The sequence below is a fragment of the Parasteatoda tepidariorum genome, chromosome 7 (genome assembly GCF_043381705.1).
Source record: "Parasteatoda tepidariorum isolate YZ-2023 chromosome 7, CAS_Ptep_4.0, whole genome shotgun sequence".
Lineage (NCBI taxonomy): Eukaryota > Metazoa > Arthropoda > Arachnida > Araneae > Theridiidae > Parasteatoda > Parasteatoda tepidariorum.
In genome coordinates, this window is record NC_092210.1 from 20,535,741 (window position 1) to 20,607,829 (window position 72,089).

The 72,089-nt window shown below is 29.1% G+C and overlaps 1 protein-coding gene and 1 long non-coding RNA gene across 2 annotated transcripts; one reads left to right on the forward strand and one right to left on the reverse strand.

The window, feature by feature from the left end:
* The first annotated feature begins 4,847 nt into the window (after positions 1-4,847).
* LOC107442027 (regulator of G-protein signaling 7-binding protein A) lies at positions 4,848-53,703 on the forward strand. The gene is made up of 6 exons (XM_016055468.4): positions 4,848-6,196; positions 29,224-29,390; positions 31,139-31,275; positions 34,264-34,366; positions 45,254-45,318; positions 53,423-53,703. Exons 1-6 carry the CDS (start codon positions 5,963-5,965, stop codon positions 53,530-53,532), a joined length of 816 nt encoding a protein of 271 aa, XP_015910954.1. The 5' UTR covers positions 4,848-5,962; the 3' UTR covers positions 53,533-53,703.
* Positions 7,995-55,083, reverse strand: LOC139425993 (uncharacterized). The gene is made up of 3 exons (XR_011637223.1): positions 54,504-55,083; positions 17,409-17,544; positions 7,995-10,427 (listed from the first exon to the last, which is right to left on the reverse strand). It is a non-coding gene; the product is annotated as an uncharacterized lncRNA (long non-coding RNA).
* Between the last annotated feature and the right edge of the window lie 17,006 nt (positions 55,084-72,089).

Genomic DNA, 72,089 nt, shown 5'->3' on the forward strand with positions numbered 1-72,089 from the left:
ATTATTCCATTCCTACTCATTCCATCACTACTTATATTTAAACAGTAGATTAAAAGTCGATGGAGAAATGATCATGCTCCAAAGCCCTCATGAAGGTCTCATAAGAATTCTATCTCCTTTTAAAAGGTTGGCTCTTGTTTGCTACCTTTTAAAGCCCTTTTTTCAGTGCATCTGGGTACATACTGTAGCTGAAATTGGTAATCGGTAAATCTCATGATCGGCTAACGAAGGGCTCGAATCCCAACGTCGACACTACATTATTTCTTTCATTCCCTCAAGACATGAAGAGTTTCCAGTGCCCCACATTTTTCAGTCCTTGACCCTAGACTATTAGAACACAAAACTATATCATTCGCACATAAATGGAGCAGCACCCGCAGTGCTAAAATGTTTGGTAAGTTTTATTTTTATGGTATAGAGACTATGCTAGTTAGAAATGGTTACAAACCATATAATTTTGTATTCATGATTTTTCAACTGTACTAGTTGTAAACGGTTTTAAAACCGTACTGATAAAGAAATATTCCTGACCATAAACTTTATGGTTAAACCTGACTTTATGGTTAAACGGATAAACCGACTACTGCTGGTTATTTGGTCGTAATTTCAGAAAAAAATTATAACAGTGTAATTTATTAACAATATTTAAATTTAGCTAACTTTTAATAACTATTGTGTAAGTGCATTCATACATATGACAAATTAGTTAAGGTAACTGAAATTTTCCTCAAAGAAAACTAATTAGTATACAGATATGTCTGGAAGTAAGCAATAATTTCTTTCTGAAGAATATTGTTTGTTCCTACTTAATCCCGCTTTTTAAATTAAATCCTCATGGTTCAATAAGAGTGTCATTTCAGCAACAATAATTTAGGCATAGATTTTCAGGGAACTTTTGTCGAAATTAAGCATTTCATTTTGTGGAACTAATTTGGTATTGAAAATAAATCATTTGACTTAAATTACAATACATGACATGACATGGGGTTTTGATAAGAATTTGGGAAGTTCTTGAAAACTAGATTTTTATAAGAACAAAAAATTTGAGTTGTTTCGATGGAATAAATTTCAGTTCATTTAATCTTTAACTTATTTGTTTACGGCATTATACACTCTAATACTTTAGGTAAATTTCAGCTTTCTGAAACTGATTAAATTCAATTGGACATTACGCAATCAGCCGTATAGTTTCATTGATTAGTTTTCTTTTGAAGTTCATTCATCTAAAGAAAAGACCTCTTTGTTCTTCAAAGGGATTACCATCTATGATTACAGATCGTTTGCAGAAGTAAAATTGGAAAACGATTTCCTTCAAACAATACAAATTAAGTGATTTGATTTAGTGATTAAATTTCAAACTTTTCTTATCTTTTTTGAAACAAAAAAAACATATTATGAAGGATAACATATTAAAATAATAACACTATAATTCTACAAGGAAAGTGTTAACATTAGTTCTTATATCCTTTTTTTTAATAATAACAGTTTTTCAAACGTCTTTTTACACTTTATGTTTCCACAAAAATGATTGATTAAGTGAAAATAAAGAGTACTTTCTTTAAACAAACTATCAAAGCGAGATTTTATGAAAAGTGCTAGCTTTCACTTATAAAATCTTGTTTATGGACTAAGATTCAAAAAGATTATTTTACGCAGACAATATTTTTCCAGAAGTAGTTTGTAAGGCGTTCCAAGTTTCTGTGCATCTTGTTATTTTTTCTATAAAAATTATACTGAAAAATGCAAAACATATTGGAATAACTCATATCATTCAAATCTGTTCAAGCATCTATCCCGGATTTTTGGGGCAATATCTTTTAACACTCAAGATTGGAGTGACACGCAATTTTGATACCAGTCAGATGACGCGGGCTGCACCGGAACTGGTACACATCTCTCCGAATCTCCACACCACAGTCAACGAACGAAATTTCAGCAACTATACATTTTCGTGCCCCTTGTTGAATATACGCGCTGGGTGCTTCATCAGCAGCAGGTATCGAACTCACGATCCTCAACTCACCACCAGGGGAGCAACTTCCTGAACTTCTTTGTCTCGTAGACCCCTTGCCATGTTTTTCGGTTTTGAGTAGCTACTAACCTGATGTTGATTTTTTTGTAAACTCTCCAACTTCAAATGTATTTTGGACAGCTGGTATAGTGTGTGAAATATTTAAGTTTCTAACTGTAGTGAAGTGTAGTGTGAAAAACTAAAGAGAAAAACACATGTTGATTTTATACATTTATTAATTAAATTCCAACTAATTTTATGACTAATTTAATTTAATTGATATGTAAATGGAATAAAATAATGCACTATAAAACCCTTACTCCGTTAATCATGTTATAATTGAGGAAATAAGTTTGTATACAAAACCGTACTAGTGTATTGTCGGTCTGTTTATTACGTTTTCAAGTAAAAACTAAGCAACAAATCGCCGCGAGCTTCCGCGCTGATAAAATTGGAAGCTAGCTAAAGAATAGGCACAGGCTAGGCTGCAATTTACAGAGGAAAAATACTTTTTTTGTTACAAAATAAAACCTTACACGCAGAGAAAATAAAAACGTACGTGGGCGGAGCTGCAGGCAACTGCTACTTTATAATAATTCAGTTTCATATATCAAAATATAATCCAAATGACTTAAATTTTAATAAAATTTTATTTCATAGCTACTTTTATAAATTATGTAGAATGTAGATAGATAGGTGTCTTTATATAAGGTAGTATAATGTAAGTAAATAGGTACTATCAGTGTATGTTGATTATTCCATTCATGAAATGCCAAAATTAAAAGTCACGGCATGCTTATATGAGATCCACTATCGTTTACCCCTATTTTTACTTCATGGACCCCCAAATTTTTTTCACTTGGCATGAACCCCTTGCAGGTTGTTGTCGACCCCTGGGGGTTGATATGGACCACTTTGGGATTCACTGATCTAAACTATAGAAACTATACAGCCCTTTGTGACTGGGGGACATCACAAGAATAAAGACGTTAGGTATAGTTGCTCTGATAAAGATCGTCGTATTTTTGGCAGCTCAAAACCGTTTCTATTTTTCTACCATTTCGCCTATGATGAAAAAGAAAAGTGTGTTGTTTTAAAATACAATATTTGTTTCAAGGTTTTGGAGCTATTAGTTAAAAAAAGCGAATAATGGTCACATTGATTAGATAATTTTACACTTAGTTGCTTTATTCAAAATCTATTTGGTTGTCAAAATCATAAACTGAAAATTGCAAATTTCTTCTTGATATACGATATTCTAAAAATGCTAACTTCTCGAAAAGTGTAAACGGATTTTTTTCTCTCCAACATATTATTCTACCAATGCACAAGTGGGGTACATTTTGCAAAAAAAAAAAATCTTGCAAAAATACAGCAATAAGGGAACTAATGTAAAACATGTAGAAAAATTTATGTGTTTTTCGAAAACAAAAACAAAAAAAAATTTAAAAAAAACAAGAAAGAGAGAGGAAAAAAACATTAAATAATTAATAATTTCTAAAATTCTATGCTCTCAATTACGGTATTTACTAAAAGTTATCCATTTTTTCGAAATAATTTTTGGTTGCTTTTTAGAAAGAAATTTTTTCTGAAATTGTTTTTAAGAAGAAAACAGTTTTGATGCATGGTTTAAATACCGGCACTCAGAATGCCACTTCTTTTTACCGTAAAATCCTTTTTGTCTGAAACATGTAATGAAAATATTAAAAAAATCTTATGTACCGTTATTTTTACAGCAATAATTACCATGAAATCTCTGAAACATCATAATTAAATAAATATTATAACAGAAAATATGGTATAATATTTTACTATAAAATGGATTTTACGGATGATGCAATCAATTTGATGGTAATTTTTACGTAATTTCATCCGAAATTTTAAGCAATGTAGCCTCAAATAAAAAATGCACCATTAAATATTAATATATATAAGTTCATTCTTTTCAATTTTGCCTTAAAAACAATACTTTTTTAAAATTTTTGGTAACAATAATAAATTATTCGTATGAAAAGTTTTAAATTCATTTTTAAAACTTGTTTACTCAAATATAATTTCATGAAAACAATAACTTTTAATAGCTTTTTATAAACATATATTCGAACATTAATAAAATTATTGAACTTAAGACTTTATGAGCATATTATGTTACTTCCAGTTAAATAATTAAAATAAATCTTATTTCATTCATTATATTCTTTTTCTTTTGAAATTTATTGCATAAATTGTAAAAAAAAAAATTCTAAAATATCTAATAATATTCTAAATTCTGATGATTAAAATTAACTATAACTTTATAATTAAACTAACTTTTTTTTAAAAAAACTTGCTATAAAAATATTTTTACTTTCCACAATATTATATGTATGAAGTAATATTAGTGAAGCGATATTATTGATGTAATATGAATTATATTAGTAATTGAAGTAATATTAGTTATAAAGTAATATTAGTGAAGTATTATTATAAATTTCGGTTGTAATCATCTTTCATAGAATGTAAATTTTGAAATCGGAAACTCGCTTGTCTGCATACGATGGCAATCATTATTCGAGTTTAAGATGAATGTAAAGACGAAAAGAAATATATTTTTCTTTTACAATATATCTTTCAGAGTATAAAACTCCATCAGTGTCCCTTAAATAACTAATGCTCTCATCACGTGTATCATTATTCTCTGAGTCCAGGTGTTTCGTCTCTCATGAAAAAATACTTTCGAGTTACTCAACAAATTGATGGAGCACTAACTTGCTAAGCAATACCTTTCCCTAGTCTTTTTACCTGTAGTAGCGCCACCTGGTGCATATTTGTCTTATTTCAACCGAAACCCAAGCTTCATCTTCTCTTCAGTAGGAGAAGGGATCTCTATCTTACCACTGAACTATAACAAATGTGTTCCTGCAATATTTGATCGAGGAATAGAGTGAATTTGTATCGTCAAAGCATGCGGTTACATTATACAGATGAGTTTTCGTTTCATGATTGCAGTTTCGTCTTATTTGAGCATGGGTAATGTTTGAATTTCATCATGCTTCGATAAAACTGTTTACGAACGAGACATAAATAAAATAGACAACAAAGTGCACGTGATAGGAATATACAATTATGTTGTGATTTACTGCAAACAGCAGAGTTGGATCGTTGTAGTGTGCGTTTGGAAATCGATATTAGAAACTCATTAAAAGTTTGTTCGGTTCTTTATGATAATTGAAATTTATTTTATAAAACTGAAGTTTTAAATAATCTATTGATTAGATTTAAAATTTTAATAGTTTTAAAATAAATTTATACTAAATTATATATACCCATCAAATAACTGTATACCCAAATATAATAAATACCCAAATATCTTTTTATGCTTAGATTCTGAAAAAATGAACACAATTTTTATGTATTTCTGCATAATGCATTCAATCAAGTCGTAAAAAATTTTACTACCACCTGTTTTTACAAAATAATGTTTTAAACTCAAATTACACTAGATTTTGCATTATTTAAAAACTTTTACATTTTACTAAATTGCTGTTTTATAAACTTAAACTTATTTGGAGAATAATAATAATAAAAAAAAACCATTATAGTGTTTAAGTGTCTCATATAAATTTAAAATCTTTTCGGAATTAAGCATTTTCCGATTGTATTTGCCTATTTGTATGAAGGATTTGATAACATTGCGTATAAGATATACACCGAATTATTCACTGAATAAATTTGATACATTACATATCAAATTCTATAAAATGAGAGAATTAAAATTTGTGACCAATTTAAAAACCCTTCTACGTAAACGAGCTTCAAATCGTCATTTTATCTTCAGACATTTAAAATAAATAAATAAACAAATTTTGCATCCAAGTGAAAGGTTGTGATATTATTGCTTACACTGCAAACTTACGAGATCAAATTGCGTGCATTTGTCAATATAAGATAGCAAATCATTTCAATGTGGTAATGGCTTCAACATCTGAAGGCCTGGTGCCAAATATGCAGGATAATTTTCAAGACGTAGTGACCACAGAACAACCAAAGCAAGCCATAAAACAGGTCCTCTTTCGCAAAAATCGGATTGAAGTTCGAGCCAAAGAAGAGAGTTCTTGGTGTCAAAGTATTCCTTTCTTCGGAAGAAGGCGAAGCAAAAGAATTGTGTCAGAATTTGTTGAAGAGGATAATTCAGAATGTGTTAAGGTAACTCCACACTATTTCTTAATGTTATTACACAGATTTAAATATTGCACAAGATGCTATACAATCATACCATCATCTACGTGTTTAGAGTGCATTATTAACATTGCATCATGTGATACAATTAACTTTGACTATATTATAAAATGTTTTAAATAATTGCAACAAACTATGTATTATTATATAAATTAATTCATCACATCAATGCAACTAATTATTACATCAGGGTAATTAGACTGCATTATGATTCAAACAATTGCATCAAATGCTTAACTATAAGACCAGCCTCTAACAATTGCACGAATTGCTATGCCCTTTTATATTATTAAAAAATTAACCAAATGCCTTAAATGCACTTATACTGCATAAATAACAAATTAAAATAATTGTTTCAAATGCATTCTGATAAAATGAATAAATATTTTAAACAAATGCACAATATACCAGGAGCTTAGACTATGTTGTTAAAAGATTTAAACAAATGTATTTATGTTGTATTATTATGTATAGATATATCGTATTTTTACGTCAATGAAAATACAACAGTAAGAAACATTAAGATAAAAAAAAGTGTTTTTTTAATGTTTGAGTTACAATAAAATACACAAATGTGAAAGCAGCTTACTATTACTATAAGTGTTTTAAATTCAGTTATTAAATATGCAATTATTAAATTTCGAAATTTCTATGTGTATTTTAAGTCAGCAAAGCTATGCCTGTTTTCAAATTAATACATTTATAGCAAATTAAAGCGCAAAAGAAGGAAATTTCAAAATAAGAAAGGCATTTTGTTAAATTTTATGTTTGAGATACAGACAAAAAAAAATCATTTCACAAATGTTTATTCTGCTTTATATTGCTTAATAAATACTTTTGAATGCAGCTAAAATAACCTATTAATTTTCGAATTTCTATTTGTATTTTATTTTTGAAAATCTACCTGTAAGTTCAAATTAATATATTTATTGCGCATAAAATAGTTTAAATAAACCTAAAATAACTTATATTGCATTGCTAGATTATTTACTAAGCTAAACAAGCGGAAAACAGATTATAAAATATTTCAGTTTAAAACTCTTTTGCCGTTATTGCTCATTGTTGTGCCTTTATTGCTAATCATTGAACTTATAAAATTTTTTCATTGTGAATAAAATAATTAATGCTTCAAAGCAGTTGCTTGTAAGCAAAAATTATGTTTTAAGAGAACAACCATGTTTATTTTAACTAAATACTTCAAGAAAGATAGTTAAGTGGGAATTATTATTTCCACAGCATTATCAAACAAATCATTTACTTATAATATACTGAGCAAATTTTTTCCAGTTATTTTATTATGAGAATATTAAAGGAGGTTTAATAAATACCTATTATAATTTTTAAGACTTATCTTTTGTAAGGCACCGTTCATATTAAAAGAAAAAGTTATATGTTATTTACGATTTTTTATGCCGTGTGCATACATTTGCGTTATTTTTGTCGTGATTGATTCCGAATTCATATATTTCCGAATCAAAAACGGCACTTTGGGTGCATCATCCGTTAAATCCATTTTACCATAAAATATTGTACCGCAAATTTTTACAGTAATTTGGTAGTTTTTTCGTGAGTCAGTGATTTAGTTTCAAAGTGATTCAAAACTTTTCATGCAATTATTAATGTAAAAAGTTACAGTTTGTCAGATTTTTTGTTCCGTAACATGTTCCATTAATATAGGATTTAACGATAAAGCGTATCGGAACCCTAAGTACCAGCACTATTTACCATAATTTGATCCAGAACTTTTACAGTGTAGCTGGCCCATTATCACTTTGATCTTTCGACGCAGTTCTTAAGGATTCGACTTCGGATTCAGACGTCATTTTCAGAATTGCCTGTTGGAAATATCACATTACGACAATAACTTGACGTCTCTTGAATTTATGCTCAGGGCGCAATAACTTTCACATAAATACGACGTACACAGCCAGCGCTTTTGAACTTAGCGAGCTTTATTCCCTTCTGATATTCTTCCACTGCATCAGGCTGCATGTATTAACATACCAATCACATTGGACCCCAACTGGTATCCTGATTTTAAGTTTTGCACCTTCAAGCTACCTCGTTTCATTTGTATACAGATTTATCAGCTCGGCATTAAATTTCCTGCGCACTAGTATAATGAAACAAAGTGTATGGTCAAAATTACCAGGATATGGTAAAATTTACAATGCTTTTCTATAGAAACATGAAGTGGCACGTGGAATTTTATCGAAGACCATTGGTATTTTGTAAAATTAACAATACAATGTTTTTTTACCATGTTGTTAATAGTAAATGTGGTAAAATTTGGTAATTTCATCATGATACCTTAGAACAAGGCACAAAAATTTACTCGGTAAAATTTATTTTTAAATTTAGTAATTTTATTAAATTTGCGGTAGTAAAAACTACGATTTTGAAAACCTGAATTTCCGTTAACCATTACTATACGAACGAAAAAACTACCAAATGAATGGTTTAAATACCGTATATTTTGGTTTTATAACCAGAATTAAATTTCATCTTTCAACCAGGAATGTTATTACTATAAAAGTAGAGTAATTTTACCTGAATTATTTTCTTCTTCTTGTGGCATTGTGACAATAGGAAACTAATAGAATAATATAGGTATTGTGGTAATAGTTTTTTAGCCCTCAAAACGCACTATTACTAATTGACATAATTGTATTTCTTAAAAATAATTACATTATTATCCCGTTTCTGCAGTGGAGTGAAGACCTAAATTCGGCAATATAGGGTTTGCAGTTAAGTAATATAATAAGAATGAAACAAATTTGTCTTGTTTGTAATATGAGCTAATGTGTCCCAATTCAATGAAATATGGTTACTACCTAAATAATCATAAATAAAACATTACCTGCATAAATTTTAATAACAGAGTCAAATGTGAACCCATAGTCAATATTTTTCAATAATTTAAATAATTTCGCCAGTTTAATTCCAGTGCTCGAAATGAAAACGGACCAGCCTGAGTAACTTTTGATCTAATGATCGGTTCATCGCGTTCTAGGGCTCATTTTTATCGATTCCAAGGGGTTACCTCAAATATGTTGACTAATTAGTGCAAACGTCATTTTATGTTACAGAATGAGATATAAATGCACTTTCTCTGAATAAATATACTTTTTTTTCAACGGATTCGTATTTTTGATCACCGAATTATAGGAGTTAGCAGCAATCTGGGAAATATAACCCCTACAGTTTGGACCCCGTAATGTTTTTGCGTATTTCGCCTTATCTTAAATGTATTTTATTTAAATAAACATATTCGGATTTTGAGCTTCAAAAGATAGGAGGCAGCTAGAATTTGGGAAATATGGTCACAAAAATTTGGTCAGGAGGACAGTCCAAAGTTTGGAACTCTTTATGTTAATTTAAATTTTTGGCTATTTGACTATACCTTCAGAACTTTTTAAGCCTATAACATAAGGTGAACCGAAGAGTCAATTTTTATCGTAAAATTTCCCGAACCAAAAATATCTGATACACAGTAATTTTTACAGTAATATTTACTGTAAAATCATTGAATTATTGTAATTAAATTAATATTACTGCAAAAATTACGTCCTGAAATTTTATCATAAAAATAGATTTTACAGTAAAAAGGATTCTACGGATGATGCATCCAGGATATCAATACTTTTTATTTAACCGTAGTTTGATCCTGAATATTTTACCGTATAGTCAAATTTTATTTGTGAAATTATTTTCGATTTTTGTAACATATGTAAACAATTGTAATTAATGGCATTTAAAATCTTAAAATTGTAATGGAAATTATTAAAATGGTGAGCATTTGAAGTACGCATATTTATTTGTAAAATATTGACCAAATCGATTTAATACAAATTGATTTACTTGGAAGTAAATTTAATTGCACTCGTAAATTTCCAGATATTGGAACAATGTTTTTGTATTGCATAGTACTAATGTCGTTTACATACAACGGGAAATATTCTCGTATCATTCCTTAGTTACGCTCACTGCAATCGACGATGTGCTTAGGTTGCCATTGACATAGTTAGTCACAGCCCGGTTCTTGTAATTGGAACAAATTTTACAAATTATATTCCAGCTATACCAGGAGGAAGTACGTGTTTTGCACTTTGTGTCCTCTTCATCTGCCATTGTTTTTCGTTTCCATAAACATAGCACTTAAAATTCCCAATTAAATCGGAAAAAAGCAAACAAAATTCTGCAAGAAAATAAAACCCATCTAAGTAAGGTAAAGAAAGGTGACTTATCTGATAGAAGCAGTAAAATATGAAAACGAAAAGTAATAAGAAGAGATTTTAAAATAAAAGTATATCCTTAAAAACCGTATAAAGTTATGATCTTTTTATTCTTGATACTTTTATTCATTTATGAAGCATCATCTTCTGTACAATAATAAGGATGATGGCTGTTGATGTTTTGGTATTAGAGTACAGTGATCTGGAAATAACGATAAGATATCGGATTAAACTTTTTTAATGTCATGTTTTAAAAATTTCTTTTTAAAATTTATGTGTTGGTTCAGACAGTAGCAACTTGAACTACTAATTTCCAATTTAAAAGGGACAAAGTGTTGCAATTTGGAAAATATGGTCCCAATAGCTCAGTCAGCAGGTCGGTATTTCTCTATATCTTAAAAATTTCTAAAAAATGAAAAACATAACGCCCTCTGCCTTTTCCTGGAATAAGTTGTGCAACTATGGTGGTTAGAGCTTCTCACTACGATCTCGGAGGTCACTCGTTCGAATCCTGCCAGCAGCTAGCAAACATCTGTCTCTCATATTTCTCTCACCACTATGGGACTAAAGCATTTTGGTAAAAAGTAGTATATGGTGTTTCAATTTTGAGGTTTTCAAATTCGACTATCGTTTGTTTTAAAGCTCTTTCGACGCATTTTTTCTCAATTTACGGACACTTTTTTTTACAGAATAGGCATGATTTTGGAAAAATCTAGCATTTTTTTTAATAATTTGTTTTTGAATACTTCCTCTTTTGATCTTTTGTACAGTTTATCTCATTACCTTATTTGTATGTTTAGCAAACGATGAAAAAATTAAAATTATTCGATCAATTGTCGCTCATATGAAAGCAAATTAATTCATGATGGATTTACGGTATATATTATCAATTAAGTTTTAAGTTCCCTTATGTTTTAATTTAGCAAATAAATTTGACAAATCAATTTTAAATAGTAAACTGCTTTATGAGATTGAACATCTAAATAATATGGTGGGACCACTTAATAAATTTTGGAAGTTCTTAAGTAATCAATGTTTTGAATTAAAAGAGTTTAAAACATAGTAACCCTTTGACGCAGACGAGACACTAGTGTCTCTTTCATATTTCATTTTTCTGACGCTTTAATTACAGGCAAAAATATATTTTGGTATTTTTAAATTATAAAAAACAGTAAATCAATTATTAAATTCATTATTCAATAATCAATTATTCTGTTTAATTATCGTAGTTATGTTTGTACTAAAATATAAAATGCAAAAAAGAGCAGCTTGAATTTTTTTCATTCATATTCAAAAATTTATTAATAATTGGTTTCGTAAATAAAAGTAATTTTAATGGTGAATAACTTATATAATTATTATATCTAAATAACTGCAAATGAATTTAAATTTGAAAAATTATTGTTTGGAAGTGAGCCGTGTTTTTTTTTATTATATTACCTTTAATGCAAGAAAAGACTAAGGTTTTTCATGTTGTATTTCATATCCATAAATTGTTAAAATGCAATGTATAATACTTCTTACATATTTAGACCAAAATGTTACAAAACAATGAAAAAGTATGAAAAGATGTTTATTGAAAATTTTGAGTCAAAGGGTTTTAATTTCACTGCTGCCGTTAAAAATAAAAAATAGTAAAAATCGTTAAATAATCAATACTTTGAGTTAAGAGTTCCTTTTTAAAGCACTAGTTTTTCTAAACTTTTCAATTTACAGTAAAATCCAAAAATAATAAATAAAAGCATAAAATATCGAAAAAGTTTAAGTTAATTAATTTCTTTACAGAAGCGAAATAGTTTAGCAAATGAATACAATTCGTGATTGCAATTTTTGTGTTCGTAATTTACATCATAAATGAAGCTGAGTATGGATACGCAAATAAAAAACATCACGGTGACCTTTGTTCCTTCAAGTCTATTATTTATTTATGTAAATAATTAATGTTAATTAAAAAGCAAATAATAATAAAAGGTAAAACTCAGCAATGAGTAAAAAATGTAAATCAAATATAAATACATAATATTGAAGGAAATAAAAATATGCATGATATGTATTTACATTTTATGACTTTTATTTCGAAAAATGTTTTATGATTTGTTCAAACAATGTGAGAAATAGAAAAAAAATAACTGAATAAATTGTGTGAATAACACTTTTGCGAAATTATAACCTTCAAAATTTCTTAACATAATATGATACATTCAATTTCCGGTTTTGTGAATAAATAATTAAAATTGTTACAAATTAAAGTATTCAAAGCATCTTTTTTCAAACTTATGTTTAGTAATAAAAAAAGATGTATTGTTTATGAAATAAATGAAAGCCAAGTTTTTTGCTTATTTTTAAAATTCTCAATCAATATAACACATCGACTGTATTTTTTTCTTATTTTGTCAAACTGAGTTTACTACCAAAGTTAAACAAAATTTCTTCTTTTTCATGACTGAATTTGAAAATCAAATATTTCGTACGCCAGACTTCGTCTGTCTGAATGATTCTTCGATTTTGTATTTGTTTTTTTCCCAATCCTGAAACACATTGTATACTCCATGCTGGTTTAGAAACAATACAAATTGTTTCTTGCTTTTTTTTTTTTTTTTTATCTGAAGACAGTAAAACAAATTCAAATTTGATGCAAGAAAGAATACACATTGTGTTTTTTTATGTAAAATGTTTAAAGTTTTTGTATTGCAGATATTCGATGTGCTGTATATATACATTTTAAAGACACTTTTGAATGCTTTAAGAAAATATTTCGTGAACAAACAACAAATTGTATATTAACGCCAATGTTTAGAAGTGATTTTTCTTCGATATATATATATATATATATATATATATATATATATATATATATATATATATATATATATATATATATATATATATATATATATATATATATATATATATATATATATATATATATATATATATATATATATATATATATATATATATATATATATATATATATATATATATATATATATATATATATATATATATATATATATATATATATATATATATATATATATATATATATATATATATATATATATATATATATATATATATATATATATATATATATATATATATATATATATATATATATATATATATATATATATATATATATATATATATATATATATATATATATATATATATATATATATATATATATATATATATATATATATATATATATATATATNAACAATTTTAAAATTTTAAATTTATATTGTTATAAGTTTGAAATTGAAAAATGTATTTTCTACACCCGCCATGAAGAAAAATAATTTGAATATCTTGATGTGGATACTTAAAAGATTAGATCTTGTTTTTCAGACCAGTGTTTAGAATATAAGCTAAAATCAATGGGTGAAACTTATTAATAAGAATCAAACTTATTAAACGCGAAACGAATATAATACTTAATGAATTCGCGCAATAAATTTTTGACAATTTGTTTTTAAATAAAAAGAAATATATTTGCAAACTTTAGAGAACTTGCGTTTTACGCTGCTTATATTAGATGCATTGCTCTGACATTCAAAAGAATTTTTCTAGATTTTTTGATTAATGTTTTAAAGACACACATCATGAGTTTCATATTATTATTAATTAGCTAGTTATTTTTTAAACAATCCAAATTTTAAAATAAATTCCTTTTTAAAACTAAACATCTAAAGAGGGTAGGTGATAAGAATTGAGTTATTATTTTAAAATTAGAAATTTATTGTTTTGACGGTTTGCCAACGGTTTGCGACGGTTTGACAATTATTTGCCAACTAATAATGTCTTTTTCTTCTCAAGCATATTTTCAAAACACTTGTCCAAGTACCAAGACAATGTCACCCCGATGTTCGTTATTTGTTTTTTATTAAATATTCAAAGACACAAAATATTTTTTTTCTTTTGCATCGTGACAGACTTACACAAAAGAAAAGTTTTGCTACGTGCATCACAGTTTAGGGGCCCTTTCATCAGAAAAAGTAATTATTTCTTGAGTAAACTCTTTTGTTTGTAATACAAGAATAAAAAACAATATAAAAACATATCCCTCTGTTCGTAAATTCATAAAAAGAATGAGGAAATTCCTGAGGACATTACATTTTATGTTTAATGAATGTATAATAAAAATTGTAATTACATTATGTTTATAGATATTTTCTTATTTTCAGGAAAATAGTTGAATTGTATGAACATACTGATATTAACAATAATATAAAATTATTGTTTTTATTCTTAATAATAATAGTGAAGTTCTTAACATGTTTCCGACAGTAAGATTTGCTAATAACTGTTCAGAAGCTGAGAATTATTTCAAGAAGATTGGTATTTCAAAATAATGGTGCCCTGTTCTTTAAAATAGTTATATAATAATAGTGTGTCTCAATATTAGCATATCAATGCCTTTGGTCCTTAAAATGCATAAAATTACGTTCAAAACATGTATTCGACTTAAAAGTCTTAGGTATTCATTTTGTTAAAATTTTAGAACCCCTGATATTTAATACTTTATAGCCGGTATTGAACAGCTGACCCAATTCTGAGTTACACAGCCTTATAATTCCAAACAAAACCAAGAAGACAAGGGGACTCCTACATCAAGTATTGTGACAAAGTAACCTTCATGAACTTTTTAATGGAATTAACCCACATTAGCGTTAGATAGAGATGAGAAACCTCCTACGTTTAGCCCGATGGTAAGGAGATTCTAACCCATGTGCCGTCTACCACTGAGGATATTTTACGTCAGCACTGTGGTCGTTTCGAGCCGAATGCGGACTTCGTATCGACCTGCCATGGCTGGGATTCAAACATAAGCTGCCTCATTTGGTGGCAAACGCTCTATCCCCTGAGCCACCACAATAATGTGTGAAAAAGATACAGTTATTCATGAAGCTCTTTTTTTAAAACCTGTGTTTCAAATAAGTAAAAATTTGGATTCTCTCAATGATTGCCAGGACAAATCAACAGATTTAAATAAAATTTGGATTTCACCAAATTGCAAGAGACAGAAATACTTTTTGATTTATCTAAGATAATCATGAATATGTGCTCATGAGGATGAGTTTTTAAATTAATGAAACATATTTTTTTGGGAAACAAAGTATTGGTACTTAAAGTCTTCCTAGTGGAATGCAATATTCTAAGCTATTAATAAGCTATTTTTTTAAATAAATTTTAATTAAAATTTGTATTGTTTGCGGATAAGTCTAATGATTCCACGGTTATAACAAATGAGTGAATTGCGTGAGAATTAGACAACAAATATACAGAAATGCTGCGTGATTTATCCAGTGACCCCAACACGCTATTTCAGTCAGCTAGTTTATACAGCCTGCCTTACAATTGGTTTTTAATCATAAGGCTATGTTTTCAAACTTTTTAAAGGATTATTTGTGAACAAACTTTTACTGAAGTTATTAAAGATTAATATCTTTTATCACAAGCAATAATTATAATTTTTTTTATCGTTCACTTACCAAATTCATTTTTTTCAAAACTCACATATACGGAATTCTTTTTTTGAAAAAAGAGCTTTTTTTAAACTGAAACTTGATTATTTATTCTTAACTACCAATGTTCATAGAATATGGATGTTTTTTTCCTTACTGCAAGACAGAAACAGAGATAGAGCTTTATTAAAAAAAATCAAAATTACTATTTTAATTTGCAAACTCATTTAGGGCATTAAAAATTAAGCCAGGTTGCTTTATTCACACAATATGGTTGTTTTAAATCCTCCAATTTATTGGAAAACTTCAGTTTGGTTTTCCATTACCTAACAATACCCAATTTGATCTTGGTTCACCACAAACGCAAACCAAATAAATATATTTTTGCACAGGTTAGAGCTAATAGTGTGGTAGTCAAAACTTTAAATAATTGTTTATTAAGCTACTTAAAAAAGAACAAGTTATCATAATGTGCTTATCTAAATGAAAGAAACAGGAAAATATGCTTATAATATACGTTTCTGAATTTTTATTTATATCTATAACATATTTCCAACTTGACTTGGTTCTAAATGTCAATGCTTTTCTCAGCTAAATGAGTACATGTTTTAAAATATTCCCATCAGTTTTACTTTTCTAAGACAATTTGCAAAATAAACAATTTTAAAATTTTAAATTTGATTGAATTGTATAAAGTAGATAGTTTGTTTTCAAGCCTAAGTTTCGCATATTTATTTAAATTTCTTTCTAATTAAAGTTTAAAAATTTAAGATTACATAAATAATTCACATTTTAAACCAACTAATTACTTTAAAATGTTAACATTAATTTATACGAATCACTATGGTTTTATTAAAAAAAGCCTTAAAAGTTTTGCATTGCTAATACGCTGTAAACAAGATTTTTCAAGTCTGAGCAAAGAGATCTCAGAAAAAAAAATAATAATCAAATTTGAAATACACATGTATCGAAAATTGAAAAAGCATACGCTCATTTTTGAGTCAAATGCATATTCTCAAAAAGGATATAGAGGGAGGCTTATCGCAGGATTAAAATACACAAAAATATAGAGGGAAGTAGAAATCTAGAAAGAAGATAAATATAGGATCTTAAAAATGTAGAGAAAACAAGGACGAAGATTTCAAGATTTTTTAAAAGTGGAAAAAATAGTATTTTTCAATATATATTTACAAATTTAAAAATATTTGAGAATAAAAAAATTGAAACGAATATATATATATATATATATATANAAAAAAAATTTCAACTTTTTCTGTATTTATGCCATGTTTTAATGCATAATACACGCATAAACCTCAATAAGATAATTTCTAAATTAAAAATCTCAAATTTTTGCCTCTACAGTTATTTGGGTGATACAAAAATGATACAATAAAATTTAACATTTAATTTCGTGTTTGCTTACAAGAGAAATAAATATTCCGTGAGTAATTATAATCTAATATCTACCTTTATAAGGTTACTATTTTCTTTTCCGCAATGTTTCTTCAAGTTTCTTCCCATTTCTTCCTTTTTGTTTCCGTTAAACTACATGCGTGATAAATTCTTCGTAAAAGTCACGCTTCTTCAATGTTTTTCGAAGCATCTGAGAATGAGAAAGACAAATATTATCTGAAGCAAAGATTTATGAACGATCATCGTCGAATGTCACTTCTTTATAGATTGCTTAAAGTAAGGCTAAAATAATGTTCAAAACTCTTAAGTTATTTTTCATATATGTAATATTTCTTCTGTCATATCCAGTTTTCCAATACGGTTAATACTTTTTCCCGTTTCTGTTGTAATTCATAGCATTTCTTTATATTCGTAGAAACCAAATGACCAATTTTTTCAGTTGGTTAGAACGTCGTCCTAATTAAGCGAAGGTCCAGAGTTTGATTTCTCAATGTTCAAAAGGTTTGACAGTGATCATTATTGTGGGTATTCTGTACAGTATTTAACTGATAACTTAAATAATAAGTTTTATTAATCATGCACTCGAAGAAAAAAATCCGTAAAATCTGCATTTCAGTAAAATTTATTTTTTACCATATAATATTATACCATATTTATTTATGTTTACACTAATTTTTATTTAATTAGAATACGTGACTTTTAATTAGATAACGAAATATCAGATTTCTTATTCCGTAAATAGTTCCGGTACAAATAGATTTACCGTACTGAATAGTGTCCTTACTTTTTACCGTAATTATTTGATCCAGTAGTTTTTATAGCCAAGTATCATTAATTTGCAACCCTTGTGAAAGTTATTGATATTGTTCCACGGATATTTTTTTTTGACCCTGTTGTAATTTTTCTCCCCAACAGCCAACTCCTTTTTATACACATAGAAAAAAATTCTGTTAAAATAACAGTACTATATGGTAATATTTCTGGTAAAAAAAATCAATTTGATAAAAACGAAGTATGTAATATTTAAATCATTTAATTCGATAGTTTTTCCGTTCATATGGTAACGGTTTTCCGGAAATTCTGGTTTTCAAAATTATGGCTCTTGTTACCACACATTCAAAAAAAAAATGCGAAACTGAAAAATCAATTTAACCGATTAAAGGATTTTTATGTCTTGCTCTAAGGTATCATAACAAAATTACCAAATTTTTCCACATTTACAAAATTTTATTACACATTATAAAACCATGTTTTATTTTTATTTTTACCTAAATCATTACCAAAATGCTTCGATAAAAATTGCCAAGAGTTTTTGGTGTTCTTACTTAGCTAGAAAAACAGTAAATTAACAGTAAATTTTATCATATTTAGTTAGTTTTGACCATAGTTTTTCTTAGTTTAGATTAACAGATTTGGGTGAACGTTTCTCTCTAGCTGTACACAGTACGAAATTTACTGAGATGAAGAAGTATTGGATAAAATTATGCGTAATGTTTAAAAAAACTATCAAAAAAATATAAAAATAAATACTTTAAACGAAAATTTTAAAATAAAAGCCAAGTTTCTATGGTTATGCTTTAAAAAGTAAGACGTTCATATTGTATCAATTAGTTTTGCAGATATTATATTCAATTAATACAAATCTTATTTTAAAATGCGTTAAAAAAAATTTCGCATAAAATTATTTTAAGAAAGCACATAAAAAATCGGTGGTTTATTTCTTGTTATTATGGTTGTTTAAATACTGACGATGAATGTCTATTTATAATTTCTTTGATAAAATATGTGAAAAGTTGGTGGTTTATTTGACGTTATTATGGTTTCCAAAAGACTACCGTCCATGTGATGCAAGAATTTCTTAACTTTTCTAAGTCGGGTGTTTATTTGATATTATTCTGATTAATTTTTTCCTCTTAAAAAATCTCTGATTTTTCATCTGATTTTTAATTTCGTAAGAAATTCTTGCAACACATATTACGGTAAACATCGCAAAAAATAAACATAATACGCGGGAAAATAAAAGCTTTTCAAACCATATCACCAAATTATAAACCTAATCAAATAGAGATAATAAATGAAGTAAATTAATTTTCATAATAATTTAAAATCCCTATATTTAAATTCCAATAGTCAGCCAAAATGTCCTAAAATGCAAAATTGATCTCTCAAGATTTAATCAAAAGTTTAATTCTTAACTTTTGATCAAAAGTTAAACTCTTATAATAATCTTAACATTTAATCAAAAGTTAAACTTTTATAATAACAATTTTATCACAAGTAATACCTTAACCCTGTTTATTGCATTTACATTTAAAGGTAAATTAATGGTTCAGCATAAATGAAGTAAACAGGAAAAAAAATAAGTGACTATCATAATTAGAAGTATATTTGCTTGATTTCGTTTGATTGGATAGCATTGGATATATGCATAACAATTGAAGCGAAGGTTTAGCGCTAATTTGGCGTCGACTGAAGTTTACTTTAAATGACAACAATTAAGAATTATTTTGTTTTTTGAATAAAAGTTGTAAATATAATAAATATATTGCTAATGAGTAGTAAAAAGTGGAACTTTTCAGTTTGAAAACAAAAGACGTACATGAGTAGCTTCAAATATTATTCTTTTCCTTGGCATCTTTAGGCATTGGATTATCCCTAAAATTAGTAGAATGAAAACTAAAGTAGAATGAAAACTTAATATTTTTTGCTATTTTAATATTAGTATTTTTTTGCGTTGTTGATTTCTTTAGTTGATTTGAATGCTTTGCTAATAATTTACAAGACTTATCAGATAAATTATAAACCAAGCAGTTTTATTTCTTTTTAAAATTTCCTTTTATTGAATAGTTAATTTATCTATTTTCAAATCCTTAATAATCCAGATTTATTTTTATTTCTAAGCAATCGAGAACTGATTTTGTTTTCAGAAAAAAAATTATTACAATATCAAAATTATGATAACTTTATTAAATTCTCCGCAGAGAAAAATAAGTTTGTGTAATTACGCAAAAATATGTATAACAATAAAAACTAAGTACATTGAGATAGGTATGGTTAGAGCTACGAGAAAATTGTAAAATTTACCATATTTCTGGCTCTATGCGAAGAACAACGAGTTCCATTATTTTTACTGAAGAGCTTTGATAATGTTTTTGTAAAATTAACAATAAAATTTAATTTTGCGATATGTAATAAAACTTAGTAACTGTGGTAAAATTTGGTAATTTCAACATGATACCTTAGCATGGCATAAAATGTATTCATTCAGTTCAATTTACTTATCAGTTGAGTAATTTTTACTTGATATTTGGTTATAAGGACTATAATTATAAAAACCAGAATTTCCGATGAACAGTTACCATATGAACGGAAAAATTTCCTAATGAATAGTTTAAATTATTATGGTTATTTAGGTTTTATAAATAAGAATGACGGTTTTTTACTAAAAATGTCATTACCATACGGTGCAATAATTTTATCAGAATTTTTTCTTTGTAACGTGCAACAAAATCGAAACTTACAAAAAAATTATTTTTAGAATACTACTTTTTCAGTTGTTAGCGTTTTTAATATTTTACCCTATTTTAATATTATGATTTTGCACTATACAATGCTACATTTAATATATTAATGTGCACATACTTTTGATTTGTTAGAATTATTGAGAATCAGGATCATTAATAATTCATAATTTCACTTAACTTTTTTCTAATAAATTCAAATCTGTATTTTTATTACTCTTCATAATAATAAGCTTCGAAACAAATTATTAATCCCAGCAAATGAAATAATATTTATATATTTTCTAAAACATGCTGAATTTTTAAATTATATTGGATTATTTAATTTTTTCATCAGTCAGGATCAAAAGCACAATCCCTTGATCAATACTTGTTGATATACACTTTTGAATTATTTATTTTAATACTTTACATGATATCGCTAAAAGGGATTTTAAAAATCAATGGTTATTTAAGCTCTTGTTTAGAAAAGTGGTTTTAAATGTATTTGACAAAGAATAGTTGGTATTTTATGAGGAAAAAAACGATTCTCGAACCACACGCACTTTTCAAAGCTTATGCATAGATTATGATGTTTTGATATTAAAATTACCTTAGCGGAAAGTTAATTCTTTAAAATTGATTTTCAATACTTCGCATATCGTATTAAGCAAGCGCTTCTTTCGGAGATTTTAAATATTTAATGAATACTCTAATAAAAGTATAATTTTTGTTAATTCATATTCTTAACTTTAAAAAAAAGTTAGTTCAGTTTCAAAATTTTTAGTACAGCACATTTAATAAGAGTAATTACATGTTTTTATTTGTTTGTTATAATTTAATTACTGTCGTCTTAAATTAAATAATAAAGCGCATTGTTTTGTTTTAATTCAATATTAACATTCTGTTAAGTCGTTGGTATTCCCGAATTGTAGAATGAACAATAACTACACTTGCTCATTAACTCAAATATGGTATAGAAATTATGGCATTGTAGAAAAGGGTAAATATCATGCTTAAAACTCTTAACGACTATTAAATAAATAATCCCAAGTAACTAAAGTGATGAGATATTGCCTGCTTAAATACTTCATTCACTTAAAATTATATAAATAGTAAATAAAAGTGCTCAAAAACAGCCATTTCAACCATTTTCAATACTTTAAAGACGTGAATGGATTATTTATCGTATTTCCCCATTCACTTCTGGCAAATCTTGATATAGGGAGCTTGTTTTTGGATGCTTGAAATCTGTCGACAGTTATTTTCTATTTATGCATTTTTGAGGCAAATGTAAAACAAAATTTAATCAATTAACAACACAACTATTAATTGCGATTGAAATGTCTTAAAGCTCCCGATCAACTCTTATTTTGGAAAATAAATGTTAGATTCAATTAATAAACTTGCTCTTTTATAATAGCAAAAGGGAAATAAATTACAAGGTAAAAGAATTCCGAAAGATAGTAAATAACATGTTATAAAATAATGGAAATCAATGTTTCTAAAAAATCCATTTTTCTGATGTTTATTGATTGATGCCACACATGCTCTGACTAACAGAAGCTTAACGTAAAAGGAACTGACGCGTAAAAGTTTTCTATGTAATACAAGTTAGTATAACTTGGATTTCATATGGCTATTAAAGCGTGATGTTTCGAAGAAAATTTTACTTGAAATCTTTCTTCTTGTTCTCTTTTGTTAAGGCCTTTTTTTAAAATTATCATTTAATATATAAAAGGCGCTTAATCGATTATATTTTAGTATAGAAAATATACTTTGAAAATTGAGAATTGGAAATAAATACAACTACATTTTGTATTTAATAGCGTAAACTTTTACTTTAGTATTAAATTACAACAACTATAACAATGTGTACTTAATAGTGTAAACTTCTACTTAACTATTAAACTACAAAAACTGTGATATAAGTACAACATTTGCATATAATAATAAAAACTTTTACTTAACTATTAAATTATAACAACTTCGATACAACTACAACAATTTATATTTAATAGAGTAAGCGTTTACTTAACTATTTAATTTTGGTTTTAAAGTGGGGAGAAAATTTAAATTTAAATGCTGAAAAAATGATTTTTAAAAACAATAGGATAAATGCTTAAAAAATATATTAAACACTAATAAATTTGTAATTAATTTATCTATCCCTCTAATTGGCTAACACTGTTAATCCAAGTTATTCAAGGTCACAATTTCTACTGTTCAAGTGAGTCACGTGATTAAAAAATATCAAAGCATCCTCAGCTATCATAAAATAGTTAAAGATAGTTAGTTAGCCACAAGTTACTTAGAGAGGCGTAAATAGAATTAATAATAACATAAAGTAATTATTAATTTTATTTCTGATTATTATTTAATGATTAAATTTATTAATAATATTTGGCTTCAAAAAATTTTTTGTGTTTAAAATAAATATTAAGAAAAATTACCGAATAAGTATTTCTTGACGTGTCACTTAATCTGATTTAATGATAAAACACATTAAATACCAATAAAAATATGAAAAATTCTGGCAGCAATTTAAGTATTCAGTACATTTTTTTAAAAAGTTAAATACACACCACTGAAATGTATGCATTGTAAAAAAATTCTCTGAATCAAATTACGGTTAAAAGTACCCATACTCGCGGTGCTGTTGCTTTTTACCCTAGAATCCATTATTACCGGAACATGTTATGATTCAAAAATTCTAATATACCGCAATTTTTACAGTAATAATTAGCTTAAAAGCACTGAATAATTAATTAAAAAGGCATTAGTGTAAAAATTACGGTATAATATTTTGCAGCAAATATGGATTTTACGGTCAAATGGATTTTACGGGTAATGTATCCAAAGTGCTGGTACTTTATACCGTAATTTGATTCCGATTTTTTTAAATGTGTAGAGATGTCAAGAATTTGTTTACAAAACATCTTTTTGAATTACTTAATTAAAGCATTTCTTAAAATCTTACATTCTCTATTAATTCAAATCTTATATCTTTTTTTTTAAATTCAATGACTGTAAAGATACTTTCAATTTGTTTATTTCTTAAAATTCTATTTTTGATATTCAATAAAAATTTTGCTACTTCTATGATAAAAATATATTTTGCTATACTAGATTATATATTTTAGTCCGAAGACAAACTATTTATACTTAGAGAAAACTAGCTAACAATCGGATAATGAGCTTCATCAGTCATTTAAGTACATTCATTAAGTATTAGTTCATTAGCTTATGATTTTGAAATTAATTTTCGTGAATAAACTGAAACTTTTAACATACTGAATTAAATTAATTGAATTGCTTGAGTCTTCGTCTGTTTTAAATAAATTCTCCTCAATTACTCAAAGAGTTTATTCTTTTGAAAAAAAATCTCTCAAAACTGACAATTTTCTTTTCTTAAAAATTCTACTTTAAAGTAATAACCTCTCTTAATAAGGCTAAGGAATTATACAAAAATATAAACAATTTTATAATTATTTTTTTCATTTTTTTTTTACTAAAAGCAAGACAAATCTTCTCTAAATTAATTATAGCAATGGATTTATGTTCTTATGGACATAATTGGGAGCAATAATAAAAAAAGTATGTTAAACATATAATTATTCGTGATTAAAAGATTAAAACAAAAAAAAATAGATTAAGAAAGAAAATAATTCGAGGAAATTTCATTTTCTCTCACTATTTTAATTCTGTTTTCTTTTTTTCCCTAATATACAACGTTGGAATATGCTTTTAATAGCTAAACATGATTTAGTATTGTTAAAAAAACTTAAGTATTCGTATTATTGCAGGCATAAATGCTTCATTTTACTTTTGCAAATAGAAGAAATTTAGAATCGGTCATTCCTTTTCAAAAATACTATATCCAAGCAACTTCAAAAAAAAAGAAATTAAAATGCTTATACATTTTTAATTTTTATGTGTTTTAAAAAATTCTTAAGAAAGGATTTTTAAAATATATTATCGCATAAAGCAGAATATCTTAAAAAGTTTTTGAAAAACTAACTCGTAAAAACTATAATTTAATTTGTTTTATTCCCTACAAGAATAATTTTTGAATAATCAATTTAATTAATTATTTTTATTTTCAATTATACAAATTAGACATACTAAAACATTAACCACTAAATCCAACTATTTCTTAAATCATATTAATTAGCATAATTTGAAAGTAAAAATTTAAAATATTCAACTCTACAAGACATTAATTAAATTCAAGATACTTTATTTTTGAGAAAAACATGGCTTTTATAATACGATGCACTTTTTGTATTTAGGGTAAAAGTAAAGTTTACATACTTTAAATTTTTTTCTAATTCCAAAAGTGGTAAAGATTTTCTATGAAAATCTTCTTAAAAACACTTCAATCTCGGAGAAAATGCATTTTCGTGAAATTTTATTTTATTTCTCTGTATTCTTTGTTCAGAAAGTAATATTTAACGAAAACTATAATAAAATCTTTTGTTAAATATGTCATAGTTAATTCCCTAATAGTAAGGCATTTGTTTTTCGTTAACTAATTCTTTTATTTTTTGAAAAAATATTATTTAATTTGAGGTAATTCTACTTTGTAATTATAATTGAATACTTTTTTGTAAAAAATACACTTGGATTTAAAAGTTTTAAAATACCTTATTATAAAATTTTTAGAAAAATATCATCTTTCCGAAATCAGTTTTTTTTAGAATAGTACAGAAAAGTTTTAAATTTTAAAACGAACCAGAATAATTTTATTAAACATTTTTCATTATGCATTTTCTGATATTGTTTTTATACTGAAAGAGATTATTTTTTCACCGAGACACTAAATGTTATCACAATTTTTAACAAATGTTATTTATTATCATAATTTGAAATTTGACCAGGAAAAAGTTCATTTCCAATTTTTTTCCAAAGTTTTTAACATAATAAATATAATAATAGTCAAATACAAATTTTAATAACAATGGTTGTATTACTGAATATTGAAAATGTATCAGTGTTATTTTAATTTTAGCCCTCTATTCACAATAATAAAGCAACATTTTTCTAATATGAACAAAAGATATCCTTTATAAAATATGCTTGCTGCCAACGTTGTTCTTATATTTTGAAAAGTTTTTGCACAGATATCTTTCTTTAGACTCAGAAATAAATAAAAAATAATTTGTTCAAATATCCAGGTAGGATTTAATAATATTTATTCATGAATTTAGTGATTGTGATACTAATTCATATTTGTTTGAAAAAGGGAAAGTGCAAATGGTTCATTTATGTAATCAGGGTAGCCATCTTTCTGATTCTTCTTTTAATGATTTTTTGCCTGAAAGAAATTCGGTCTAAAACTTTTGGACCCAATTGCTTTTTCTTCCTGCTTGAAGTAAAAAGAAATTTGTTTTTATTGGTGAGAAAGATTGCAAAGCAACAACGAAAACTGTGTGCCAACACGAAATATACAAAATGTCAAAATTCGATCACAAAAATAATGTCTTTCCCAGAATTGACTTCATATTTTGTATTCTGTTCACCAAAACCTTACAAATACTGTTCATGCCCCTAGTAAAATTTTTTCGATTTCTATCAAGGAAAAACTAGACAAGTTAATAGAAAAGAAAATAGAATTGATCTTCAGAGCAGATTTTCTCTATTTTTTTTTAAAAAAAGTAGTTTTTAACTCAAAACTGAAAAAACAAAAGATTTTTAAAATAAACTTCTTTTTAAATCACATATTTATACTCCAATGAAATTTAACTACTCCAATATATGTATACATTATATATAAACACAAAGCAACCAATGGTTGTTTCAAAATGAATAAAAAACCAAGGTGTATTAGCAAAATTTCTTTGATTTTGAGATTGAATTATCTAAAAACATGACTTAATATGATACCAGATTAAATTGGACAATAGCTTAAAACGCTCCAATAGCTTAAAAAAGTCCTCCACGAAGACAAATGTCTCCCAATACCTGACACAGGATATCTCTTGTTTTCTGGATTAGGATCGAAATTACAAGGATACGCAGTCGAAGCTGAAACTTTGATTGATTGCTCAACGACAGTTATAAAATAAAACAAAATAAATCCCTAAAAGCATATTCAACCCGAGTGGTAAGTGAAATTTAGGGTACTTGTCAACATTCCATTGCTGAAAAATAATACTCGATAATCTGTAATTTGTCACCTACACTGTTGAAAATTTAGAAACATGTTGGACACTCTTATGGCTCAAATTTGCTTCAACCTGAATATTTAGATTTATTTTAGACTCAAATATCGACAGACCTTGTGTTTCAAATGTCATTCGTAAAACTATCCCCTCAAAAACCATTGTTTAATTGTTACAAAGCGTAAAAGGCGAACTTTGTCGATATCAAATTATTTATTTGCAATAGGTAATGCATCACTTTATTTATTCTACCATAAAATTGCGTAAACAAGCCTTTTATTTCTATCTAATATCAATCAAATATTCATATACGTTAAAAGTGACGTATATTCACTTTAAATTGAATAAAAACTATATATATATTAGAGAAATAATTCCCTTAAAAAATTTGCTTACGCATTTCTCGTGTTATTCTTTGATTATTTCCATCGAATTAAATAGAAAGTTTTAGGAATGAATACCTTAATAAGAGAGCGATAAATAAATTAAAAATAAGTTTAATTGGTGCAGCAACAGGAAATTGATGAAATGCAAAGAAAATATGATTTATTCATTTGATGAAGAGGATTAAATATTTAAAAGATAAATGTATTCTATTCAAAGACCTGTACCTTTTGAAACAACAATTTGTATTAAATATTTACAGTATATAAATTCAGTATTTCATTTCCATTCCAAAGGCATATAATTTGTGTAAATTGTTGTTGTTGTTACTTATGCGACTTGCCACTATCATCAAGCCTACTTGAAATTGATCGAGTTCTTTGGTCAGAGGGGGCGTTTCTCGCTTTTTTTCAGTGGCGCCATCAATAACCAAAAATACGACTTAAACCACACACGCACACGTTACAGCTCGTTGTAGAAGGAGGATCTAATCATACTTCATTCTTTCTTCCACAGATCGTAATTTTGACCTGAACAAGAGTCCGATCAATCTTCAATTCAATACCCCCAGAGGTTTACTTTGGTATGGAAACATGGAGGAATTTGTGATCCTACTGATTTAACGTGCGCAAATCACCATTTAAGACACGGGTTCTTCAGTTGGTGGGATTCGAACTCCCGTTCTCACGAACACGTCCGACTAACCAAGCCCCTTCTACATAAATTATATTAGTTGAATTTCCACATTTCAGGCAGGAATTTTGACATTTCATGTAACTAAATGTCATTTTATATTTTTTTTCAATAAAACCTGAAAGTATTTTAGTGCAAAGCGATAGTTACCATTTTTGATGTTGATCACAATTAACTTTGCTTTACATATTCAAAGGAACAGATCTATTCCTATATCTATACATATTAAATCAACGAATTTCGCTAAATATTTTATATATCAATTCTAATTCAAATGATCTTTTACTATGCTTATTTTAAATTTCTCATTAAATGTGTCCTCTACTTTCAAAATCAACATTATTCTAAATTGTATTATCAAATTTTCAACTTTTTGAATGACTTTTTACACGTTAATTACGCTCAACTATTAAACTTCAATATATCTGGCAACTTAATTTAATCAAATGTTTAAATATAATTGCTGAGTTTGATAAAATTCAAAAATGATTCTTTACGTTTTATTAAAACTAGTAAAACATTTAAAGCGTATTTAAAGCAATAGTTCCATGTTTAACTTTGAGTCACCATAAAAATATTTTAGCCCACACACTTCAATTTACGCATTTAAGATACCTCAACTTTTATTGTTAACATTTTAGCAAAATCACAGAAGATTCACTTAATGACAAGTTTTGAAAATACATTGTGTATTATTTTATTAAATTATTATTGTGTATTATTATTATTATATGTATTATTATGTGTATTATTATTGTATATTATTATTGTGTATTATTATTGTGGATTATTTTATTAAAAATATAATAAAATTTTGCACCCTAACCTAAAGGTTATTACGGAATTAAAAATATACATCACTTGCAAGAGAAAATATTTTTGTTTCCATAAATTAAAACAAATTTAAATATTAATCTATAAAGAAATCATTATCATCAAAACAATCCAAGAATTAATATTGAAACAAAGATAAATGTTAGAGCCAAAAGTGTCTTAATATATCGATTTATTTTAATCACTTTTTCAGGTTAAAAAAGAATTTAATAACTCTTTAGCTGTCTTCTGTGACCATCTATGATATGTCAGGCAAGGTCAGAATACATTAAGTTATTTTGTTCACTTTTTCAGGTTATCAAGGAATTTAATAACGCATTAGCTGTCTTCCGTGATCATCTGGTCCACATTGCCAAACAGCAGGATGGTCCCGAAATCAGGGACCGAATCCGGGAAACACGTAGAAAGTGCCTCGAACTTTGCGTTTCTGCAAATGACATTATCATGCCACAAATCAAAAGGTAAAGAAAAGGTTTTCTACTCCCTGTTACTTTTCCTTTATAGTCTAACAAATTCAAAACAGTCATTAATTTCTTTAAATACTTGATCAAGATTTTCCACACGATTTGCGAAAAAGAAAAGGGAAAAATTCTAGATACGCTGTAGTTTACTTAATCGAGGAAATAAATCAGCTTCTACATTAAAAAAAAATAAGAATCAAATTACGATATAAAGTACCGGTTCTTTGGGTACATCATACGTAAAATATATTTTCCGGAAAATCCATTTTTACCGTATTTTATGGCAATTATTGTTGTGAAAATTACGGTAAATCAGATTTTTTGTTCCTTAACATGTTCCGGTAGGAATATATTGTATGGTAATAAGTAGCGGCACCCTGTGTGCCGGTACTTTATACCGTAACTTGATTCAACAGTTTTTACAGTGTATATATGAAATATTTTTATTAATTCTAACATAATTCTGCAGCAATTTTCTCTTCGTTACTATTTTGCTTTAGTAGTTAAGTAAAAGTATGTAAGTCATGCTTTTGTTTTCTTAAGCATTAAAAATAATTCATTAGTTTTATATCCATGCACTTTAGTATATAACATTCTCCTTTCCTTTATGTTTGATTTAATTTACTTAATTTAGTTTTGTATACAATATTTTAAACAGGTAAATTCTGTAATATTAAATGAATACACAAAAATAACATCAGCAAAATAAGATGAAAAAAGTTCTATTTGTCGCTTTTCCGCATGAAAAATCCATTTGAAGAAGCAAAAAAATCCAATAGAAAAATCACATGCACTTAAAAAATCAAAGAAAACTACTTGAAGGATATAATAAATCTTATTAAAAACTGAAGTTCTTATGCTATTAAATTTTTACAAAAGTATTTAACTTAACAGGAAATATCTTTCTTTTAAAAATATATGATAATATTAACAAGTTAATCTTAAATATATCCATTATTTATTCTTATTTGACTTATTATATTAAGGCATCTACTATGTTAAAAGAAATTGCTTTTCTCACGGAGAGCAACGTTCTGGTGAAATTATCGTAATATATGGTAATTATTCTACTACATATGTTTGTTGAGAATAATTCTGTTCTGAAATTAGGGACCGAAAACATGAAATGTAGACATTTGTGACATTTATTGAATAAAGTTTGTTAAGAAAAGTCGTGTATTTAATTTGTGTCGTGTATTTAATCAAGATTAACTAAAATTCTGTTCGGGAAACATAAAATGCAGATTTTAATTTAAATGTTATTTTTGTAATATATATATATATATATATCTAAATTTATTTACAGAGCNNTATATATATATATAAACGGAAAAAAAAAAGTAAACGGAAAATAAATTTTAGGGATTTTTAGTGCACTAACTTTCATTATAAATATGAAATAAAGTTTGTAAATGTATATAAGGTGAGCCGATTCCTCGTCTATTCACTGAATACAGTTAAATATTATTTTAATGGTAAGAATTTCTGGAATCATGTATTTCTTATTTTAACAAAGTGAACCACCGGCTAAGGCAACAAATAATAATTATTTTTTATTCAAAAATGAATTTTTTCAACTTTATTAATTGAGGTGGTATATGTTTTACTGTTTCGTGCATGGTTTCATTGTGTTGATCAACATAGATTTATTGATTATTTATTTTTCTCACTCCGTTCAAGGAACGGGCACTCAAGCTAGAAGAGAAATAAATATAGCTCTTCATTCATTTTTTGTCCATTTTTGGCAGTGATGTTGCTGATGGAATACCTGTAGATAGTCAACAATTGGTCAACTTGGTTTGTTGCACTCAACTCTTTGTTAGAGAGCTGCACAAGTGCCAGAATCTCGTCCAAGCCAATCCCATGGATATGACAGCATTTTACGGTATCTATACATGTATTTCATTTTTATCGCAAAGGATTTCACTTCAATAAATATATCGTACTGCTTGCTCAATTTTGAAACGAGCAGTTTTCATCTGCTAAAAGGTATGTCCTGAAAAGTTGCACTAGCTGACATGTGAAATGCGATGCAAATAGTTATTCAGTTTTTGAAGCTGTTTTTCATTAATAATGCGTGAATATACTTGAATAAAAAGAAAAATACTTTTGAAAATAAAATTATAAGCATTTAAAATTAAGTATATGAAAAGACTAAAAAAAACATAGTGCTAAATCTAGTCACATCTCAAAAACACCATACTTATTTTATCTGGGTACATTTAGAACACTAGACGTTTATATGGTTACGGTAAAGAATTTTTATATATATATATATGTATATATATTAGTTGTTTCTTTCTAATGTAATGTCTTTTGTTCACAATCGTGGCACATTTGTTTCTTCCATGTGAAAAGCTGTGGCGTAATATCCTACCGAATGTGGCATTGAGCAAAGTCAAAAATTGTGCAATCCATTTGAAGTCAACATCAAATCGGTGGTTCGTGTACATTTTAAAAGTTTCAATTAAATTTATACGACAATAATTGAGAATGCTTACACAAAAATAACGCGCATTCACACCATTCCTGAATTATTCTTGCCTTGGAAAACACTGATTTCGGGATACTTTAGATATCGTCAGAAGATAGTTTGCAATTGAATACACATGTCGTGAGTTTGTAGACGTTTTGTACGCTGCTCTATATCTCCCGAAATAAAAGTTTGCCATTGTAGTATAAATGTACAGTTTTAATTGTGCTACGAGGATAAATATATTTCATTATTTAAATATCTATCAATCATATTAATTAAATAATTCGATAATATTTAATTTCAATCCGCATTTGTTCTGTTAAGCCTAATTCGAATTTATCATACTGTTTTCTCAATCGTCATGCATTCTCTCCACTACACAACTTTAGTGTAATTTAGTTGCCAGCATTTTTGCTGTTAAAATACAGTAATTTTTCTTTACAGTGTAGTCATTTCGAATGTCATGGATTCATTTAAAACGTATTCGCTCCCTTTTTATACAGTATTCAAACTTCTCTGTAAAGTCCTAATACCCAACTGTTTTTTAATGCTATCTTTTATTAGCTTTACTTCTACTACTCCTTAGTCTACTTCTTGATATGTGGTGGGGGATAACCAGATGAAAGCAAAATTTTTCAAACATTTATGACATCAATAGCCAGGGTAAAAGAATGACGATTGATTCCTATTAGTTTTTTGGGTTATCTAGTTATAGGCTAAAAGTTAATTTCCCTCACTTGTAAAGACGAGTGGAGTATGTCAATCCCATTTTCTATAACAGTAATGAGCCGTGATGGCTCAGGGGATAGAGCATTTGCTTTCCAATGAGGTGAACCGGGTTTGAATCCCAGCGATGGCTGGTCGATATGAATTCCGAACCCGTCTCGCACCGACCACAGCGCTGACGTTAAAATATCCTCAGTGGTAGACGAATCATGGGTAAGAGTCCCCTTGCCGCCAAGCTAACCGTAGGATGTTTTCGTAGTCCCCCCCCCCCATATAAAGCAAATGTGGGTTAGTTTTTAAAAAAAAGGCCTCCATGACGTAAAATTTCTCCAAATACTTGATCCATGAGTTCCCTTGTCTTCAATATTGGGTTCCGAATTACAAGTCTACGCAGTTGAACATTAATTGTCGTAAAGCTAAAAAATTGGGTCCGCTGTTCAATGACAGTTATGAAATAAAATATTAAATAGTATATATTGGTAAATCATTTACTAAATCACATATTCAAGTGAAAACTTGTTAAGACGTTCATGATTAAGTAGAAGGTCAAATACAAAATGCAATAGCATTAGTAGTAGTTCCTTATTTGCATCACACTGGAATTGAACAAAGGGTTATTGGTGTCTGCTTGGGAAACCTTTCTAAGGATGATCTGAAGACATGCCTTTCAAAATTTTGATCCTTCTGAGAGTAGATGCTCCCCCCCCCCTATCTGGTAGTCTCAACAACCTGGTCGTGAAGTTGAGCTTTTTACCTTGAGTAGTTCAACAAGGATCGATACCTCTCCTCCTCTGTTCATACGCAGGCTTATTAAAATGTTCTAACATACTGACCACAGCCAGTGATTGGATCTGATCTATGAGGAACTGTGTGTTATGGTCAGTTCAACTGCAGGATATAAAATGCAGTGGAGAATTTTTGTTTCACAAATTAAAATATGTTCCATTTTTTGTAGGGCTGAGGTGTGATACGCCCCTCGCGTATTCTCGCGGGTTAAGAAGCACTTCCTCACATTCTCCCTAATAGTGGAAGATATTTCACACCAGAAGCGATTTTTTGATTTCATCACATCTTTCAAATATTTAATCAAAATAAGAAGTGAAAGTTTTCATTCATAATGAAGTTGCGCCAGAAAAAAAAGTTTAAAACAGTATTTAAATAAAATTTTATCAAAGCTAGCAAGATTAAGTGTGAATAGCTTTTTTTCAAATCAGTTTCGGGTGTGTGCTCATTCTTTTTTTCTTAATTACTATTTAACTTGTCTATATTAATCTTACGTATATAATTCATTCATTTAAAAAAATGATAAAGGCATTTCTGCTATTTCAGAGAAAATATACATTGCAATAAAAATATTATTATTATTATTGCAATATATGTATTTTTTATGATATAGCAAAACTGTTTTTTTTTTTCAAATTAAAATTTATTTTTTTACAATTCATTTTGGACGTAAAGATTTAAGCTTTGCCAGACATGAAATCTTCAAGTTTCGCACCTATTGTTGAACTTTCGAAATATGTACCTTCTATTTATGCACCAACTACCAATTTTATATTTTTTGAAGCAAGTGAGGTTTTATATTATCAAATTATAAAAGGTTATCATCATTGCTAGTATGTTATATGTAATCAATATGTTTATTATATATGATGTTCTTTTTCGTTTCAGAAAAAAAGCCTCGATCATCTGGAGTATCAGTTTTAGACAGATTAGTTTTATTCAAAATACAACCGAGGGATTACCATAAAGAAGAATTACAAAGTATAACCAGGTATGAATATATCATTTATTTTATCAGAATCGATTGCAAAATGTGTTACACTGCATAATAACCGAACATTAACAATGCACAAAGTAAAAAGAAGAAAAAAAAAACAGAGCATTGTTAGAACTTTTGATAATTGGATTATCACGTACACCAGGTAAAATATATAGCAGCGAACTGTTAGAATTTCGATTCTGAAATTACGGTAAAATTACCGGCAGCAGTCTGTTCATCCGATTAACGATAAAGTTTATGGTTAGGAAAATTTTTGTATCTCTTTACGATTTTTAAACCGCTTACAATTGGTACAGTTAAAAATTCATTAATACAAAACTACGACTCTATTTCGTAACCATTTACAACTAGCATAGTTTCTGTTGTTGTTTTCGTATGCCTGTTTTAGACAGAGGGGTGTGATTGTTCCTGTTTTCTAGTGGCGCCATCTATGGCCAAGAATTCGACTTCTGCCACACCCATAAGTCACATTCGCTTATAGGGCGGACCCATTCCTACATCCTTTCATTCATCCGCAGATATTAATTTTGACCTGAATCGGAGAACGATCGATTTCCAATCTAGTACCCCCAGAGGTATTGCATTTTAATGGGAGCATGGAGGAATTCACGACTCGACAGATTTAACGTGCATCAGTCACCATTTACTACACGGGGAGTCTTCGGCCTGCGGGGTTCGAACTCACGAACTCTCAGACATGGCTCAGCACCCTACGAACCAGGCTATCCCGGCCCTGCATAGTTTCTAAACCATAAAAATAAAACCTTAAGGAGGCCTATTCTTTTGGGGTGCTGCTTTATTTATACGTGAATGATAGCTTCGTATTCTGATAGCTAAGGGTCACCGATTGAAAAGTGTCGGAAACTAGAAATTTTTAATGTATTGAAGGAATGAAATAGCAGGAATTTGACAGTGGGATTCGAACCCCCGTCAGCAGTTTCCCGTTAGCTCTCTCAGCTACAGTATGTATCCAGCAGCACGGAGCAAAATGGCTTCATAAGTTAGGCCTAGTTGGCGTGAATTGAATTCTGATTATTAAACCGTATTAGGCAAAAACAGTCAATTAAGGTTTTTCCTCACACTTGTACCATTACCCCTCTAGCTGTGATCTCTAAATTTAACTTTAGTAACGGTTACCCAGGTTATACAGTAGGCAAGTATTGAATGAATTACAGGAAACTCTTAACATTTAAAACTCATTTTTATTGCAACTCTAAATCTTCAAAAAACATAATTCTACACATTTCCAAATGCTAGCATGGGAATAAACACTTTCCTTTATACATTAATGAAAACAATATGCAACCTTAAAACACTTAAGCATAACCTTCAATTCATACAGTTTAAAAAAGACATTTAAGAAATAAAAACTGCATTTAACATTACTAAAAGCACTTAAGACTTGGTTTATGATGTCTATAAATCACACTTAAATACTCATTGTTCTCCTATACAAAAAAAAACACAACATAAACAGTTCAGAATTTACGGTAAATGATTCCTCTAAAATGTTAACGAAATAAAATTTAAAGTTTTATAAGTACCCAAAAGAATTTACTGTTCGCCCTCTGGAAACGTCCACCGGAATGGTAGATGAGCTCGTGGGCAAACTCCTCGGCTAGGATCTCAAAATTTCTCCAGCTATTCTAACTTCATTAGGCTTAGGCATGTAGAAGGGGAACACCGGACTTCCAGCATAGATACGTTCGGACTTGGCCCACCGTCTCGAAGATATCGGCCTTCGGCTAATCTCGGTCGTTCTTGCCGCTAGAGACTTTAATTTAGCTTTCCTTAAGTTCACGATCCACCATCTTCGAGGTGCTGTCACGGACCACCCTTCCTGCGGACAAGCTCCGTATCCTCCGGGTTACTGCTTTTAGCCACACTCTTCACTTCTCTTTTATCCTCCTTTCAGCAAGGTGAAAGAATCTAGATTGACCTGTTTACCAAATCCAGAGTCATCCCGCATCCGGCGGACGTCAGAACCAAAAAAAAAAAGATCCCTGAGAAAAAACAGTCATAAATCCACTAATACCCTATAGAAGTTATAATACCATCCTCAATAAATATTAATAAATTTAGTTACCCAGATTTCACCCCAAAAATCCCATTTTAAAAGACTAATTCAAAATTTCTAAAAAAAATATCATTATTATGATTGAATTTAAACTTTACCATAGTGGTGCCATCTACAGAAAAATAATCTATCTTTAAAAGTATTGTAAAAAAACTATAACAAATTTCTATTTATTACACACTTAACAGTTCGAATATCATCTTTTTTTATGGTTATTTGGCTGTTTCGATTGAATATGGTACAATAACAATTAAATAAATTGCTATTTAACCACTTTTACCGGAAAATTTTTACTTTTTTTTAGTTTTGTGGTGTTAAATTTAAAAGTTTTAATTATTATAAGAAAATAAATTAAAGTATTTTACTTATTATAAGTTGGTGATTAACTAGTTTCGTTCCCAACTTACTAAAAATTTTTTGAAAAATCTATATTTTTCTGCAAATAGCAGAAAGATATAATTTTCAGTCACGCTGATAGCCCAACAGCAGATGACACAAGAATCACCAAGGTTCAGGAGATGACCAGTTTAATTCTGATATGAATGAATTCTCTTTTATATTTTTATTTTATTTTTATGAAAATATTTTGAAATTCTTTCTGTTTGTAATTTTTTTTAATTTTTCAATTGATTTTAAATCTGCATATTTTTATAGATTAGTTTTTAAATATTATTTTTCAAAACCTACAGTTTTGCAAATAAAAGTGAAAAAAAAGTTTTGAGATAAAATATTATCCTTTTTTCCATATCACGTAAGTTTTCATGAAATGTCCCAGTGCACAGTTTTAATATTTATTATATTCCCTCTAAATTTAGATCAAATGAAAGAAAATAAACTGAGTTTATTTTTAATTTTAACAATTTCAGCCAAGTCTAATCTAGCACCTGAAGATTGGATCCTAAAAATGGAGGGCTAATTACAATTTAGCGCAATTGTCTGAAAACTATTTTATAACTTATTACCAACACGTTTGATATTGCTGTTTTTTGATGCAATTAATAATATATTATAATTAATCAATTAATCATCGTCCTGTAATTAAATCTAGCATGTGTAACTAGTTTTGGAAAATATGAAGCCTAATCTTTCATACGGAACAAATTTCAAATAAAACCTCTTGGCACTAAAAAACTACTTGGCACTATTTAAAAAAAAATCAGTAATTGTCTACCAGATCACACCAAATGTATAGACTATAGTTTTAAATTTTGTAATCTTGGTGAAAACTAACAAAAAGCAAGTCCAGTTCATAACCACGAAAATTATGTGCTACATAGTTCTTACAATATCTTTCAAAACGTAACTGTAAATTTGACGATTTAAGCTATTAATGTTTTAACATGGTTTAAAATTTTTTTTAACTACACTAATTTATAGACTTAACATATGTGCACAGAAAGAAATCCTGGTAATGTTTCCGCCCAGCATGTCAATGACAATACTGATAGAATAATTTCATTATTTTGGTTCAGAAAACCTAAATACACGGTACTGAACCTCTCATTGAGTAATTTTTCCTTGCATATAGAAACAGTTTTCTGAAAAATCCTGGTTTTCAAAATTATAGTTTTTATTACCACACAATCACAATTAGTAAAATATACAAAACTGAAAAGTAGATTTAACTGAATAAATGCTTTTCATGCCATGCTCAAAGGTACCATGATAAAATGACTAAATTTTACCACAACTACCAAATTTTATCACTTATTATAAAACTATGTTTTATAGTTGATTTTACCAAAATCATTACCAAAGTGCTTCGGTAAAAAATATTGAGCTCTTTGGTGTATTAGTAGGACTGGAAAAGCAGAAAATTTTACCATATTCTGGTAGTTTACGACAGCATGAAATCTTTTTTTGATATAGAGGAAATTTACACCAAATTCCAATTCCGCACAGAAACAAAAGNATATATATATATATTATATACAAGATATCAGCCAGTTTACATAGATAAACAAACTTTTAAAAACTTAATATTTCTGTTGAAAATTGGTTAAACCAAATGCAACTACTCTATTTTCTCAGCTGTCGATGAATGACATGGTTTGATATATTCATAGATTCGACGTAATATTAATTTATTTTGACAGAGAAGGGTTTGAGTTAGACTTTTAGTTCATTTCGGAATTAGAAAAACCACTTCCTTTAAGGGGAAAAAAAATTGATTAGGAAATTCCTTTCAATTTGTCACCCTTACTAATCCTTTTCAGTTATCCGAATTAGATTAGAAAACTTCCTTCTCTGGAACTAGACAAATGGAAAGGAAAAACTAAGCAAATTAAATTATGCGGCATTTGACCATAAATACACGCATTCACTGAATGCTCGACCGGAACATCACGTTTGCTGAGATGTTTCATTTTCGGTAATGAAGCATTTTTTTTGTGGGGGGGGGGACTGAAAGAGACTTAAGAACAGATTTAGGAGTATCAAAATAAATAACTTATTTCCATTCCTGGCCCAAAAATCTGTAACACTCATAACAGTTCCAAGAATTTTTAAAATAGATAACTTATCTCAATTCAGTGTCGAAAAATTTATAATACTGAGGAATTATTAAGGAAATATCGAAACAAATAACTTATTTTAACTAAATGTCAAAATCAATATAATGCATAAGAACCATTCCACGTTCATCAAGGTAAATAACTTAGTTCAATTCAGCGTTTAGAAATCTATAGTACTTAGGAACCATTTCAGAAGTATTAAAATAAAAAAGTTGTTAGAATTCAGCATCAAAAAAATAAATAAATAAAGTCAGTAATACTTGAAAGTTAGAGCCCTCGCCACCCTATGAAGCAAACAGGGGTCGAATCCTCGTGATGGTTGATCCACAAGAATTCAGTCTCTGGCTCACGCCGACTACAGTGCTAACGTTAAAGATCATTAGTGGTAAACGAATCATGAGTTAAAGTTCCCTTGCTGTCAGGCTAACTGAGGAAGGTTTTCGTGGTTTTCCTCAAGATGTAACTGAAATAGGAGCTAGTTCCATTAAAAAGTCTTTCCCAAAGGCAAATTTCTCCCGATACTTGATCCAGGAGTTTCCTTGTCTGCTGAATCGGGTTTAAAATTGCAAGGCTATGACGTTGAACAATCGTAGTCGTAAACTCAAAATTAGTCGGCTGTTCAATGATGGTTATAAAATAAAATACTTTAGACAGAGCCGGGGTGATCCAGGGGATAGAGCACTCCTCTCCCTTTTGAGGGTGAATGGAGTTCAAATCTCTGCGATGGCAAGTTGATACAAATCGCACACCCGACTCGCACCGACAACGGTGTTGACGAAACATATTATAAGTGGTACACGGATAATGGGTCACAGTCTCCAATCCGTCAGGCTATACGTGGAAAGTTTTAGAGGTCTTCCTCTCCATATTACACAAATGTGGCTTTGTTACATCAAAAAGTCCTCTACGAACACAAATTTCATTTACTACTGGATGATATATATCTGGGTTACGAAATCTGAAACAGAAACGAATCTACTTCAAAAGACCTTCGGTTTTTTTGACAAAATACTCGATCGACAAAATGTTTTTTTTGGTCGAAAAAATATATGTTTTTTGGTCAAAATACTCGATGTTTTGATAAATAATTGAAATCCCGGATAAATAATTGAAATCCGAAATTCTTTTTATAATTTTTATTATTGTTTTATAATTTAATTTACTAATGGTTGAAAACATTTTGAAATGTAAGGTATAGATATTTTCAAGTCTTTTTAACTATAAAGACTTTAATAATAAAATTTCCAATCTGAATGAAATTGTACGAATATTTCCTACGAAACGAAAATTTAAAACACAACGTGTAAAACTTCCGTGATTCAGAAAATGGACAGCTGATTTTGATAAGATTTTGATTTCTAATGCTATAACTTGCACGAATTTAAAAAGCGTAAAATTCTGTATACTTTATAACTCAGTTTTATTTATTAATGAATTAAATATCTGCTATAAATTACAGTTTGGATAAAATGTTCCTTAAATAAACAACTGTCACACTTGTCAGCAGAAATATTTTGATTCCCTTAAATTAGATGCAGTAAAATATGCAAATAATGGTAAAACTAACATTATTGGAAGGAAAGTTCTCTGGAATAAATTTTGTGGTAGATATATTTTCTGTCATATATTTTAGATAGCTGTTACATTCCTTATATCAGCGTTTCTCAACCTTTCAGTAGTTCAGTAGTAACCTTTTTCTTCAGCCCAGTTTTCAAATATAATTTTCATCGCTCCCCCCACTTGCAGTAAAATGTATGCAACAATAATGTATGTTGAGTATTTTGAATTCTGTCTTTAAATTATTTTTAACTAACTACCAAAACAAAAGTAAAGTAAAAATCAACAGCAATTGAGATTGCAGAAACTATGTTTGGAGTTAATTTTTCAAAACAATTACAGTTCATACCTCTTTCAAATGATACTGTTGCTATGAGAATTGGTGATACAGCCGAAAATGTAGTGTTAGCTTTTCTCGATGTTGCGTGACAAAATGTTTTCAATAAACTTTGAAGCAAGAGATATTAATAAAGATGCTCATTTCATTGCCTATGTTTGATTTCGTGATAATATGTCAGTAGTAGAACTACTTTTCTGCAAATCAATAGAACTCAAAACATCAGCGATAGCATTATTTGCTATTTTAAATGATGTTATGAATGATGCAAACACAGAATTCAAAAATTGCATCGGAATATGCACTGGAATATGCATCAGAATATGCTAGTTCAATATCCGGAAGGTTCGAAAGTATACAAGCACTAGTAAAACAAAAATCGCCTCAATGCGTCTGGACACATTGCATGATCCACAGAGAAGCTTTGGGTTCGAAAGAAATACGTCCTGGTTTAAATATTGTATTAACTGCGGTTGTAACCATTTCAAATTATATAAAAATGAGAACCCTGAGATCGAGAATCTTTTCTGCTCTTTGTAATGACATGGGTTCAGTACATTCAGAGTTACTATTTAAATGTGAGGCAAGATGTTTATCACGTGAGAAATTTTTGCAACGTGCTCATGAATTAAGAGAAGAAATCGTCATTTTCTTAGAAGATAACAGACCGGAAACCGGGAATTTACACTATTGTTTATTTGTGATGAAATTGAGATACTTGGTCGTCATATTCGAGAAATTAAATAACTTGAATCTTAAACTCCAAGGAGCAAATACACATATGTTGGATACGAGTGATGAAGTTAATGCTTTTTGTAGAAAATTAGAATTGTGGGGCAGAAATTTAAAGCAAAAAAACCTAACAATGTTTGCAAATGTGGATAATTGTACTAAAACTTATAAGGCTGAAGAAGAATATATGAAAGTTACGTTTGTAACCATTGAAAATCATTTAGCCATGCTGGCAAAGAATTTTAAAAAGTATTTTCCTGCTCATGACAAACTGCTAGCAAGTTACGAGTGGGTTAGGAATCCATTTCATAAGACTCCCGAAGGACTCTCAATTGATGAGGAAGAAAAATTCATAGACTTCACGACAAGTGGCGAAACTGAAATGCAATTTAGTAATAAATTACTATTTGGATTTTGGTAGGAGGAGGATTTTTCTGCACTGAAACAAAGGGCATTTCGCATTCTATTACCGTTTTCAATATCCTACCTTTGTGAAACTGGATTTTCTGCGCGCCCCACAGGTTGAGAATCGCTGCCTTATATCATTTATTACACCATACCGAAACTTTGAATCAGTAAAGAGTTTTTGATATAAATATATTTGTGTATCATTATTTCGTAAATTAAAATAGCGCCTAGAGATAATTAACATATTTCAGAGATGATCGAACCATTAATACTACTTTAAAATGCGTTATAATCCAATTATATTTTGTTGATTTTAGTTATTGATGTACTTCGTTTTTTTTTTCTTTGCATTTTGAAAAATGTAGTTTCTATTTTCCATTTTTTACAACTGCTATTAATTATTGTACTTATGCAAGAAAATCATCTAAATGTCATGAAATCATACCATAGTAATCATTTATTGCATGAAGTTATGGGTAAAACCCTATAATTTAGTAACCCGGTAACCTCCATGAACGTTTATTACTGTCTTCATTTATAAGGACATTAATCGTACAGTGCACACACTGAATTACTTTTGATCAAATGATCCGATTTTCACGTATTAGAACTAGGTCTTAATGGTTTGAGGACATAACCTCAAATATTCTAAATAATTATAATATAGACGATATTTTGAACTAGAAAATCAGACACAAAAATATACCTTCTCCGAATAAACACACCTTTTTTTAATTTATTTGTTATTATTTATATCTTTTATCACTTAATTTGAAAGCAATCAAAACCATCTTAAGTTTTATAGAATACAAATTCTAAAAGCAATTTAAAGAAGCTTATTTTATGTGTTAAAATACTAAATTTGAATGAAATTGACTTGTTATTATTTATCATATTTTATTATTTTATTTAAAAACAATCAAAAACATCCTGTATTATATAGTATACAAATTCTAAAGGCAATTTAAAGAAACTTATTTTATAGGTTAAAATACTGAATTTGAATAAAATCGATTTGTTATTATTTATTATCTTTTATTGTTTCATTTAAAAACAGTCAGAACCATCTTGAATTATATAGTATACAAATTCTAAAAGCAATTTAAAGAAGCTTATTTTATATATTAAAAAAATAAATTTGAATAAAATTGATTTGTTATCATTTATTATCTTTTATTATTTTTCTTGAAAACAATCAAAACCATCTTAAATTATATAGTATACAAATTCTAAATCCAATTTAAAGAAGCTTATTTCATATGTAAAAATACTAAATTTGAATGAAATCGGCCAAATGGTAACGAAAAATATAATTTGCAATATAAATATATACTTTTTTTTAAATCGATTCTTACAAAATTATTCGATCAAGTTAAATTAAACTTTGCATTTTGCGATATAAAATTTCATTCATTAAAATAATGTAAACATTTGAATACCTTACAATTCAAAATATTTTTGATCATTAACAAATGAAATATTAAAAAATAATAAATAATTTATAAAAAATATGTTTTGAAGGGAATTCTCTTTGTAAAAGAGAATTTTATAATTCCGTTCGGAAATTTGTGATTCGCTTAGAAAATTCTAAAGATATGGTGAAATACACAAAAAGTAAATTTGTCACTAAGGTGTTCAAACTTTCGACTGTCTCCTGACCAAACTGCTAGATCCATATTTCCCAGTTTGTGGCTACCCTTCATATTTTTGAGGCTAAAAATCATAACATATCGAAATAAAGGCATGATTATTCAGAGAAAGAAGGATTTTGTGTCTCATTTAGTAACTTCAAGTATCGTCTACATTTGCTAAAAAGCATATTTGAGATCACCTACTCGAGAACTTAAGATTGAGTCCGAGCATGCGAAAGTCCGATCATTTGATCAAAAGTTATTCTGGGTGTTTCGTTTATTGTGTGTTCTAACTCGATACAGATTAATCTTGATCAAAGCCTTCAAATCCGGCTATAAGAACACACATGTTACGCATGAAAATCAAGTAACCATTATGCCAATCTAATTCATTAAAATGCGATTCATTGCACTTTAGAAGAATACTTATAAAACATTTAAAGATTCAATTAAAAAAATTTCAAAACAAAATTACTAAAAAAATAATATTTAAAACTAATTGTAATTTTATTTTCAAAGTTAGAACTAATTTTTTAATTATTATGCCTATGTACTGTGCACCAAATAAATAAATAAATAAAATAAAACAACGACCACTTTGAATACCTTTTGATCTAATGATCGGATCTTCACTTTCTAGGACTCAATCTTTATGGTTTGAGGAGACGATCTCAAAGATACTAATTGATTAATGAAAATGGCATTTTAAATTATGAATTTCTGAAAAGTCGTATATTTAAAATTTCTCAGGAACTATTCCATTCTCACGTTTTGCATTTTGCCATGTGAAGTTACATTCTTTGAAATGATGTAAATGTTTGCATACCTTAAAATTAAAAATTTATCGACTATAATTAAATAACATAGCAAAATATTTAAAATTATTTTTCGAATAAGATATAATATATGATCAATTATTTTTTGAATAAAATTATATTTGAATAAAATTTTTCGATTCACTTAAAAAACTCCTAAGATATGACAAACGTACGCAAAAAGTAACACTTTGAATTACAAGGCGTGGATCGCTTTTCTGACCAGACTATGAAGAGCATATTTAATAAATTGCGGCTACCAGCTATATTTTGGATGTTAGCAATCTGAATTCATTGAACGAACACAATTTTTATTCAAAATAAGTACGCTTTGTACCTTATTTCGTAACTTAAAATATCGTCTGTACTAATTAATTTGCATTTTGAGTTTGCTCTTTCGGACCATCAAGATTGAGTCCTAGAACGTGAAGATCCGATCATTAGATCAATAGTTATTCTGGGTTGCCCGTTCATTTTCCCGTACACTGTGCAGTAAATAATTTTATTATTACAAAGTTTATAGCTTATTTTTAGTATAACCACTATATTTTTTTTAAAAGAAACGAATATACATAAATCTTAAGAATTTTAATATGAATTTTTTTATACGAATTTTTCTATACGAATTTTTCTATACGTTACATTATTATTACGATTCAAATTTAGAATTTTTCTTATTTTGACTGTTTTAAGCTGATTTAGCTCCCATTTGTCTACATGCCTTTATTTTCCTCATTAAAATGATCAACTTTATAATTTTAATTAATAATTTTGGAAGTAAAATATTCGTTTTTATATTTTGGTGCAGAGATGTCGAAAAAATAACTGATTTATTGAAAGAAATGAAGGAATTTATGCCATGTGAAGGAACTGGTAAGTATTTAAATGTTTTTCATTTCCTTCAAATTATGTACATAATTTTATATATTTATTTATTTAGTGATAAAACTGTTAACAATCTAGAAACCTAGAATTTTATTATAATTTTTGATCCGAGCTCTTATACCTGAATCCTATTGAAGGTAACCAAACATTATTTACGTTACCAAACAGCAGAAAACACTTTATTCATTCCGATTTTGCAGGTGATTGCAAAATTTGGCAAAAGTACAGTTCAGAAAAATGAACTAAATTTTATCCTCTATTGGATTCTAGCATAAATGCGGAAACATGCCTATCCGCACTGTGTAAAACCTTTTAATGTAAAGTTGCCACCATTTTCGATATTGAGGTAAAATAATGCTATTTCAGGTGCAAAACTGTAGCTATCATGCAAAGAATTATATAAAATTGTCAAAATAACAATTGTTTGAAGGAATTAGTGCGATTATATTGCTAAAAATGTACTCCTTTTCTAAACGAAAATATTTTTCAAATGGAACCATTAATTGGGTTCTAACGCGAATGAAAATATGTGTTGTCAGTAAACAAACAAACAAAAAATGAATAGTTAAAAGAACAAAATTATAAGAGTGGAAATTTAGTTAAAAAATTTGAGTACATGCACTGTTAAAACTTTAATTTACTTCAACGTTAAAAATGGAAAACTGTACACCATTTTTCTTTTTTTACTGTACAGTAAATTTTATCAAAAATTAAAACGGAGTGTAAGCTCTTTTTCAGTTGCGAGGACTGAAATTCTCATTAGACTTGTCAATGTTCTCGTCACAGTACACATTATAGTGCTAAAATACTTACATTTAAGGAAATAATACGGAAATTTTTTTAACACCATGTTTATACATTTGACAAACTGAGCATTTTGTACAAACTACGAATCTGGGCCGTGATGGCTCAGGGGATAGAGCTTTCCCCTCCAGCGAGGCGAACCGGGTTCGAATCCCAGTCGATACGAATTCCGCATTCGGCTTACATCGACAACAGTGCTGGCGTGAAATATCCTCGGTGGTAGATGGATCATGGGTTAGAGTCCCCTTACGGTCAGGCTAACCGTGGGAGGTTCTCGTGATCTCCCTGTCCATGTAACGCAAATGCTGGTTAGTTCCATCAAAAAAGTACTCCATGTAAGGCAAATTTCTCCCAATACTCGATCCAGGAGTTCCCTTGTCTCTGGATTGGGTTCAAAATTACAATGCTACGGAGTTGAACATTAGTTGTCGTAAACCCGAAAAATTGGGTCGGCTGTGCGACGATGGTTATAAAATTTAATAAAAAAAAATTAAAAAAAAAAAAACGAAACTGCACGAGTACAGAAGAAACTAACACATACATAAAAGGGATTAAATGTGAACAAATAATATATTTATGTTGCTGTTATGATAGTTTAAAATATCAGTATAGGAATTCCGTGCGTTTGTATTTTGGTGACAAGTAAAATTCTTTTCTTTAAAAAAAATCTCTATCCATATAATAATACTTTTTTTTTCTCTAATGCCCACCTGTGTTAACATCCGTCATTTCAGGCATATGCAGGGCGATTTTGTTGGCCTCTCTTTCACGGGCACCATATTAGGTGGGCCAACGTCGCTCCCACAGTGAGGACAGATAGTACAGAGAGAGAAAGAACATCCACGCCTTGCCCGGGATTAGAACCCAGAACCTTTCTGATGCAAAGACAATTCCCTGCCCCCTACACAGGCCGATCAGCATATAATAATACTTTTCCATTTAGAAAAAGTTTTAATACTTTAAACAGTTTTAATATTTTAAGCAGTTTTAATATTTTAAACGGCTTTAATATTTTAAACAGTTTTAATATTTTAAACAGTTTTAATATTTTAAACAGTTTTAATATTTTAAATAGTTTAAAAATGGTGCCTATGAATGACCTTGTTATATTACAAGCACAAATTTTATATAAAAAAAAAATTTAAAAATAGTGAAATAGAAACTATTTTTTGTAATTAAAATCATTTAAAAATATCTGCACAAAGAAATTTAGTTCAATTTCAAATACAACAAGCTATCATAAATTGAAAATATTAAATATTTTACGCTTTGCACAGCGGAAAGTCCTCTCCATGCAAAAATTAAATTACTCCTAAAATTACTTTAATCATTATTCGGCCTTAAGGGAACAAAAATAGAAGATTAAATCTCCTTCAAAATTTCCTCCAATTATTTTGTATCGATTAATCTTCTGAACATTCATCTACTTTTCATTTTTTTCTTCATTTCTTAAGAAAGAGCCTATAGCTATTAAATTCCAATAAAAGCGAAGTCTACTCTTTGATTTTTGAAGATGATTAAAAAAAATCCTTTCTGAATGAAAAGCCGTTGAACCACCCATAAAGTGCAATTATTAAATTTCTAAAATTATAAAACGAGTTCGGATAATATTACGCTTTTTATTCACATTTTGGAGTCGCTGAACTATTTTAACAAACTGAGATTTTCTTCATATAAAAACTGTTATGTAAATTAAATCGATTCGACTATATAAAGAGATTACAATTATTTTATTTTATTTTATTTTAATCAATTTCAGAAAATAAATATTGATAATATGTGAATGTTTCACAGATATGAAAAGATTTTTATAAATGTATATAAATATTTCTATTGCCATTTATAATTTCAATGTAATTTGCATATAAAAGCCTATTCATTTTTAAAGATCTTACATTTAATCATTGTTTAATATTTTCAATAAAACTTTATTCTTATTCTAAATTTAAAAACTTGGTAATATTAGTTTTAGAATTATTCCCTTCAAAATCGTGATATTCAACCATAGAAAGTATTTTGATCGATTACTGTAAAAAACAGACCAAATTACTATAGTAATTTTATTTTCATGCTTTATTGCCATTTCTTTGCTCATTGAATAATTCAGGATTTGGTAGGTTTCCTTTGACTTTTTATCCAGATGAGTTACAGTTGTTTTCAACATCCTTCTGAAGCATTTTCCACATAAATTTCTAATGCAACATTGGTTATATCGAGTGCTTTAAATTTTGGATTAAGGAAACACTATAGACACGTCCTCCATCGAGAATTCGATAAATTATCTACTTCGTACCAATAGTTTCCCCTTGCCATCGAGCTAAAAATGGGAGGTTTTTGTTACTTTCCTCCCACTGTAACGCAAATACGGGTTAGTTACATCTAAACTTCCTTTGCAAAGGCTAGTTTGTCCTAATGCTCGATCCAGGAACTCCTATGTCTTCTGGGTTGGGTTCAAAATTAAAAGGATAAGTTATTCAACATATGATAGCTGTAGATCCGGAATTTAGTCAGCTGATTAAAGCCGGTTATAAAACGAAATATTAAAAAAATACTTTGGCATCGAACCGCGGTAGCTCAGGGGATAGAGAGTTTGTCTTTTAATGAGGTGACCCAGAATGAGTAATGTTTAAGTATTTGAATGAATAATAAAAAGCATTGTAATATTTGTATTAAATGATTCTTTTTAGGAAAAGCAATAAGACTAATCCACTTTTGTGCAAATTGGATAGATGTTAGCTTTATTTTGATCTTATTGAGTTTGTATTTTTGAGTTATAATCTCAGTACTTGTTTCAGCAACTATTTCCAGCCAACTAGAATTCAATTTACGTTATTCAAATAATGGTTAGTTTTTTTCGTGAATTATGACAGATTTTGTTCCATTTGTGCAATTTGAATAATGATTAAGTCTTCTCATGAATTGTAAAAAGCATTATACTATTCGCATAAATTGAGTAGTTGATCAGGTTTTTATGCATTATAACAAGTATTATACTAAATTAATTATCCAAGAAACTTTACCACAAAGAAAATATAAAGACCTTATTTGCTTCAAAAACTTAAGCAGATGGTTACAGTCAACATGTTCCGAGCTCACAAAAATTGGTATCAATCAACATGCGCTATTCAATTTGAAAAATTTGAATAAGGGTAAAGTTTTTTGATGAATTATATCAAGCATTGTGCTATTTGTATAAATTGAATAGAGGTTAATAAATTATAAAAATCATTAAAATATCAAATCATTACTCTATTTTTAAACAGTGTATAATGGTTACAAGTTTTTGAGAATTATAAAAAGCATTGTTCTATTTGTATCAATTTAATAATAGTTAAGTCATTTTATGAATAGTATTAAGCACTATCTAATTTGTATAATTTGAATTGTGGTTATTTTTTATGAATTATAACAAACATTATAATATGTCTATAAATACACTAATAGTTAGGTCTTTTTATGAATTATAACAAGCATTATGCTATTTTTATAAAATGGATAATGATTAAATCTTTTTATGAATTAAAAAAAAGCATTTTCTGTTGGTAACAATAGAATAGGGATTAAAATATTTTACGAATAATGTTAAGCGCCATTCAATTTGTGTAATTTGAATAATGGTTAATTCTTTTAAACAAGCTTTATCGAGTTTCTAGAAATCTCAGTGCTCTTATCAACATCTTACTTCATGAACATACTTCTCATGATGACATCGATAGGCCAAGCAGTGATCCGTCATTTCATCAATCATATTCTGTGTAATATTGAGGCCAATTAAATAGTCCCTTTGTTGAACAACATTTGCTTTACCATCTCATTTCCCCGTTTCCTTGGAAACTATCTCTAGGTAATACTTCATTATAGGATTCATTACACCAACGCTAGACTGCAAAGCTGGTTGTACTAGTACTGGTTTTACTTTTAATGAATGAGGGTGACATTTCAGCCAGAATTAAAGGATTGTTCGGAAATGTAATTATCACCTTTCGGCTACGATCAAGAAATATTCTCAATAGGTTCATTTCTAATTAGAAATTCCACTCATTTCATAAAGGCTATGAAAATCTATTGAAGAGAATTTTAAAACTCCGTTTGAAGAATCTTGCCACGAAATCTACTTTAAAAAGAATAAATTTAAATTAAAGTGATTTCATCCATATTTTAACCTATTGAATGCACTGCACGTAAAATGTTGTATTTTAACCTGCAGTTTTCTCTGCATGGCAAAACCGGTTTCTTTATGCTATTAGATCGGGAAATAGCGCGTAAGGGTGAAACATTTTCTCAATTTTCTCCATTAACAAAGTGAGTTACAAAAGGAGTTTGGGTTTTTTAAAAATTACAATATTGAGAAGTTGAGTTTCACAAAACTAGTTGAAAAGCATTTATTCCTAAAATATGTACAACTAAATATTTCAATAATTCATGGAAATAATCACGTAATATATCATATAAAAATAATTTAATGAGAACGTGTAGTTGAATAATCGCTTTTATTGTAAAATTAAATTGTAAAGTTTGGGTTTTTAAGAATTACAATATTCGGAAGTTGAGTTTCACGAAACTAGTTGAAAAGTATTTATTCCTAAAATATGTACAACTAAATATTTCAATAATTCATGGAAATAATCACGTAATATATCATATAAAAATAATTTAATGAGAGCGTGTAGTTGAATAATCGCTTTTATTGTAAAATTAAATTGTAAAGTCGTAAAAGATTTACTGTTGCCACTCTATTAAAAAATCGTATGGCTCATCATTGCTGGTTTTGATGTTAAATTTAACGTTACTTTTTCTTCAACTTAACGCTACGTTACGTTTACGTTACTTCAACTTAACGTTATGTTACGTTTACGTTACTTCAACTTATCGATTTGTTGCGTTAACTTCTAGTTGTTGTCAACTTAGAAGATTAAAATTAAAGCGATGAGTAAACAAAATAACACGAAATTCAATGGATTTTATTTTATTTTATAACCGGAGTTAAGCAGGTGGCCTAATTTTGAGTTTACGGTTATTAATGTTCAATTTAGTAGGCTTGTAATTTTGATCCCAACCAAAAAGACAATAGAACTTCTTGATCAAACATTGGAATAAACTTCATGGAAAACGTTTTGATGGGATTAGCCAGCATTAGCGTTACATGGGGAGGTAAGCCACGCAAAACTTCATGATTAGCTAGATGGTGATGGGTTATATCCCATATACCGTCTACCGCAGAGGGTATTTTACGTCAGCACTGTGGTTGGTGCGAACCGGTAGCTGAAATCGTATCAACCTGCCACCGCTGGGATATGAACCTGGAAAAAATCACAGAAAAGCACTTAAATTTTCGAAAACTTTTGAACAAATTTTTGAATGAGTCCAACATGCTCGGATATAGTTAAAAAATAAACAAGGCCCTTTCAGCATGTCAAATTTCAACTTCGCAGTTAAAGTTTGAACCTACGGCCTATAAAATAACCCGCATAGTATCTACAAGTTTAACAGTTAGTAATTTTTGAACTATTTATCGAATAATAATTATTTTAATTCGTTTTTTTAGCTCAATGGATCAAAACAATTATCATTCAATAATAAATTCTGAAATTATTAACTGTTAATCGTATAGAAAAAAACCTTGTGCCGGTCACTCTATAATCGGCGGAAAGACAGCGCAACAGTAAAAATTTGACAAAATTGGTCATAATTTGACAATGTTGGCTGAATAAACCATGTTTATTTAGGAATTTTTATTCTAGTATTCTTTTTTCAATTCCAATTTGTTCTAAAGTTGCTGAAATTTAAGTTCCCTTTTTTGGCGATTTTTTCGATCTTTCTACGCAAAATTTTTAAAACTTAAAAAATTAAAATTATGAATTTGTGTAGAAAAATGCACAAGTACTAAAGAAATTAAGATCTGATTATTAGTTCGAGAATTACAAATTTTCATACTTGAAGATGAAGAAAAAAAAATAAGTTAGCCATTCTACTGCCCGCTGAAATGCTACAGAATTAAAATTTGACGTGATAAGAGGGATTTTCAATTATAAACTTAACATGATTTTTTCAAAATTCCGATCTGTTCGAAAGTTATCAAAATTCTTTCAATTTTTCGCTTTAAATAATAATTATTTACCAATTTTCTGGAAAAGTTTTTCCACTTGTGAGATCATTTTATTAGCTTGCTTATGACTTGATGTCAAAAGTAGCAAAAAATGGATAAACAAATTTAAAGAAATAAGAGGAAAAGATTATATGTTGCCATACATAAATCATAACATTTGTATCAAAATTTTTAAAAATATACATATCTCCAGAAAGATAAAAACCATTTGTGATTCTATGTGTTTTACAATATAAGATTATCGCGATTTTTTTCAAGCACATTGCATTTGATTACTTTTTAGAGTTATCGTTCCTTTTGTTAAGATTAACATATTCAAAAATAATTTTTGATTAAAACTACAATATGTATTTTATAAATAAAATAATACTTTTTTATTTTCAAGAATCAGCATCAAAGCTGAAAAGAGTATAACTCAAGAGTTTTGCAATTGAAGCGAGCATGCGGTGGCGCAGGTTAAAAAGTAAAAGCACTGTTAAACTCCGACAAATAATTTTAAAAACCAATCTCAGCATGATGGGTAATTTTGAAAAATGGCTTGCGGCTCTATTTAATGCGAAATCGTTCATTTTATTTTGAAAAGAAATATTTCCATTACATGAATAAACTTCATAAAATACACAAATTTCCTACCTAAATCGGTTTTTTCAGGATGCAAGTTGGATAAAAGAAATCACTAAATAGTATTTCTGGTAATTAAAATTAATCTTTTTTTTAATCTATCAATACCATAATTACTAATGATTTTAAATAACAGTTTCAGTATTTACTTAGTCGTCTATAAATCAAATTGACATTTAGCACCGAAATTATTTTTGCGCTCTTACTTTTTATTATTTTTCGATTTTTACCGTATTTTTCGATTTTTGCAATATAAGATTAAAAGAAAAATAAAAGTTCAATTCCCTGAAAGTATGTAATGTTATTCCATTCCTGGTATTCCAAATTTACCTCAATCATAATTTTTCAAATGCATTACCGCGTAAGACCTGGGGATAGGCTATAGCGTTTGAACCAGTAGTCGGATCAAGTTCTAAAATACAATCACAACACCTCGACTACGCTACTATTGAGCATGCATATACCAAAGTCGCGAATCAGTTGAGAATTTAGATAGTACAAGGAATATGTTGTACTGTTGCAGATTTGTATAAGACATGTGTTTTCTTCTTCCACTTTTAGATAAGCTGCTTTTGGATGAAAATTTTTTGCGTTGGAACAAACGAGCCAGGAAAAATGTTTGCAGATTCGCAGAAGACTGGATCTGTTATTGCGGTTCTAATTTAGCTTAAAAATGTTGACAATACTCATCAAAGTGTATCAAATTAACAACATTAGTGAGAACAGTTTCAATTTTATATACTTGTTTGAATTTTATGTAAGCCTTTTAAGGTGGTTAGCAAATCATGTTTACACTGCACTCTGAATATTCTACTTTTGCACTAATAAACTAATTAATAATATTTGCCGTTGTGTTTATTGTATTGCTCACCAATGGAATTTTAACAAAAATACACACTTAAAAATGAATTTTGATAGCATTTAAACTACCGCTCAGTAATTTTAACACATCTCCTTTTCTTTCTAATCTCCCATGAAAATCATTCAAAATAAAATACAGTTGTTACTTTTAAAGCCACTTACAGCCATTTCTGTATAAAATTATGGATCTATTAAATTGCTTTTATTCTAACAAGTGTAGTGCTCAAAAAGTGTGAAATATCTTAATTTTTTTGATCTAATAATTCGATTTTCACATTTTAAAACTTAATCTTAATGGTTCTTAATGGTACTGATCCAATCTGTCACCCACCCGCACACTGACCGAAGCCAGTGATGCTTGACTTCGGTGATCTGTTGGGAACCGTGTCTTAACGATCAGTCCACTGCGGGTCCTTAATAGTTCGAAAGCCATGTCTAATATATGGTAATTTACGCATTAGGTGTGGTTATATCAAAGGAATTTATTTACTTTTTCGGAAATTTTTCAGAATTATTGCATTTAATAATGTTCCTGTAAAGAAGAATAGCAAATTTTTTACTAAGATTGTAATTATTTTTTGTTTTTATAGCTTGTTTTCGAAACGGGAGCTTCGGCCCTAAATGGTAGTTAACATTTTTCGACCAATTCCTTCGATTCTTCAACTGTGGATTAAAAACTCCTACTATTTCCTTATAATTAGGCAATTTGTGCAAATTCGCGTCATAAATTAAGTATGAAATTAACAAATATAAGAAAACATTAACAAATATAAAAACTTACTTGAGTAGAACAATTTCAATTTTTTCCTCTTGTATGGTATCATTTTTTTTTCGAGAGCTTATCCGTTTTCAAAATTTAAAGCCAATCACACCACGTACCTGTTATTTCATTTTACAACACATATTTCTTACGCGGATATTTCGTCTAATGTTCCACGGTTTTCTTTTTTAATTTCTACAGATTCTTGAGAGGTTGTTTCTGTGGTAGATTGTCTCTAATTACTCCGTGAATTCATTATTTCGCACATTTTTTAATAAAATTGAAGAATCGGAACAATTGCCAGCCAACACAAACGGTGTCACAATTTAGGTTTGTTGCAAATGGAATGAGGTTCTAACGCAACTCTAGTTCCTAAAGGCAACTGCTCTCGATGGGAGTTTATGTTTTACAAATAAAGGACAGTTAGATTTCCAAATCCACCTACACCAAATGCGCTAGAAGATCATCACCCACTTTGCATTCCAGAATGATCCGATATATAAATATAACTAAATAATTCCATTGCAATAAAGTCAATATCAACGAAATTGAAAGTAAGTAATAAGAGAGTTCAATTAAACTTACCCCCCCCCCCCNCCCCCCCCCCAATGCTCCCATGTTGTGACCAATGAACAAGGAGGTGGCTATCAATTACACAGAAAAGCGAATTTTACGAAATCACCATATTTGTATGGCAAAGAACTTTCTGAAGAAGAGAAACCTCAATTCTGAAAATTAAACCAAAATTACGGATTACCGGAAATTCTGTTTCTCAAAATGATACTTCTTATTAGCAAATATTTAGCAACAAATACAAATTTAACCAAATATTCCATTTTCTAAATATTCCATGTTCTAAAGTATCTCGATTAAACTACCAAAATAACCTTCAGAACTATCAAACATTTTATAATTTATTGTGGACTGATCGTAAGGACTCGTTTCCCAGTCGAACTCCGAAGTTAAGCATCACTAGCTGAGGTCAGTAAGCGGGTGGGTGACCACTTTGATCATCCTGCGTTTGGACCAAGGGTGCGTGTAATTAAACTGTTCTACAGTGAAGTAAGTGCTCGACATCGCGCGCAGGTCGTCGGGCTACCAAAGCAGAGGAGCCACCCCCTCTGAAGAGGATCAAAATTACGATGGCATGTCTTTGGATCATCCTCAGGGATGTTTCCCATACCGTCGCCAATAGCCCATTGTGCAGCTCTAGTGTTACGCAAAGTGCATACCTACCTTTATAATTTATTTTAAAATTTTAATCTTTTGATCTATTTACCTTTTACGAAATCGAAGGGAAATAATATGTTTAATCTTCTATGTTTCATTTAAAATGGCAGTTTATTTAAAGGGTTGACAGGAGAGATGACTGTTGGTTATTTCTTACTCTAATGTAGTTTCCCAATTATAACAAGGGTTAAAGGAATGTTGCATTTAAATCTAAATTTAAGGAGTTTTGAGATGTGAGCTTTTTTGTAAATATAAAGAACGGCTAAAAAACTCTTTTCAGCTTGAAAAACAGACATAACAATTTCACGAAAGACATCAAAAATATACATCGAATGCTAGAGCGGGATTCAAACAAACTACATATACGCTTTAGAGCTGTTAGTGGATTATCATGATGAATCTGCACATATATTTCTGTGGTCTCCATTGCCGTTGGGTGTTGTGCTTCTGTCAAATGCTTAGAAGCGTAGAGATAGTGGGTTCAATACCTTTGTGCTGTATTTCTCATGTTTAAGCTATTTGTTCTGTTGCTGCAGTTTATTTACGTCGTACTGCACAATGTATGTCCCAATATTGCACAATGTCGTACTTATTAGAGCTGCACAATGAGCTGTAGGCGATGGTCTGGGAAACATCCCTGAGGATGATCCGAAGACATGCCGTCACAATTTTGATCCTCTGCAGATGGGATGGCAGCCCCCCGTTCGGTAACGCGAAGACCTGCACGCGAAGTTCAGCACTTTACTGTAGAACAGTTTAACGTAGACCAATACCACATACCCTTGGTCCCTACGCAGACTAATCCAAGCGGTCACCCACCCGCACACTGACCGCACACTTATGCTTGACTTCGGTAATCTGCTGGGATCCATGTCTTAACGATCAGTCCACTGCGGGACTATCTGTTCTGCAATTTGTCAAGAGATATTTATTTGCATTAAATATTCGACCCTGTATATGTATCTAAACGCGTTTTATTTATTTGCTATAATGCCTTCAAAGTGACGCTTTGATTCGAACCCATTATGTTCATCTTAATTAGCGTTTAGCACGAAAGACGAGGCTGGTGTAATAATAAATTTTAAAAAAATCATTGTTATTCGAAGAGACATTTTTTTAAAATTTATTGTTACACATACATTTGCAGGTTTGTGAACTCAAGACAAAATACTCAAGACAAAATATGAGCCTTTGACAACTTAAAGAACAGATAAACAAGTTAGAGATGAATACAAAAAATATGCATGCGCTGTTATTGTGAGATTCGAACCCGCTAACCCTAAGCTTTCATTTTAGGATACCCTGTTGTAGTAATTTTATTTACTCATGTAATATAGATTTAGCAACAGTTAAACTAGTGATTTAGTTCAACCATGTCCACGTATTTGTACATTTACAAATGAATATTCATATAATTTTAAATGTCGGTAGATGTTAACTTATAGCTTACATAGATTTTCATAAATGTAAATATTTCATGATTAAATTGAATGCAAATTGAATAACATTATATCAGAAATTTTATATAAACTTACCAATATTATGTCCCAAGTGTGAGCAAGGTTAATCACTTCTCAAAAGGGTTTTCAGGGATTAAAGCCAAAAACAACGTGAATAAGGTACAAATGAAAGTACATAAAGAGACATACTATAGTTTCAATTCTATAAACAAGAACCTTTCTCAGTGTCCAAACATCAAATGAAGGTAGACAAACTCGTGTAAAGTGGTTTAACCAAAAGAGGCAGAGGAACAAGTCCCTATTCGTTAAAGTATGGTTTGTTTGATAGTTCTCAGTGATCAAAGTAAGGTTTAAGGCAAAACTCTGTTGTGTGCTGTAAATTATGCAGTTATTATATTATGCAATTCTTCATTCATACGAGAGTATTCTTCAGGCAAAAATTGAAGGGAAAAAGCATTTCTAAAATATTTAACAGCTAGATTACATTCAATGACCGGTAAAGACTTCCAGTCGCTGACCGTAAAATAAAAGTATACCCTTAAAACTATCGTCACTAAAAAATATATCGGTCTGCTCATAAATTTCTTCTGGAAAAATACTTAGACACTGACCATAAATAAACTTTATAAAAATTATCCTCAGATCTTCATTCTTTAAGACTCAGCCAATTTGCAAACGATGTGAAAAAGAGTAATGCCGCCACCTGTCGAGTAGTTAGAAAATTATATGTTCAAAAGTGTTAAGAGAGATCGAGCGAGATGTTCTTTGATGTTAACTGCGTTCAAACCCGGACCGTTTATATCCGTAGTCTGATGCTGTAACCACCAAAGCAAAGCTTTATAAAGCTATTGAACTAAATTAACTCTCAACACTAGTAGTTTCGTTGAAGTTGGTAACAAATACGGAACTCGTCTTTTTTGTATAACAAGAGAGCTTGATGTACAGATTAATGGCCAACTCTCCGAATTTTACAGAAATTTCTTTGATAGTCCAGAATCAAATGCACGTTAATGTATAATATACCACGTTTTTTTAATGAGATACACATCGTGTAAGAACACTATTGCTTACTATATAGACAAGTTTAATTTCAACTTATCAACTTACTGAAAATTATGATCAGAGTTTGCATTTAAAAGGTCTCATATAATTCTGCGTAAGAAATTACAAGATTACAAGGAAAACAATGTTTTGTTTTAAAGGCCAAGTCATTTGATGACAATATACATATATGTATATTTCGATGCATTTATTTAAGGATCAANTAAAATTATAAATGAAAATTTAATTTCACATAGAATTTTTTTTGGCTAAAATGTTTAACCGGCTCTAAGTTTACGATTAATTTATAAAGTTTTCGAGGCATTGCAAAATACGCAAAAAATAATATTAACCTTAAGGCGTCCAAACTGTTAACTGCTCTCTTGCCTAAGCTATTCGAACCATATTTTCTGGAATGCCGCTATTGGAATTTCAATCCGTAGAGTTAAAGAATTTAAATCCATCAGAAATAAGGCATGTTTATTCGGAGTAAGTATGTTTTTGTAATTAGTTTCGTAACCTAAAATATAGCCTGCACTATTTACTTGTCATTATTAAGGTTACGTCCTCAAACCATTAAGGAGAGTTAGTACTTGAAAATCCTACCATTAGATTAAAAGTTATTCAGGATGTTCACTTTTCATAAATTTAAATACTTCACGATGAAATTGAATGCAAATTGAATAACATTATATCAGAAATTTAACATTAACTTTCCAATATTATGTCCCGAGTGTGACGGAGGTTAATCGCTTCTCAGAATGGTTTTCAGGGATTAAAGCCAAAAACAACGTGAATAAGGTACAAATGAAAGTACATAAAGAGACATAATATAGTTTCAATTCTATAAACAAGAACCTTTCTCAGTGTCCAAACTTCAAATGAAGGTAGAAAAGCAAAGAGACAAACTCGTGTAAAGTGGTTCAACCAAAAGAGGCAGAGGAACAAGTCCTTATTCGTTACAGTATGGTTTGTTCGATAGTTTTCAGTGATCAAAGTAAAGTTTAAGGCAAAACTCTGTTATATGTTGTAAATTATGCAGTTATTATACTATGCAATTCTTCATTCATACGAGAGTACTCTTGAAGCAAAAACTGAAGGAAAAAAGCATTTCTAAAATATTTAACAGCTAGATTACATTCAGTAGATGGTAAGACTTCCAGTCGCTGACCATAAAATAAATGTATGCCCTTAAAACTATCATCACTAAAAAATTTATAGATCTGCTCATAAATTTTTTTTGGACACTGACCATAAATAAACTTTATAAAAATTATCTTCAGATCCGCACTTTTTAAGACTCAGCCAAATTGCAAACGATACGAAAAAGAGTAATGCTGCCATCTGTAGAGTAGTTTGAAAATTATATGTTCAAAAGTGTTAAGAGAGATCGAGCGAGATGTTCTTTGATGTTAACTGAGTTCGAACCCGGACCGTTTATATCGGTAGTCTGATGCCGTAACCACCAGAAAGGTTTATAAAGCTATTGAAGCAAATTTACTGTCAACACTAGTAATATCGTTGAAGTTTATAAAAAATACGGGACTGGTCTTTTTTTGATGAGAGCTAGATGTACAAATTAATGGCCAACTCTCCGAATTTTTCTGAAATTTCTTTGATAGTCTAGAATCAAATGCACGTTAATGTATAATATACCACGTTTTTTTAATGAGATACACATCGTGTAAGAACACTATTGCTTACTATATAGACAAGTTTAATTTCAACTTATCAACTTACTGAAAATTATGATCAGAGTTTGCATTTAAAAGGTCTCATATAATTCTGCGTAAGAAATTACAAGATTACAAGGAAAACAATGTTTTGTTTTAAAGGCCAAGTCATTTGATGACAATATACATATATGTATATTTCGATGCATTTATTTAAGGATCAAAGCAGTGTAGATTATTTTTATAAAACTTATTTTTAAAAGAAATTGGATAAAACATTACTCATACAATAAACTATTGAGAACAATAAATATCTTGTTTAAAAGTAAAACATGTGAAAGAAATTAAGGACAAAGGATGTAACTAGAAGAACTGAAAAAGTACATGTAATAATTATAAATCGTTTAGGTGAGGCATTTTTGTTCAAAAGAAAACAAAAATATTTATTTCTTTTTAATTAAAAATTTCAAACTAACTAATTCAAATTAGCCAAAAACTCTACTGGCATTGATTTTATTACTTATATTTGTTTAGTGTTAACACAATTTTTGATAGATAAATGAAGTAAAACACAATGCACGAAATTTAAATAAGACATGATTACAAAAGAGAGTTTCCTTAAGAAAATTAAATGTTTCCCTTAAGAAAATTGAATTTTAAATAAAAGTAAAGAAATTCGTAAATTTATTGTTAATTGAAAGTAAATTTAACAATTTAAGGAAGGATTACTGGACGCGGAATACTGAAGGAAGATTATTAAGGCGTATTATTGAAAGAAGTTGTTAGTTAGCTATAAAATTTCAAACTATTTACAATAAGGTGCGGACTTAATTTCAGTATTTGATTGAACATGCGGGTCAGTTAAACATTAAATTTTAATAACCGCGTTTCCCCATCTAGGAATTATATTGAATATAGATAGTTTTGTATACTTTACAATATCAAAAACCAGTTTTAAAGAATATATTCACGATTCTTAAAATACTTCATGCATGAAAAACGTTAAAATATTAAATATCTTTACCACTAAATTATTTTCAGAGAAAGCAGAATAATTTTCAACAGCTTTGAATAGCTAAACTGAGGAAACTCGGGTACTCTCATAAAGATTACATTTAAATTTTTAAAACCAAAAAGAGCTTTCTTCCGATTGAACAAAATGGGAGTTTTTAAGATGTGCAGGCTAAGTTTATGAATGCATTTTAAATTATTCAATGCAATGAGAAAAAGTGAGGAAAAATATTTCAGTCTTTGAAAACACGTGCGCATATCTTATTAATTTTGAAAAAAGCACGTAGAATAAACCTTTTCATTTTAAAATAACTTTTCACATTAACCCTGAGAAATAATGGAAGATTTTTAATTTTTAACCAAAGGTTGAAGTTGAAATATTCCCTGAGATGTAACATCACGCAGAGCTCAGTTGTTTAAAACTCTTTAAATCAAAACCATCTTAAGGAAGAATTTAAAGTAAGCTTCGCCCCTAAGCCAATTAATTTAAATTTCACACTTAAATTTCTTTAACACTGTAAAAGAAATTTATATAACATATAAATTTAGATGGAATTTCATAAAAATTTATTCACTAAATCGTTTAAATCAGTGCTTCTTAACCTTTCTGATACATTGGACCCCTTTTAAAATTTTTTAAGAAGTCACGGACCACCCCTCTGAGAAAAAAAATTGCAAGAAACATCAATTTTTAGTATTTAATTTATTTTAGCATTTAATTTTATTTTTTCAATAGTATACAAAATATTTAAAATTAAAATTTTAGTCTGAAGGTTGTTGCTGCTTTTCCTTAATTAATAAATTGAATAGAGGGATGGTTTTCGACAAAGCAACGAGCATAACATGTTCAACATTTAATCGATAACGATGTTTTGTTTTTATTGTCACAACTGTGGAAAGTCCGGATTCGTTAAGATACACTGTAGCTAACGGAATTATAGCTGAAATAGCTCGCTTTACAAGCAATGGGTAGGCTTCTTTCACAGAAGACCAGAACTCTCCGAGTGTTTTTGAATCGAAATCCATTTTTAGCAAGGACTTTGTTCTAAGATCAATAAGCTCATCTTTGGCAAGGTTCATATCATCGATACAGTCAATATCACAAAGAAAAGGATGACGAATCTACAACTCATCTTTTATTTTTATCTCATCAAATTAAAATATTTTTTCAATGAAACTTGAAGTACTTCCAGGTGTTCACAGATTTCATTTTTTAAGTTATTCAGTAACAAATTATTTTGCCAAGATTCATTTTCTGAAAGCACTTCGTCCAACATTTAAAAGTTTGCATATATCTCATTTTGATTTCGATTTTTTTCAAAGTGGCATCTTCAATTAGAATGCTTGTAATTTCTCAGTTTTGCATCCATAATGGTGATATCGGGTCCTTGAATTAAAAAACTTATATTGTTCATGTGGTTAAAATTATTTGCCAGGTAAGCCAATTTATAGGTAAAATCTTTTTTGTTTAAATATTCGAAGAATGAGTTATCTCTTTCTTCTAGAACAAGTGATAATTCGATCTTCAGCATGAAAAATTGTTTCAAAACCTGCCCTCGTGACAGCCAGCGCAATTCCGTGTGGTACAGAAGTACCTCATGTTCTGCGTCCATTTCTTGACACAGCGTTTTAAAGAGACGATGATTAAGAGCTCTACGTCTAATAAAATTTACAGTTTTAATAACTTTTGATAATGCTTCTTTTAAGCTGGTTGGAAGAGTTTTTGTAGCCAGCGCATGTTTATGTAAAAAACAATGAGTAACAAGAACATTAGGAAACTTTCTTTTACCAACAGGGCAAAACCAGATTTATTGCCAAGCATCACAGGTGCTCCATCTGTACGAAATGAATGAAGTTTTTCCTTCCAGCCGAAGTCTTGTTTGATAAAGAAAACATTTAACATTGCTAAAACATCAATTGTCTTTGTAGTTTGCAAAAGAGACTCACAAAATAAAAATTCATCTTTGATAGTATCAAGAGACACGTAACGAACAAAAACAAGAAGTTGACTATAATTCGAGATATCTGTAGTTTCATCCAGTTACATACTAAAGGGAAATTGCGATACTTTCAATTCATCGATGATCTTTTTCAAGATATTGCAAGAAATTTTAACTATTCTTGAATGTGTCACTTCATTTAAAAATGGAATTGCTTCAAGTTTTTTTTCTCTGTTCCAATCTACAAACTAATTCAACCATCTCCAGCGCACATGGCTTAATTAACGTCTCTCCAATAGAATGCGGTTTCTTGCTTTTAGCAATATGATATGCAACTTTGAGAGATGCCTCAGCCAGAGGTTTTTGTTGAATACCAAATCCAAGTTTGTCTAATGTTCCAGATTTCAAAAACTGGGCTTTCTTCTTAGTAAAAAATTCTTGTTCTAGTAACCTGAACAAGGTGTCAAATGTACGTAGCTTGATAGGGGATAGTAAAAATAGTACAGCGGACGTCATCAGGGGGTTGCCCCTGATGGTGAAAACAGAAAGCCGGTTAGTGGAGGATGTTAAAAATATGACAGGGATATTAGAGGGCTGTGTGCAGTCCGTACTGAATTTGGGGTATCTCGATCACCTAGTTTCAAATATCTATGTATTTTCACCTTTTAGAAAGAAAAAAAGATCAATGTTATTTAAATATTATAGATCCAAACGTTTTAAAAATTAGGAGCAGTCGGTAGACCCCAAAATATGACCCATGGACTCCTAAGGGGTCCATGAACCCTGAGTTTGAACCATGAGAAACCCTGGTTTAAATTATATTAACAATGTTTCTTTCCTTTTATTTTTTTGGAATCTCTTCTATTTCCTTTGTGAATTGTATACATCAATGAGGTGCTGTTTTGTTTAACTCGGGCGGACGTACGCTTTCTGAACGAGCGGGGATCGTGGCATGACCGCAAATGAAATCTATTATTACGCTGCCAAAAACGTTACACACACACACATATATATATATATATATATATATATATATATATANTCGGCCCATGATGTTTTGATGTTATATATATATATATATATATATATATATATATTGAGTCCTAGAAGTTTAATATTTATTGCTAAATTATTCAAAGTTTTTTACCATTCTTCTTCTGATGAGAGATTATACATGCTGATATTTACCTCCCTGTTAATTAGTATGTAAATTAATATATTGTATTCCACATTATTACCTAATTAAAAACTTCATTTGCTTTAAAAATATTTAAATGGAAAATAACAGTCGACATGAGTTTCAATAATAGCCAACCATTTTCAAGACTTGCCAGGCTTCAATAATAGGAAGCAAACGCCGCTTTTGTTTCCTCTCATTTGCGTCAGGCAAATCTTGAAAATGGGTGCCTATTGAGTGCCTTGAAAAATGTTGATTGTTATTTTCCTCTTACATATATTTGAAGCAAATAAAGTTTTTAATCACATAATGTCTTACCGTTCATTTTCTTGGAAATATTTTTTTTATTCCATATTATTGGTTTAATGCAGGCGTGTATGTATGTAACAATATTAATTATATTTTGTTCTCGGAGACATTATTATATAAATGATTGTTTTGTTTAATATTTAAGAAAAGCGCAGTTTAAAATATTGAAAAAAGAAGTGCTTAAAAGCAAAAAGAAAAGAAAATAGATTTTGATTCATTTCATTATTTTTATCACTGTTACTTTATTACTTATCTTTATTAGTAATCTTTATCTTATATCTTTATTACTTATCTTTATTAGTAATCTTTTTCTTATATCTTTATTACTCATCTTCATCTTATATCTTTATTACTTATCATTTTCTTATATCTTTATTACTATTTTTAGCAGTGTCATTCAAAGATGAAATACCCGAAACTACATTTTCTAAAATTTCACTCTTACATTAAACACCTTTTCATTATTATTTGAAATTAGACTACACTTTTGCAAGTGATGATTATTATTAAAAACAAAGTGAGTCTGCCAATTTTTGTAAAAGAAATATTTGCTTTTAGTATCACGGCTTCGATCTGCACGCAAAAATGTCATTCGTCACCATGCCATTGCTATAAAAAGTCTATGTCACCGTTCTATTTTTCCGAACAGAAGTAGATCATTTATTCGTAAGATTCGTTTTTCTACTTTATTGTGGATTCTTTTCAATAGATCTCCAAAACATAAGTGATTTAAAGAAAAAGCAATATTGACTCTTCTGTGTATTTTTTAAATATGAGTTTCGAGTAAAAAGATTTTCTTTTATGCTTATATTTTATTATTTCTTCTTACTCTGAAAAAAAGAAGTTATGGTCCAAAATACCAGAATACGGTAAAATTTTCCATGCTTCTGGCTCTATGGGACACAAGAAAGCTAGATAATTTTTGCTGAAGAACTTTTGTAATGATTTTGGTAATTAACAGTAAAATATGATTTTATAATCTGTGGTAAGATTTGGGAAATGTGGTAAACTTTGGCACCTTATTTATCATGGCACCTTAAAGCATGGCATAAAAAACCATTTATTCTGCTAAATTCACTTTTCAGTTTTGTATTTTTACTAGATGTCTTGCAATAAGAGCTATAGTTTTGAAAATCAGAATTTCCGATAAACCGTTACCATACCTATGGAAAAATTACCAAATGATTGCTTTAAGTACCCTAATATTTAGCTAAATGCTCCCTACGTACTAATGTTTTTCTTATTCATCTTTAGATTTCTAACATTTTAAAATAACTTTTAAAGCACTTACAAAATATAAAGAAAAATCGCTATTGTGTGAAAAGATTAAATAAAAAGTAAATCATGCCCAGAACTGTCCATTGTGAGCCAAGGACCCCTTTTGGTCAAATGGGGGATAAGTCTTCCCAATTTTATGATCAGCATGGCATATTAATCTAACCAATCTGGTACACATGTTCTGAAGTTGGGTGAAATTCAGTAAAATTAAATCATGCCATAATGGAACTCAGATACCCGTAATGCACTGAATAAATTAATCTGCAAGTGTGAATGAATATGCAAGTTTCTTACACAAATGGATATGCATTGTGCCATAAAAAACGGACCACCCTGAATAACATTTGATCTGATGATCGGATCTACTTAATACTGAATCGCACGTTCATACACACTAGGGTGTAGTTAAATTTATATTCCAATAAATGACAAAAGAAGAAGGCCTACACCAAGATCTTGCGCATTCACTTCATTCATGAATTAAGGGGGTAGGTGCACGTAGAAGAAATCCTATCTCGATAATGTTAAAATTACCCAATTTTGATGTACCTTTTTTAAAAAACTATTGAACATTTTCAAATATTTTTTTTTCTATTCAGTATATGCATTCTTCTACACACTTTAACCAGAGCTTTTGTAATTTGGAGTTTTCATTATTTTTAAAAAAAATAAAATCCACATTTATACAGGATTTTCTTAAAAGTTTTGAAAATTTTACTACACATGCAACCACAAAATATAAGTTAATGTATATAATCAAAATTCCCTTGGTTAAAATGTTTATATATACATGGAGAAACAGTGTGTAAAATTTAATCACATTAGGATGAGTAGTTTCTGAGAAAAGGTACATTTTATGCTAAAAATGATGGTTTTGAGAAAAACAACATTTAGTAAAAAAAGTATTAATATTTAACTCCTGACATCAATTTATATTAGATTTTAAAAATAATCAGCAAGAATATGTTTTGAATAATATATATCTGGTATTTGAAAACTCTATCTTTTCTAGTTTTTTTAAAAAATTCAATTATCTGGTCTTAAATGAACACATTACAGGCAGTCGTTACGGTTCAAATGTAAGCAAAATATAACTTCACTTTGATACATCTTTACAGAAACCTATTTGACTTTTTATATTTTTTTATAATTATTTCATGCAATATTTCTAACATTTTAACCAAATACTTTTCAATTTAAAGTTTTTATTAGAATTTTAAAAAATTCAAAGACATACAATAATAAACACAAACATCATCACCTATTGTCATCAAAATAATAATTTTTACAATAATATTACATTTTTATGAATAAGATAATATTACAGTTCCAAATTATGTAAAATTTTGTACTTTAAATAAGAAAATATACTTTTTTAAAGGAAAACTAAAATTTGCCCATTTAAAAAAAAAAAAAAAGACTTACAATTTTTTAATACATGCCTTTAGCATAGCTTGGATTGTCGGGATTATCTAACAATTTATCCCCCAGTACACATTTCTCTAATCTTCTCCCTTTCCTGTCCTCCATAGTTTTTTGTTTCACATCATATTCCGCTTTACGTACACGTGCTTTATCGACCCTCATCATAGCTCGGCTTGTGTATAATCCTGGCGTTATTCCTAACTCTGACAAAACTTTGCACTTCACAATATTTCCCTCGTTGTAGCAGCCAACTGCTTCGTAAGCTCCGATTTTTAAAGTATCTAGTTGAACAAAGGTACTTTTTGGAATACGAGACCATAATATGTTGTTAAAACTTTCATTCGAGTTCTGCGTCTTTCCATGAAGGCACTTGGCGAGTCTCTGTACACTTGCTTTATTTTCAATAAAACATCAGCAGGTAGACTACTTTTGTGACTGTAGATACCACCAGATAGTTTTGCTTTGTGATAACCACACCACGTGCTCTTATCTTGAGGACATAAGCCATGCTGCGGATTTTTGTCTGTCGAAGACTTGTGGAAAAACGTGGCCCACACAGCTTGCTTCATTGCTAGCAAATTGCCTGTATTGTTTCGAATCGCTAGACCATAATACAATTGAAGCTTGTCGATTTCTTTCTCAGTCAACCGTCCACGTCCTCCTAAAGATTTGTCATCGCCCAACTTCTGACCCTTAAGGTTTTGTTTTAGTGCACGCAATCTTGTGCCCATCCTTTTCTCCACATGCCCAATGCACTCCAGTTTTTAAACACTAACATCATCTCCATACGGTTTTGCTTCGCACACAGCTTTATATGCCCTTGAATCCCCATCACCAAGAAATTTTACATATCGAAGGTTATGTAAGGATTCGGATCTTTCGAATATTGATACTGCACCATGCGTTTCCATAGCCCCACTATTCCCGTAAAAGTTAGCACGACAAAGAAAATCATGCTTTTGTTTGTTCTTGCATTTGCAAAATCTGGACAACACTTCAATGTCCAGTACTTTTCCTACGTCAACACTAGTTGCAATAATAGAACCATTCATTGAGACATGCCCACGTCTTTGCCACGTGCCATCTATTGCAACAGGAATGTCTTCGGAATTGCTAGCTGCTTCGACTTCACTAGCCGCATCACTCATACTCTTCATAGCGACACTTTTTATTGCCGAGCCTAATTCACTTGTGACTTCATCAAATCTGTGTGGTGGAGCAGGTAAGTTCATTATTCCACAAAACATTTGAGCAGCTGCTTTCCCTTTTCCGATGCTTCTCATGGCATACGTTAATCTAGTATTAACTTCATAAATTTTTGTGTCTCTATTGTTGCACACTTTAGATGAAACTTCAGTATTTAAAAAAGACATTTTAAAATCACATTGTTCACAGTAAATAGAAAGTTCAGATGCAAGTCCTTGAACTTGCCTGGAAAACTTTAGTCTTATGCTTTTGTTTTTGCAAGTTGAGCATAACGCAGAATCATTCGAACAATTAGATAATAAATTTAAATTAATTATTTCATTTGCATTATTATTATTCAGAAATGATTCATAATCATTTACATGTTTATCCAGTTTGATTTTTGACGCCGATTCATACAACTCAATGCTTGTAGATGAACACGCTGTTTTGCAATGAATACCAAACGATTTCCTTTTTTTAAACACTCGTTGACCGCTTCGCGGCATGTTTATAACTAAATAGTTAATAAATAATATAAATATGAATTCAAAAAGTTCAAATTAATACGAAAATAATCTGAAAAAATTGCAGTTAGAAGAAGCGAATTTCAGAAAACAACAAAATTTTGAACCTCGTGAAAAGAAGCAATCAATCGATCAATAAACTCATTTCACGTCAATTCTTTTCATAATTGTTGTTGCCAAACAAAATAAAATAATAAATGGAATTCTATTTGAGTTTAAAGCTGGCCTAAACTTATTTTCAAGGAAATGAGAAGAATCCAAGGTTTAGTTTCGGTTTGGGTGGGCGTGGCAGTTTCGGTTTGAGAGCTTGTTTACTATTTTCAAAAATTTTTTAAAAATACTTCTAATTTGGATAGAATAAAAATTTAAACGCCATTTTTTAAAGAAAGAACTGTATTTTAGGAATCTGCAAAAAAAGAAAAATGCATTTTTTAGTCGATTTGCGTGCACCTACTAATCTAATCTACTACTAATTATCTTCACTAATCATGGTGTATGATTGAAGACATTCAGAATATCGATTGTTTGTTGTTCACAATAGAGCAGAGAAAGTGTAAGTTTGATTTTGTTCTCACGATGCTGAACATTCCGCATAAACAGAAGTAAATTGTTATAAAAAAAGTATGTATACTTTTTGCGTGTATAATAAAGGTAATTAGGTTCTCATAAAAAGTACAGTGCTCAAAGAATTAAACGGACCACCCTGAATAATTTTGGATCTAATGATTGGATCTTCACATTCTAGGACTCAATTTTGAAGTTTAAAGTGACCTTAAATATGCTAATTAATAAGTGAAGACTATATTTTATGTTAGAAAATCAGACACTAAAATGTACTTTCACTTACTAAAAATATCTATATTTCAAATCCGGACTTTTGTCCCCAGAATATAGGGGGTAGTCACATTCTGGGAAAAATATTTCTAATAGTTCGGTCAGGAGAGCCATATCTCGAGAATTTTTTAAGCGAATTGACGATTTGCGCGCAATCATAAAATTTGTTTATTCAAAGATAATTCCAGGCAAAAAATAAATTTTAGTAAATAATTAGTATTTTTTTAATAACAGTCAGAAAAATGCGGTATCGTAAGGGATAAAATTTTTTTAGAAACTTTTTAAATATCTAATTTTGCATGGCGAAATTTGTGACAAAAATTGAGGTAAATTGGTTGAATACTTCCTGTTAAATCAAATTTTAAAGCAAATCATATATTTTAAACTCAATTTCTCCGAAACTATTCAATCGATTTAGCTCAAATTTTGTATTTTTTCGTGCAAGATTAAATACTTTAAAATGATGTAGAAAATTTTATGTCTTTCAATTCAATTTTTTTTCAACTATTATTAAATAAAAGAATAAATATTTACTAAAATGTCTTTCTTGCATGGATTTATCATTAGATAAACGAATTTTATAATCGAGTGCAAAAATTCTTCAATTCGCTTTAAAAGTTCTCGAGATAGAGTGAAATACGCACGAAATAAAATTAACATTAGGAGGTACAAAAGTTTGAATTGCTCTACGTAGGACCTTATTTCCCATATTGCGGTTATTCCCTATATTTTGCGGATCAAAAATCTGAATCGGTCGAAAAAATATATGTTGATGCAGAAAAAATGCGTTTTGGGGTCTGATTTCGTAACTTGAATTACTGTTTTCACTAATTTATTAGCATATTTGAGATCACCCTTTCTTACAATTAATATAGAGTCCTAGAACGTGAAGATCCAATCTTTAGATCAAAAGTTAGTTAGGGTGGTCCATTTTTTGGCTCATTGTACCTGCCCGATAAGCTGAAAGGATAAGACGCAGCTACTAGGGATCGAACTCCAGCCCTTAACAATGACAGTTCAGCACCTTAACCAAACATTCTCAGCTCGTGGAAGGAAAAAATGTTCCAAAAACAATTTTGATCATGAATTACAGAATCACCGTGCTAAATTATGAAATTGTTACAAATGCATTCTTAAGTATAAAATTGTTGCAAATACATTTTTAAATGCAGAACTGTAGCTATTATTATTCAAAAAATATATAAAATTGACAAAATAACAGTTGTTTGAAAGAATAAGCGTGAATAAAGATGTTTTGCTTTTAAACAAAAAATTTTTTGCCATTAGGCTATTAAATTGGTCCAAAGTCGCATAAAAATATATGTTGTCATTATATAAACACACACAAAAAAGGAATAAATAATTAAAGAAAACTATAACTGGGAAAAAGTAAATAAATAATGTGACTACATGAACAAATTCTTCTTCTCTGACACCAAAAAACAGTAGCAACTACTGCTTTTAGAGTTAATTTTATTTTATTTATTTATTTTTTTAAAATTGTATTCTAGTCCATTTCATTATTAATAATTTTCCAAAACTAGTCGGTAGACTTGTTAGTTATCACTGTTCATGGATTTAGCTAAGCAAACTAATATTAACAAAATATAATATATTGCTTTTATTAAGCCATCATTTTAATATAATTTATTTTTTAATATGACAAATTATTTTCGTTTTTTTTTAATTATTATTATTTTAACTGCGTAATAATCCTTGACATGATTTTCTTAAAATTGGTAATTTTGCAATGATACTTTAGAGGATAATATAAAAATTATTTAATTAAGTTAAAGTTACTTTTCAGTTTCATATTTTTTCTAAATGTATGTTAATACGAAGTATAATTTTGAAAACCAGAATATTTCCGGTCAATACTGCCATTCGAATGTAAAAAAATTACAAATTGAATGGTGTAAATACCGTTTATTCTGGTTTTATTACCAGAATTACAGTTTTTTTTTTTTTAAACCTGAAATTTATTTTTTAACAGCTAAACTTTTCATTTTTTTGAACTAAACTTTGAAACTGATTAATTTTGAAATAAGTCTTCCCTTTTTCGAAGTGTTCTCATTTTATTAAATTTTAAATCCCATCTTAACAATAAATCAAGATGTATTACAGAGCTCTGACAATTGCTTAAAATGAATAAGCGAGTGTATAATTATAATGGGAATATGCACGATAAGCCAATACAAAGCACAAGAAATTTCACTAATTCGATTCATTCTGAATTATGATTCATGCCTGAACAATTTTGTCAGATCGCATGGTGCATGATATACTCCATTCATAAAATCATAATTTTCAAATCAGAATACATTGGATTTCCAAGTCAAAAGGCTTAGTTTCTCATTTCTATTGATCAGATCATTAAGTGGAAGGTATAGTATCTGGTTATATTCGATTTTTTTTCTTTTCAATGTCATTCGCAAAAACGATTGAGTTGAATAAAATGTATAAAGCTAAAATGTTTCGCGAGGAAATGTTTATTGGATATTAATCAATAATGTCTGG

Bases quoted from the DNA above. Each gene is read 5' to 3' on its own strand.
- LOC107442027 (XM_016055468.4), top strand. From the start codon at position 5,963: ATGGCTTCAACATCTGAAGGCCTGGTGCCAAATATGCAGGATAATTTT. The intron at 31,276-34,263 runs GTATCTATACAT...TTTTCGTTTCAG, and splicing joins GGATATGACAGCATTTTACG to AAAAAAAGCCTCGATCATCT. The intron at 45,319-53,422 runs GTAAGTATTTAA...TTCCACTTTTAG, and splicing joins TATGCCATGTGAAGGAACTG to ATAAGCTGCTTTTGGATGAA.